This window comes from Hippoglossus stenolepis, chromosome 8, assembly GCF_022539355.2.
Source record: "Hippoglossus stenolepis isolate QCI-W04-F060 chromosome 8, HSTE1.2, whole genome shotgun sequence".
NCBI classification, from domain to species: Eukaryota; Metazoa; Chordata; class Actinopteri; order Pleuronectiformes; family Pleuronectidae; genus Hippoglossus; species Hippoglossus stenolepis.
In genome coordinates this window covers 9,422,140-9,479,062 of record NC_061490.1, presented here as the reverse complement: position 1 = coordinate 9,479,062, position 56,923 = coordinate 9,422,140, and the positions used below count along the sequence as shown (strand labels likewise).

At 41.5% G+C, this 56,923-nt stretch overlaps 3 protein-coding genes across 6 annotated transcripts; 2 read left to right on the top strand and 1 right to left on the bottom strand.

Moving 5' to 3' along the window:
• Nucleotides 1-230: 230 nt before the first annotated feature.
• On the top strand, nucleotides 231-5,393 carry LOC118113870 (eomesodermin). 3 transcript variants are annotated; one of them, XM_035163921.2, is made up of 7 exons: nucleotides 231-466; nucleotides 1,634-2,308; nucleotides 2,409-2,563; nucleotides 2,855-2,976; nucleotides 3,314-3,472; nucleotides 3,836-3,897; nucleotides 4,129-5,393. In XM_035163921.2, exons 2-7 carry the CDS (start codon nucleotides 1,785-1,787, stop codon nucleotides 4,919-4,921), a joined length of 1,815 nt encoding a protein of 604 aa, XP_035019812.1. In that variant the 5' UTR covers nucleotides 231-466; nucleotides 1,634-1,784; the 3' UTR covers nucleotides 4,922-5,393. The 3 variants fall into 3 exon arrangements, with proteins under 3 accessions (XP_035019812.1, XP_035019810.1, XP_035019811.1); XM_035163919.2 differs by having other exon boundaries at nucleotides 2,409-2,575; XM_035163920.2 differs by lacking the exon at nucleotides 231-466 and having other exon boundaries at nucleotides 1,529-2,308; nucleotides 2,409-2,575.
• Nucleotides 5,394-7,334: 1,941 nt separating this feature from the next.
• Nucleotides 7,335-45,976, top strand: LOC118113542 (ankyrin repeat and IBR domain-containing protein 1). Of its 2 annotated transcripts, none has more exons than XM_035163342.1 (20): nucleotides 7,335-7,474; nucleotides 9,994-10,278; nucleotides 11,076-11,376; nucleotides 13,167-13,349; nucleotides 14,367-14,484; nucleotides 16,792-17,000; nucleotides 20,809-20,897; nucleotides 22,164-22,308; nucleotides 23,688-23,854; nucleotides 26,575-26,663; nucleotides 28,401-28,531; nucleotides 31,980-32,114; nucleotides 33,260-33,346; nucleotides 33,714-33,780; nucleotides 34,894-35,039; nucleotides 35,506-35,684; nucleotides 35,832-35,883; nucleotides 41,069-41,180; nucleotides 41,757-41,794; nucleotides 42,765-45,976. In XM_035163342.1, the coding sequence occupies exons 2-20, from the start codon at nucleotides 10,091-10,093 to the stop codon at nucleotides 43,677-43,679; spliced, it is 3,351 nt and encodes a 1,116-aa protein (XP_035019233.1). In that variant the 5' UTR covers nucleotides 7,335-7,474; nucleotides 9,994-10,090; the 3' UTR covers nucleotides 43,680-45,976. The 2 variants fall into 2 exon arrangements, with proteins under 2 accessions (XP_035019233.1, XP_035019234.1); XM_035163343.2 differs by lacking the exon at nucleotides 7,335-7,474 and adding an exon at nucleotides 7,528-7,762.
• Nucleotides 45,977-46,567: 591 nt separating this feature from the next.
• On the bottom strand, nucleotides 46,568-53,631 carry zgc:110410 (uncharacterized protein LOC553618 homolog). Its single transcript, XM_035164146.2, has 10 exons — nucleotides 53,486-53,631; nucleotides 52,761-52,923; nucleotides 52,376-52,454; nucleotides 51,870-51,923; nucleotides 51,497-51,587; nucleotides 51,310-51,347; nucleotides 50,580-50,667; nucleotides 48,256-48,345; nucleotides 47,666-47,713; nucleotides 46,568-47,102 (listed from the first exon to the last, which is right to left on the bottom strand). Exons 1-10 carry the CDS (start codon nucleotides 53,588-53,590, stop codon nucleotides 46,950-46,952), a joined length of 909 nt encoding a protein of 302 aa, XP_035020037.1. The 5' UTR covers nucleotides 53,591-53,631; the 3' UTR covers nucleotides 46,568-46,949.
• Nucleotides 53,632-56,923: the final 3,292 nt, after the last annotated feature.

Here is a 56,923-nt window from a genome sequence, read left to right as displayed (position 1 = left end):
AGGGTCACTATCAACTCACTGTTGAGTGGCACACCCAGAGCCCAGACGATGGGAATATTACCTCCACTGATGTCTCTGATGGGAAACAGTTCACGGGTGGGTTGGGATGCTACCTCGCCCTTTATACACCTTGACTGTGATGCCGAGGATCCCCTGCCCCTCCCCTGGAGAGCAGAGGAAAGTCTGTTAATAGGCTGCCATCGGTGCGTCATGGCCACAAGTAGAGAGCAGCGGTGAAAGGGAGTGCGCCTTTACGCACGGATCAGTCCGCCTCCACATGGCTTGGGTTTTTATCTCCCAGCTGGCTCCCTCCTCGACCCCAAACACAACATGATGCCATGTGCTGCTAAGGACTCAACTCCGCAGGTCGTTGACGTTACCCGAGTTTTTATTTAGTTTGATATATTTTATATGTGTGCGCGTCTTGAACTTGACTTGTAAAAAGAAACGGGAATAACATCACTTGGTAAGTCTGGGTTTTTTATAATTTTTAAATAGATGCTTGAATTTGATCACTGCAGTTTTTAGGACTCTCGTGTGAAATATTAATTGAAGGACTTTGCAGTGGTGCAGTGGTTTTATTTCAATGAGAAATCAAAATGTTATTTTCCCGAAACACCACAAAAAATAATGTTATATTTGAAGTTATTTGCAGGGAATTAATGCGCATTATTATTGTTTTGTTTTGTCTCACTGTAAATTTATTTTTATTTCTTGTCTATATTGTTTTCTTCTCGATGGGTCGTTCTGATTTATTTGTTGTCATTTCTCACATTGAACTGTCTGATCCACGAAACATCACAGGTTTCTTCAAACGGAAAAATAATTGGCTATTTCCCCTTTTCACGTCGGGTTTCCCGTTGGGACACGGGACCGCATCAGATGTGAATGAACGCAAATCCATTAACTCTGAATAATAATACAGGATTATCAGCACCGTGTTGGCGCACGTTTGTTCACAATGAGTTTTATTTTGTCCAAAAATATTTTTTAACCATGCATGTACAAATGTAAAGCCAAATTTAATTAAATTTTCTCTGGTGAATCACATAAATTATCTTAATGTGCCAATGGTTTTAGTCTGGGGAGGAATTTTAACTTTAGTTTGAAAACTACACCCTAAAATATATATAAATATATAAGCTTGAATATATAGTTTGTTATTTTGACTAAGCTGACCCTTAATTCAAGGCGGCTCCTTCAATATCATCCGGATACAACACAGGTCACCAGTCTGAAATATATATTATTACCATATTAACCATTATCACGTTGCAGATTTAGTTTCTAAAAAGGATAAGGTCCTTTATAATAAATTTAAAGAAAAATAGAATAAAAAGGAAGGTATGGAGCCATCTGGCAAAGATGACTTGTTTTCAAGTTACAGTAAATCCACTGAAGACACTGACTGAAATTCAACATTTCACTTTTGGTATCAGACTTCACAGCCACACCCTGATACGCCCACTGAGATCTTCAGCCTTGGTATTGATGTGTCTCTTTATACAAACATTTACCCGCACTTCACGCGCTTGGCACACAATTAGGCCTTTGGAGTGTCGGTGACAACAGATTGATGACTGTATATTTGTAGCTCAGACCGTCCTTAACCCCAATCGGTGTCTGTCTCCAGGATTTAGACGAGACTGTTTGCAGGCAGGAGACACCTGAAATAAAGTAGATTCAGTGACTCTTGACAGGGAAGAAAAATCCTCGGACAAGATTGGTGTCAACCGGGATCAACGAGAGCAATCGACCCCTGAGCCAAGACCAGAGAAGCAGCCATGCTCGGCGGTGAAGGAGAGAGCAGCACTTTCTCTTCCACTAAGGAGGCATCGGATGAGAGGCGCAAGTCTCCATCTGTGGAAGGGGGTGATGTGACCGTCCGCAGCAGATACCCGGAGCACGGGGTGGGTGCCGAGCGGTACTACATCCCTCCATCAGTGTCCAAACAAAGCCCGGAGACAGCCAGCCCCTGCTCCTTCATCCCTTACACCCCCGGTGGGACGGTTTACGCCCCGTCCGGCGCGGGCAGGTACCCCTCATCCCTCCACCTGGGCTCCGTGTTGCCTCCCGCGGGGTTTTCTCCCTCCACGACCGGCCGCAGTCACTTCAGCTCGGCGTACCAGCTCGGGCAGAGCCCCGGCTGCCTCTACCCGCCTTACACCGGCTCAGGTTCGGCTCTCAGCAACATGACTCTCCCGACCACCGGCCCCGGGATGAGGGCCCAGGTGTACCTCTGCAACCGGCCGCTGTGGTTCAAGTTCCACCGGCACCAGACGGAGATGATCATCACCAAGCAGGGCAGGTGAGGAGGCAGGGGCGCTCCGCAGTGATGGGCATGAAACCAACTTTTATTTCCATGCGTAATAATGAGGACTTCTTTTAATTTTGTGCCGCGTTTGCAGACGGATGTTCCCGTTCCTCAGCTTTAACATAGCTGGTCTCAACCTGTCGACGCATTACAACGTGTTCGTGGAGGTGGTGCTGGCGGATCCAAACCACTGGAGGTTTCAAGGTGGCAAGTGGGTCACCTGTGGGAAGGCGGACAACAGCAGCCAAGGTACTGAGCCAGGTCGATATGAGGCATTTATTTGGATTTTTTATTTGAATCATTACCATTTAGTAAAAAAAAAAAAGAGAGTTGGAAATTTGTAAGATTGGCCCATGCATGCATGTAATTGGCAGATTTTCTATTTGCAAAATATGTGTAATTTCAGACAAAATAAGGTTTATTTAGGTCTTGAATACATTGTAGGTCCAAGCTGAACCCCCTTTTTTTCAATGAAATAAATTAAATGAACATTGTATTTGTCGTTGGCTATGATGTAAAATGTATTTTTTTTTATTCCAGGGAACAAAGTGTATATCCACCCAGAGTCTCCGAACACAGGGGCCCACTGGATGAGACAAGAAATCTCCTTCAGCAAACTGAAACTCACCAACAACAAAGGAACCAGTCACAGTACTTCCCAGGTAAGAGCCTAATTTACATAAACCAAGGATTGTAATACAGATCCAAACTTTAAACGATTATATGTCAATAAATTCGGTTTAATTGCGATTATTTGTTTCAAGTAGTCTATAGTCATTTTTTAGATTTTTGCATGTTAATAGACGAGATTAAGCGCACGGTTTTACTTTCATGTTTGGAAATTAATTTGCAAGGGTTTTTTACGCAGCGCTCACACGGAGAATATGAGGATATCTTGCAGAACACAAGTTGTGCAAACGAACTTTAATCGAATAAAAGTTGCGCCATTATTATAATTTCTTTACATGTTTAATAATATAACGGGTGTTTTGTCTGCAGATGGTTATCATGCAGTCGCTGCATAAGTACCAGCCCAGGCTGCACATCGTGGAGGTGACGGAGGACGGAGCGGAGGACGTCAACACTGACGGGAAAACTCAGAGCTTCACTTTTCCAGAGACGCAGTTTATTGCTGTCACCGCCTATCAGAACACTGACGTAAGCAGGACAACACACACACACACACACACACACACACACACACACACACACACACACACACACACACACACACACACACACACACACACACACACACACACAAAAACTTATTCTATATTATAGCCTATCAAATATATATAAATTAATCAGACGTTGTGCAGTAGGCTTGTTGCATATTGTTTGAAATTTCTCATTCACTGTACATGGACAATAATTAATATTAAAATCAACTGTCAGCTTATGTTGACATGCATTGGGTAGATAGACATGTATGTGCACGGTGCTACTTTACATTTTTTTTTCTCGCTGTCTCTTTAAATAATATTGTTTTGCTTGTTCTTCTGCCTTGTTCTCTTTTAGATCACACAGCTGAAGATTGATCACAACCCTTTTGCCAAAGGATTCAGAGATAATTATGATTCGTGAGTAATTGTCATACGTTCCTCATAAGCTATAAATGAGTGTGAATAGGCCTACATAAAACTATGTGCTTTATTGCATCAGCTGTCTTACTGTGTTGTGGTTTTCTTTCTGAATTCAACAACAACAACTCAGTTCCTTCGAGTGTGGGAGCTCACTTTGAAAGAAATTCCCCCCCCCCCACACACTCAGACCTTTCTTGACCTGAACATAATAAGTATGTATTTTTTCAGGATGTACACAGTTCCAGAGAATGACCGCTTCACCCCATCTCCAACCGACTCTCCACGTGCCCACCAGATTGTCCCAGGCGCCCGCTACACCATGCAGCCCCTCTTCCAGGACCAGTTTGTCAACAACCTCCCGCAGAATCGCTTCTACAACAGCGAGCGAGCAGTACCACAGACTAACAGCCTCCTCTCACCTCAGACTGAAGACGGAGCTTCGCAGAGGTGGTTTGTCACCTCCATGCAACAAGGGGGAAACTGCACTGGCACCAGCAACAAGCTCGATCTGACACCTTATGATGGTGAATACTCAAGCTCCTTGCTTCCTTATGGTATCAAATCACTCTCCATGCAGACATCCCATGCTCTCAGCTACTACCCAGACTCTCCTTTCAACGCCATGTCTGCAGGGTGGGGGTCCAGGGCAGCATATCAGCGAAAGGTCACGACGGGTCTGCCTTGGTCTCCCAGACCCAGCCCCACTGCTGGTTTGCTAGAAGACTCAGACAAAGTTAAACAGATACAGATAGAGGAGGGCGTGAACGACAGTGGAGGCCTGATCTCCTCTTGGACGGAGACACAGTCATTAGCTCTTTCCCTCGACAAGGCTGATTCGTATGCCATGGCCTGCAAACGAAGGCGTTTGTCTCTCAATGGTCTGAGCACCGAGGACTCACCCTCTGACATTAAGTGTGAGGACTTGGCCTCAGCTACCACCAACAACAGTAGCTCCTATAGCAAGGACCCCCCCTCATCCAAAGCCATGGCAGCTTATTATTCCTTTTACACAAACCCTTAAAAATATGGCCTTGTGTTGTTGTTTTGGTTATTCTTCATCTGCCACAGTGAACATATTATTCAGTTATTTGGGGACTTTGTGAACCCAGAATTTGTCTCAGTGGTAATAAAAGTATTTTTTCCCCGTCAGGAAGCATTAAGGACACATTCAAATAAAAACAAAGTGACATGTGCGTGTGAATTGCCACTTTCAGTTGTGGGCTTATTTTTTGATCGTCTCATGTATGTAACTCTGCAGTTGCAAGTTTGAAGGTGCCAAAGCAATTGTTTAAGTTGCCCCATTAAAAAAAAATCAGTTTATGTGTTTGTTGCATACGTCATTGTATTTTACTTCACACTGAGATTTTGTGTTTACAGATTATTTATTGAAGGCCTGTTGATATGAATTTTGTGCACTGACATGTGGGAATGCTATGCTATATGTACCTTCATTGCAATGTCCAGATATTTGATAATAAAAGGCATAAGTGTTCTATATGGAGGATGTGTGGTTATTTCAAGTTAAGGCACTGTTCCTCTGTTTAAATGACAACACATGGGCTTATGTGTTCATACAATATTAAGCTTTTCTTTAGTATATGATTGCAACACATAAAGATTGCCTGTTAAACTCAAGATATTACGTTTGACACATTCGGATCAGTCCATTTCCCATGGCTAAAAAGCTTGTGTGTTGGTGTGAAGGAGAATAGGGCCACTAGAATCGACCTAACCCATTTTGGTAGACATTATTTAAGTTTACTTTCGTTCATACTCGAGTGTCGAAAAGCTATGAGGCATATTTCAAAAGGACAAGGCAATTCAAAGTTGTAAAAGGCATCGTAAAAAAAACCAATATAAGACATTACGAAAATAAACATTCAGAAAGAATTTTTAAAAGTCAAACAAATGAAATAATAGGACGTAAAAGTTAAAGAAGTGAAAAATAAGTAAATATTTGATGCAATAAAATCTCAGCTTCATGTCCTATTATTTGTTTCTATGGACTGTGGCGCCCTCTAGTGAATTTTCATTGTACACACACCCATTACACACCAAAGCAGCAGACTGTTGAGCTGTGATGGAGACTCGTGTCGTGACGTCACATTGACTTCAATTTTGAGGGTTTTCTTGTATTTTGTATTGTTTATGTATTTTATTCATATATATTTATACTTTATTCTGTGCAGAATCCAAGTCCTACTATATGAATAGGAACCTGTTACACACTGGATAGGACAGGCTTGTAAGTAATTTCTTCCTGCAGCAGTGAGATTATAAAACCAGCTCTGCTCCCAGTAGAACTCCACACACCCATTGTGGTCTGCACTTTAACTGTGGTTCAGATCTCTTAGAGGTTCAGTGTGTAGAATTCAGTGACACTTTGCATGTTGTGGCTGAATGACCCTCAGCTCACTCTCCCCTTCCAAACATGAAAGAGAACCTGTGGTAGCCTTCAGTTGTCATAAAAACTCAAAAGATGTTTAGTTTGTCTGTAAAAAAACATATCTGAATGTAGAGTATTTAAATATAAAGGGCCCATTCTAGGGAAATAAACACAATTCGTACAATTTAGATGATGACACACTAGTGAAAACATCACTAGAATTATGTTATAATCAGTTTCAGAATCAGAATTGGGATTTTATTGCCAAGTAGGTTTACACATACAGGGAATTTGCAGTGGTGTGTTTGTGCAATTGTTAATATAGAAAATATAAAATTAGGGGGAAAAATGAAATATAAAACAATACGATAAATGGGAGGAGTTATGCGATGTGCACAGTTATTTGTAAAGAGTCAAAGTGTCACAGTCACAGGCAGGGACATCAGTGCAGTTCGGTGGTAGGGTCCCAGGCCAGAGACTAAGACCAATAAGCAGTCGGCCAATAAATCCCTTTCACCTAAATCTTACACAGTGAACCTTTAACTGTGCAATATTCATACAATGGTTCATATGAATCCATTCACTGCTCATATTCTTTCTTGTTTTTACACTGTATATACTAGCTTTTATTCCATTCATATGTTTCTACACTTTTTCTATTTCCTTACACTCAGGTATTGCATGTTACTTATTATTACTCACTGAATGCCTGTATTTGACTCTTGCTGCTGTAATATTGCAAATTTTCCCAGTGTGACTAATAAAGGATTATCTCTTCCTATCTTATCTTATCTTAAGTATGTACTTGTTGTTGCCACATAACAACAACAACATGCACACTGATGCTGAGCCTTTAGGGGAAACAAGGAGAGAATAATAACATGGGGTTGAAAGATAAACTAAGCACCTGGTTGTCCATTGCTTATCCAGTAGAGCACAAAGTGAAGTCCTGTACTGGATGTATAATGACCTGGTTATACTTGTCAGGGGGATGTTTCAGCTGTTTGTCAGACAGTGGGTCCATGTTTCCCCCCGCCTGTGTGGAAACCTGGCAACCCGAGTGGCAGGCAGCAGAGTAGTTGACAGGAACAACATCCCATTATTCACTGGGAACCACAGCAGAGAACCAGTGTTATCCCATTAGCCGCTGACGGTCACTCCGCAGACACAGCGACATGCACCGCGTGTGTGAGTCCCAATACTTGTTACTCGTTGTTCACCGCGACTTTACTCAACTGTGCTAGCTTAAGTTGGCCAGAAGCACCGCTAGCTCGCTAGCTGCGCCGCTAGCGTGTGCGCTGACGTTCTCGCCGACGCAGATGCTAGCGTCATGGTGTTGTGTTTCTCTAGTTGTGAATAACTCAGCAGCTTAACAAGCGGGATTGAGTGATTAACACCGGGGCGTCTAACCAGAGCTTCGCTGCTGCCGTCACCCGAGGTCGCTTTAGCCGGTGGACGTGTCCACTCGTCAGAAAGGTAACCCGGCGGACTGTCCACTAACACAACACGCCGCGGCTACCAGGCTGAGCTAACTAGCCGAGACGATAAACAGCACACAACACCGGGAAAAGGCCTGCGTGCAGGAGTTTAGTGACAAGTGACATGTCGCCTGTCTTCTACCGCTGGCCCTCGGTGTTAAGTTAGTCCCGGTTACAGTGTCGTTAACCAGTAGTTAATTAGTTATACAGCTGGAGGGCGTCAGTAGTTCGCGTTAACCAGGTTATATAACTGTGTTCAAAGATCAGGTGTTTACACGTGTGTTCGCCGAGGTGGGATGTTGTGTGTTGTGTGTTGTGTGTTGTCTGTTTATGACGGATCTGTCCTCACAAGCCACCAACTTGACACTGATTTATCTGCTGTAAGACAAATGAACTCAGGAATATTCACTGATATGTTATTGAAATGGATAGTTTAAGTGGATGTTATAACACATTTATATAAGTTAACAGTATGTAGTTATGTGATGGTTGATTAAAGAACAGATAATAAGTTGTGTCAGTGTAGTGACTGATGATAAATCTGTTACAGAGAGGAGGGGGGAAAAGTCCTGTCCGCCTCTGGTCCAGCCCCCTTTTCACCAATCTTTATTTTACGATGGATTTTTAAATACAGTGTTTTCAAAGAGTTGAAACTTGACAGTGGTAAATGATGGTCGAATTTTAAGTTAATGATTTATCCACCTCTGTACACAACTGGACCATGGCAGCACTCGCTTATAACTTGACTTAACATGTAAACAAACTGCTCTGGTGTTAAAGAGCTAAAGTCAATGCAGGAGGCTTCATTGTCCAAACCTTCACTGGGGTCTGAAAGTCTGAGATCACTTTCCCATTTGGAGAGTGGTCAATGACTATGTTTACGTGAACATTCATATTCTGTTACTAACCCAATAAAGACATTAGTCTGAATAAGACACTGCCATGTAAACATCTATTTCTGATTACCTTAACCTGAATAAGGTCATTGTGGAGAATTCTGCCCTTTGTAAAAGTATGTGACATGTATACGTCATGACGGCATTAGAACATTGAACAACTGCTTGACGTCATAATCAAACTGCTCTGTAAAACGCAAACAGGAATATAAATAAATATGAATATTTTATTAGCAACTCATGTAGACATGTCTAAACAACGTCTCAGAATAACACCAATTGTTAAATGTTGCTCTCCATATATACAGTCAATGTGTTGCTCATCATATTAACTGTGTTCGAGAGTGACACTGAAATCTCCTCAAACTACAGTGAGTGAAAATGACCAAGGGTTATGAAAAATATCTGGAATTAACATATTTTCCAATCTGTGACACGCAGGAACTGTCTCTTATGTAGTTTTAGATTACTTTTATTTTGAAAGAATGGCTGATAAGATGAAAACAATTTAGACCCATCCACACATTACTGTTTACATAAACTGTGGAAAATTGTCAGTGGAATGTCGACATTTGCTTATCGTTTCCTTTCGTCACACCGACTGACCTATTGAGAGCCGGAGATTAGGTAAACTTGAGAGGTATTCATGGAGCATTTTCTCCTTTGCTTGTGTACACTACTTTATCATAAGGCATTATCACGTGGAAGGATTTAAATGGTGGTGATAGTTCATGAATATTAGTATCATGAAGTATTGCATCCTGTGCTGTGTTCTGTGTATTTGTGCTGCAGCTCACAAGAAAATACATAAAGCATCACACTGACCAAACAGTCATGACCATATGGTGCTCTGGTGGAAGCGAAATGCTGACTCGCTGCATGTTGCTGTTGAGTGGATGATCTCTTGCTTCACAATGACTCCTTGCCTCAGTAGGATGGGCATCATTGGCAAGGAGAGGCGGAAGCACCTGGTGATGCCAGAGGAAGTCTTGTCCTTCTCTCTGTGTGAGCTTGTTGGCACAATGTTTGGTTATTCTTAACAAAAAATAAAAAAAGAGAATCACAAGGAGGTGGTATACAGCGCAGTGTTGATGCATACACAGGCTTGTGGCAGAGCAGACCGTGCAACCTTGGAGCTGCATGTCTCATCCTTGTGGTTGAGAGGGAGAGGAAGTGATTAATACTTTAAGACGCAGGGCTGCAATTCGTGAAACAGTGATAGAAATACTAGCTGGCTATATTTGAGTTTTACCATTTTTCTTCGAGCAAGGCATCGTTGGACAAAAAACAAAGGCGTAAAGGAATTGAACCTTGTTTTTCCTCTTTTCTTTAGGACCTTCAGTATGCTGGTGAGTTGGACTTGAGCAGGTCGAAGACAACTCAAAAGGTGGCTGTGTCAGTCCGAGCTTGAACCCACAGCAGGAGAAGAGATGGGGAACACAGCGACCAAGTTCCGTAAAGCTCTCATCAATGGGGATGAGGTGCTCGCCTGCCAACTCTATGAGAGTAACCCGCAGTTCAAGGAGGCTCTGGATCCCAACTCTACCTACGGAGAATCCTACCAGCACAACACTCCACTGCACTATGCTGCCCGGCACGCAATGACACGCCTACTCAGGTCAGGATGTAGCCTAGACAAAATCAAACAAACAAGCAGACATAATGCACACATTTAGAGTCTCACATTTTTGGACTGGCTCTGTCATTTAGGGAAAAAGTGTATGTCTTTTTTTAGTTGATAGATGCAGGAGTCAATTGCTGTCCCTATGCTACCAATTCTTTTGATAAATTAAATTATGAATTCTATTGCCTGTGTTTTAGCCAGTCAGCCTAGCAGGATTGCTTTCAGCATTCCTCTTACTTTATAGCACTGTATTGATGATCAACTGGTCCCATCTATTACCTTATTGCTGCATCGTAAGAGCAAATTTTTCATGTTTCAACTTCATATAGCTCTGCCCCATCTGTCTCTCCACATAGCCATCTGTTAGCAGCTCTCAGGAATGCGACATGCTGGGTTGAAATAGGATGGGACTCCAAGAGCTTCCCACCCGACAAGCTAACAGCCTTGCATGTGTTTGTCTTTGTCTTTTCTCAGGCCCTGTCCTTTATTCGTAAATTTAAGGCTTGCTCAATTTGCATTCATACATGACTTTGAAAAATGCAAGGGTGTGTGAAAAATGGCAGCAGGTGATGTTCAATTCAAATGGAAGCAAGATATATATCTGGATAGATGCCGGATGGATAAATATGATTATGATATTATTTTGACACAAAGCTCCAAAATTCAAGACTGATTTGGACAATTTACATTTACATTTCCGCACGGCTGAAACTATGCAATTCTATATATTTCATTTAAAATATTATTAAGTATATTATTTTGTTTTTCCTGTCCTTGTCTTATTCTGTCAGGTCTTTTCTCTTAAGCAAAGATGGAAATCCTAACAAGCGTAATGTGCACAATGAGACGTCTCTGCACCTTCTCTGCATGGGGCCCCAGATCCTGATCTCAGAGGGGGCACTGCAGCCTCGGATCTCGCGGCCATACGAAGATGAACAGCGTCGGGCTGAATGCCTACAAATCATCCTGGCATGGACTGGGGCAAAGCTGGATCACGGAGAGTACGAGAGGGCTGATGTCAATGCTACAGACAACAAGAAAAACACCTGCCTGCACTATGCTGCTGCCTCAGGGATGAAGACATGTGTGGAGGTAAGGTTTTTCAGTCTGGGCTCATGTAAAATATTCTCAAGTATTAGATTTTGAATGTAGATCAATGTCTCTAAAGATGGAAACTGAAGAGTCTCACCAAGACAGGGAGCCATTTGAGTGGAAGGAAGATAAAAGTCTAAGGGAGATGGAAAGATAGATTATTCATAATCTGCCCCTTTGTGCTGTGAATATTTGTAGTGTTGTGGCTGGTGTGTGGCCTTGTGTTAGATCCAGTCGCGACCCTGGGTAAGGGACAGTAATTTGCAGGCTCACATACATTCCATTAAGTGTGATCAAATACCTCCCTGGTGAGTTTTGGGAAGAGAGTGTGCAGCACAGAACGGCTTTATTAATCCCTGGGGCAGAATACACCACATATAAACGTCAGACAGATAAATTAAGCTGTCATGCTGCTTCTCTTAGTATCTGTCCTCGTTAAGACCATGAGTTTAGTTTTGAAAAAGGAGTTTGTATAAAACCTTGCTTTGTAATCCTCATGAAGAATTTAGTTTACAATATGAACATCAGTTGGATTCAACTATGGCTGCAAAACTAATCATAGATTGTCACAATGTGCTATAGCATTAATTTCCATGACTCATGATTGTGTAAGTTTGTTATTTTTTATTTTTCCCAGAAAGCTGTTCAGTGGGATTCTGTCTATCAAATTACAATTAGCAACTTATGCAGTACCAAACATCAACATGTGGATGTAGCCCTGTAGGTCTGTTGTGATGGAAAGACAGAAATCCTACATACATTTTTTAAAATTATAGCAAATAACAAAATGGAAAAGAATAGTTTGGAATGCATTTTTTGTGGGAAGCTAAAATTTCACACGAGAAGTTTACTGATATATAACTGTATACTGTTCATGGGATATTCGTACTTGAGCAAACATATTTACTCAACCATTTACAGTAAATTATACATACATATACTCCTAGGTGGTATACACGCCCACATTTTCGCATATATACACTTTCCTTTCAACCTATAATGATGTTGCACCTATTGATTATTACCGCTTTATAAAGTCCGAGTTTCTAGTTGATTTCAATACCTTTTCGTCAAAGATATGAATTTGGCTTCTTGGTAAGATTCTCCTCATATACATTGTAATCTGTGTCCCTCCCTTCATTTTTTTGGCATTCTACTTACGACATCCTCAGCACGTATTTATCTCACTTTGAACTCTGCGGTTCTTTTAGATTGTGAAGGTACATGCTTTTAAAAGTAAAATACATTTCAATCCTGAAAACCGCCTCCAGGAGCCTGTGGACGATTCCAGATGATGTGCAAGTGGTTTGCCACTGTGCGTTCTCAGGACCTCCAGCAGGCAGTCTGATTAGAGTACTTAGTCTTTTGCAGTGGAGGACAGAAAAATCAAATCACTCTCTTCCAACTGAATTGTGAAAGAAATATATTTATGTAAATTTTGTTCAGAAGCACCGCTGTAACTGTCAAAAAGAGGCTCTGTCTCTGCTACTGCTTTTAAGAGAGCCTGCATATCTAAAAGTGAAAATGTTTGAGTTAAGATAAAGTTAAACCGTTGAAATTGTTCGTACTAATCAAAATCAAATTGGTTGTGATCAGTATTCCTGACATATTTTTGTACCCTTACTCTCAACTACCTAAAAATCAGAGTCAGTGGTATTCCACCTTTTTTCTAATTTAATGTATTTCAATATACATATGTAACCAGTGAGCTTTAGGACATTTTCCTGCATATAGTGTGCCCCCCCCAAGGTTTAAACACAGATTTTTTCCCTTTGTTTTCTCTGTCTCAGTTCCTGGTGCAGAGAGAGGCGGACCTGTTTGCGGAGAATGAAAACCGCGAGACTCCGTGTGACTGTGCAGAGAAGCAGCACCACAAGGAGTTGGCCCTATGCCTGGAGTCGCAGATGGTCTTTTCGATTGCCCCTGAGGCAGAGGGTATAGAGGCAGAGTACGCAGCCCTTGACCGAAGAGAGGTAGAGAATAAAATACTAAGAAGCAGTGGGTACACAGCTCTCAGTTTGTTCCCCTCAACTGGTGTCACTGTCAACATACGTATCCCTAACTTCTTCTACAAACTCCCTACTTTACTGTTTGTTATTGATACAAAATCTGATCTAAACCTACACAAAAAAACACACATAGATAGAGCTAATACAGAACATCCTTTGTCAGGAAAACTTTTTTCCCCCCTTGAGAGTCTTTAACTTTATAACTTTATACACATTAGTAAATCGCGGAAATTTTTTATATTTTGTAAGAACTGAACCAGTTTCAGTCATAGAGTTGTTAGGTCGATAGTGTTTAACAGGTGAAGTGTTTGTTTAAAATTTGCTTGAATTTTGTGTATAGATGCACACACACACACACACGTTTGTACAGCTGTCTTAGTGAGGACATTCATTGGCATAATGCATTCCCTAGCCCCTTACCCTAACCATCCAAACTAAATGCCTAACCCTTAACCTAACCTAAACCCAATTCTAATCCTAACCCTAAAACCAAGTCTTAACCCCCTAACAGTCCCTTAAAGTGAGGACAAAGTGAGGACAGGCCAAAAATTCCTCACTTTCCCAAAATGTCCTCACTCTGTAGGTTGTAGACTCAAACTGGTCCTCACAAAGATAGCTGTACAAGAGCACATGCACACACACACACATTAGTCACACAAAATAGCCTGCCTCAAGGCATGTGACTCCCATCATCATAAGTCACTGACGTAGTCATGCGTCTGTAATCATCTATATTTGATTCGCTTTTAATACTTCTATTCTTTTCTCTCCTTTGCCTCATTCCTTCCCCCTCTCCTCCCCTGATCTCACCATCTGTCTCCCTCTGCTCCTCCATTACTTCTCTCTGCCAACTTGGCCTGTTCCATTCCTGGTTCTGTCCGCCTTACCTTCATTCCCTCCCCTCTTATTCAACTTATTTATCATCCCCTCCTTCCATGCTCACTTTGTCCTTTCCCCTCCCCTGCCCCTTTTTTTCTCTAGCTATATGAGGGCCTGCGGCCTCAGGATCTACGGAGGCTGAAGGACATGCTGATAGTGGAGACAGCTGACATGCTGCAGGCCCCCCTCTTCACTGCAGAGGCACTGCTACGTGCCCATGGTACCATTAAACACACAAAGATACACACACAGTAACTAACAAGGTTGAGTCTGCTGGTCCTTAAAATTACTGGCAATAGGAGCATCCTTGTGGCTTAGTGTTTATACAAATGCTATTTATTTCCAACATTGCTGGTTCAATTTAAGCTTTAAACCTTGGGTAGTTGTTATACTTCTTATAGCCCTCGTTCTGCTGTTTACTTGTGAAGAAAGCATTTAATGATACATTTAATTTACTTATGTAAAGTTCATGCCATACACTCAAAGGGGCACGATCAAAAGGTTTTTACCTTGTACTGTACTCAGTGGAGCATGTCATTGTCACATGCTCTAAATGCAGTTTTACTGAGCCTGAACTCCACCAAATATGTGAGGAAAAGATACAGGCACATCCACAAACAAGCTGAACCACCATTTTTTAATCTTATGCTATTTTGCCTGTATTGCTATCACTGATATAGTTTTGTTTACTATGCGTTAAGATTTGATACTTTCTTCAACTCTTTTCTCATTAAAACAACATACAGTGGGAAGTTTTGTACTTCAACTAAATCCTATATTTCTATCCACCTCATTAAGTAGTGGCGCGCTGAGGTTGAGGTTGTTAAATCATGGGAAAATGTTAGCAAAGCAATGCAATATGTCTGAAATTAATCGCTGGTCACTCATGATTGCTTTCAAGCAAACTGTGTGCGTTTGTGGTGTAGATTTAATGCCAGAAGAGAATAGAGTATGGGATTGAAATCTAGAGTGACACAGGGTGTAAAATTTAAGTTGCCTTATTAAATCTATTGGTGTGAAGTAATGTTGGCAATGAATTTAAAGCCAAGTTACACACCTTGTTAAGGGCTTGAGTTTAACAGAGCCACATTAACAGGGAAACGTTCTGTTCGCATGCACATAGTTCAGCTCATACGAATGTCCAGCACATATGATTTTGTCCAGTCAAACGTCTTTTAAACCTAAATGAATGTGTATGAAGCCCGTTTAATAATCAGAAATTTTTGCTATTTGATTTTAAGCCTTTGGGTGAATCTTCACCGAACTTAATTTAACTCACTTCAGATTTTGTTAGTTAACTTAAATGTGTCAGAGATTGGGGTCGATTTTCAGCCTTTAAATACTCGACTCTCTGATTCAGTTGGCTGAGTGGCTGTAGAGCCATGTGTACTGTGTGCTACATATTAGACATACTTTTAGGAGCTTAGAGATGGGGAAGTGACCCCAGAATGGTGCTATATTTATTCCCCCCTATCGTGGGAATGCTGCCTGTCTCTTAAATAGGGATGGAAAGTTTAGGAGTTTGGTTAATCTCCAGGAGAAGGGTTTTTGGACTTATGTATCGTTAATTTCTTGTAAAAACCTCGGAACGTTCACATTTTTCATATGAGTCGGTTTTCTTATCACAGTGGTGGTTCTTGCCAAGCTGTGAGCCTGTCAATCTGCACTTGTGACAATTTGCATTTCCCAGTTAATTTTTCATATTTAAGACTAAATGTGAAAATGTTAATTTCAGACTTCTTTTAATGGCCAAAAGCATGAAGATAGGGTCACACTCATTGATGAGTTTTAATTGAACGGAGATGGGGCAAATTGTTGCAATATTCATTATCTAAACGAGGCCATTTGGAGTCTGAGCCATTTGATTGGCGGTGGAACGTGTCTGGAGGCTGATAATGGCCTAATTGCACAGTTGACCGGGTCATGTTTCTTATTATTGGCAGCGACTTTTTCGTCAGAATATTTGCACTCCAGCACAGTCCACAAGTCATTCAATATTTATACTGAAAAACTCTCAAAGCTGTTGCTCTGCTAATGTGAGATTGAACAGCTATTCTGAAAGAGAAAACCAGATGGCAGCAGGTCTATGTTGTTTGAAAGGCTTATGTGGTAGAGTTGCCACAGGAGTGGGATTTGTGTGAGCTTTGGTGGATTCAGCACCGCGCTTATCAAATCTCACAATAGTCTTACATGGGTCGTAAATATGTATGGGATGGACTGAAACAAACTGTTTTCATGTGACTACATTTTGTGTGGCTGAAGTGGGAGTTTAGCTGAGAAGAAGTGTTCTATGAAAAGTCTGCCTTCTTATCAATAAGCACCAGGCCTTACTTCATAGTTCACTTGACTTATTTTTTTCTTGGAGGTTGTCCAAACTCATTCTTCATGCCCCTTTGTTCTTCATGTGTTCATAATAAAAAACAAAAGGGGTTCTAATTGACTTAAATTATGCTTCTGTTTTTTGTTTGTTTTGTTTACATCTTAACCTTTCTTTCTCTTACTGTATGTTTTTACTCTTTTGCAACAGATTGGGACAGAGAGCAGCTCTTAGAGGCCTGGATGAACAATGCGGAAGAATGCTGCCAACGCTCAGGGGTACAGATGCCCAACCCACTTCCAAGTGGCTGCAATGCCTGGGACACCTTGCCCTCGCCCAGGACGCCACGCACAACCCGCTCTTCCATTTCCTCCCCAGACCAAATCAGCCTCATGCCTGCTGACGAGGAGTCTTCCCTGGTGAGATATGTCTTGAGGTTCCCTGTCAAGAGAGAGAAAATGAAATGCTTACTCTCCAACAAGCCACATCTGTGTTGAGCCCCATTTGTAAGACAAATGCAAATGAGAAAGTAGTGCATAGTTCCTTTATGGAGACATGGTTCATATTTGCCATTTAAGACATTTTCAGACATAAAGTCCGGAAAATGCTTGAGGTGTATCCTCCGGATAATCTCCTGCTCTCATGGGCTCATGCAAGTTTTTGAGGGGGTTGGCAGAAAAATCTCCAGATATTGTCCAGAGCCTGTGACTCAGAAATTCGTGTTTTCATTTCCAGATAATTTTAGGATATTATCTGGAGTTGAGTGCATGTTTGAAGCAGCTATAGTGACCCTGAACTGGATGCAGGTTTGACCAAGAAGTTTTTTTACACAGATGACGTTTTTTTTTCAGACGGATGGACATTTGTAACTGGCAATAGTAGACATGATAGATGAGAATCTTCAGTGTGTCATGTAACCGTACTCATCAGCGAAGAGCCATCAGACAGAATTGAAGCACAGAATGAGTAGCCTCAGTGAGCAGCATGTTTTCCTGAGCAAGGATAAAGCTTGCATGGAACTACACTAAAAGTAACCAGCAGAGTGCCCGTAAAAACTGTGCAACAATGTTTATTTAAATTGAGTCCCCATGGTGCAACAGATTTCCTGAAGTGTTTCTGCTGAATTCTTTAAAATTTCATCACCACACCTGTCTTTCTGCATAATGCTGCATTATTTCCCAGCCTTGTAATCATTAGCATTCATGCCAGTGCTCTCCCTCACCAATATAAACACAAGCACCACCTCTACTCCTCAGAGAAACAGTGGTTTGTTACTTATGTTGTGGCAAGCTCTGAACATAAAGAGAGTATTAAAATTATTTCCAAAAAATGGTATTAGTAATTAGTTTTATTAGCAAGATTGAAACGCTCCATAGGCCAATAATGTAGACTGTAAAATAGGTATGATGCAACCCTCTGCATTAAACATGAAGGAACTAGTCATTAAATTAATTTACATTGGAAAATAAGATACTGATGGTACATTTAAAGCAAGGCTTCATGACTGCTGCTGTGGCTGTCTCTAATTAGTTTTACTCTGCGGCTAACATAAACTCATATCAAATATGATCTGTAAAGTCACATTTTAGCGCCTTGTTAAACAAAGATAAAACAAATATTTAGTTAGCTTTTAACAAGTAAGCATGAGTCATTGAAATGTGATTATGCAGCAAACACCTCATGGGACATGTAGTCTTCACAGCTCTGTTTGTAAATATGCAAATGTGCAAGGTCATAATGGAGACCTATTGCCCCCCAGCTGCTAGAGAGTCAGAATACCCCCTGTTTAATGCTCGGAACATTACCTTGACTTTGTCTGGGATATCCCCATTTTTTCACAGCAGTCTTATTTGTGAATAATAGCTGGTTTTCAGTTGAAGTATAACTCATAAAATATACAGTTGATAAAAAAGGGCAACTTAATACAGCAAAAGTAACCCAGCAATAGGTTTAAGAATAATGTTAATAAGATTAAAAGCTGACCTGATCAGCAGGTCAAACAAAACACTAACAAGTCCTGAATAGAGATCAAATAAGAATGTAGCAGATTTGATTTAAACACTTGGGAGAAACGAGATCCGCTAAGTTCGGACAGTAGGTCTGGGGTGGGCTGTGCTCGGCTGAGGGTGGTGACTGTTGTAACATCACAAAGTTGCAGAGGTCTTGACGTCTCGTTTTAAGGGTTTCTGAAAATGAGATTTCTCTATTTTGCTGTGGATTTAGCACTTTGATACTTTCACTGTATTTACATAGCACCTAGACCTGCTCGATTATCAAAAAAGACATGCAAATCGAATTTTCTGCAACATGGGACCTTTACCAACTTGTTATGTTCTGCTCCGCAATTCTTTAATGCTATTTCATGTTATTTGGGATTTCTACAAACAATGTTCAGTTAGCCTTAATAACTTGGTTAAATTGAAAGGACTCAAACATTCTCGTTCAAGCCTGGTTTATACACACTGTCCACGAACTCCACAACCGACCATACAGAGTACAGTCCGGCCTGCTCCTCTATGTTTGATGGCTGTGTAATGTGATGGTGAGCCGGTGCCTGAAACACTGAGCAGAAATTGATTTGAGATTTCAGTTGGATAATATCTTTTCCAGTTGAAAGATGCTTATGAAATCAATATGGCTCAGTAGCACAAGTACAAATCACATTGCTGGTTGGAATGTTTACGATTAAGTGGATCTATAAGTAACGTGTGATATGAAGTGAAAGAGGCCTCAAGACGTTTCCTCTCTCACATTTAATTTCTCTCTAATCACAATTTGCCACCTCACCATCTGTGTTGGCAATTTTCCCCATCTCTAAAGTGTTTGTACGCATGGATAAGAGTTTCCATACGGGTGTGCACATTGTCCCGTCAAGTTTGTTTTTATGGAGCTCAAATGAGGCCCCTGGCCTTTAGCTGATTTTATGCTGCTCGCAATTTGTTTTGAAGACTGCCAACAAGGGTGTCAAGTGTGCTGGATAACAATCAGTGTCCCAGAGGAGGTCAGCAGCATAGAAGGGCAAAGTTCACTGTCGTGTCATCTGATTAGAGCCTGGCTTGAAGGTATGGGTACATTTTTTGGGCAGCAACTAAACTGTGTGCAACCTGCAAAAACAGCTTCATCACAAGCTTTTTAACATCCAAAATCTGAGTGGTTGTGCTTGTTGTGATACTCGTAAACAGTTACGTCTGCAATCGATACTGAAGACTGTATTGTAATTTTCATAATTTTCTGTAATTTTATACAGTTTTACTCCTGACATTTTTGACCAGGATGTTTCAGGCTTTTAAAAATACATTGACATCTGTGGGGAAAATTAGAGGTGTCCAATCTCTTTAGAGGATCATTTAACCTTTGGATGTTTCAATCCAGTGTTTTCAGAATGTGAACTAAACTGATAGATGATAGCTGAAGTCGACACACTTGATTTACCAATTGCTCTTTGAGAAATTACCCGCTGCATTTGTCTGACACTATCTTTTGTCATGGCTCTGAGAGGGCGTGTCTTGAACTGGGCCAATCGACTGGGTCTACTTAAGAGCCTTTTGTAAAGGTTACAGTTGATTATGTCACATTCTTCTCTTCCACAAGTCAATACTTACATTGTTCAAGTACACTGCATCCTTTATATCTTTTGTGAGGGTCCGTCTTTCTCTGAAACAAGGCCCGTTTGTGTGTGTATCCGTGTGTCTCAAGATTCAGTGAGAGTGAAAACAATACATCTGATGATTAGTATCTAATTAGTAAACTGAAATAAAGACTAAAGTATATTTGATTCGGTTCTGGACCATAGAACCTGTAGCTGGTGTGCACATTCAAACACGAGGATCCAAGAGCCATTTAACCATGTATTAGTGGTGAGCTTGATGAAGGGAAGGAGGAAGGGTAGAAAGGATGGTATAATGGATGATTTCTGTTCAATGAACAATACACAACTCAATATCTTACCATTCCAAAACAAAAGGAGAGGTCATCATCTTGGCCTTGGGTGGCCTTTGGTTCAGTATTATTGATATATATTTAAGATAGCTTCGTCAGCCTATTCTCTCGTTTGTTAAATTTCAGGGGGTTTTCATTCAAAGTGTGATGCAAAATAATGCATCGATTTTAATGAAGGACCTTTAGAAATTGAAACAGAGAGATTCACGAATTACTCATTTTTATTGGAGGTTTTATGTAACTAAATGGACTTTAACCAATTAGTATCTTCTTTCTTTTGTCTTACAGTGTGGAATCTGCATGTCTTCCATCTCCGTCTTTGAAGAACCTGTTGACATGTCCTGTGGCCACGAGTTCTGCAGAGCATGCTGGGAAGGGTAAGCTATGTTTTGGGTTGGCCTGCAAGTTCTGTGGATTGCCTTGCTATGTCCTTAATGTACTTCCACTGATCCTCAATGCTTTTCTTTTTATCCAATGGCTGTTTGGAAGGCTGGGAGATACAACATAAATGATATTTAAGTGACATATTGGTGATATTTTTATTACACACATTTTTTAAATCTCCTCCTCCATGATTTACCCCTTTGATGCATACAACGACATCACTATGATGATTCCAGTTGACCATTAAACATATGTCTGCTTTAAAGTATTATTATTTTTAATCATTAGTGGTTTCTATTAGATTAATTTTAAAATCACAGTGGAAATAACAACTAAGCTAAAACTAATAAAACTGTATTCATTCAAATCAAGCAATGGCACAGATAGGCTTTTAAAGAACTTCCAAACCCACCCAAGGTTTAAAAGGCATGTTTTCTTTAAAAAACCCTAACCTATGCTTCTGTCAGGAAAAAAAACAAAACAAATTTAAGCTGAGAACTGTGATATTCAATCAAAATGACTTTATTCTATGCGTTTCATTAAGTTTTTTGTCATAAATAAACCAAAACAAATTTGATTAAAAAAACAAGTTTCTGTGCTCCTCAACACAACTGAGAATCCATTTTTGAGTCAAGGGACAAGCTTGTGGAGCCTTCGGTTTCCCCCCAATATTGGTATCAATACAGTTACCACCTAGTCATCATGATGGTGTGACTGTATGCATCAAAGGGAGTTTCAGGCATTCTTCGTTCAGTAGGGGGTGGGATTTCAAATGGTGAAACAAATTTGTGGTGCTGTCTGCCTCCTTCAGTTTTGCTGCATATTTCACAGATAACTGCTGTTTCTTCAACGGATGATGCATCCACTGCTTTTTCTTTTCTAAACCAGTTTGTTTGCTCCCATCCTCCATCACTGCTCCTGAACTCAACATGTATAAAATCTCTTTGGCAAATCCAGTCTTTCATTCTCTCCAGGCCCTCTCCCTGCCCCCTATTTATACAAAAACATGTCTCACCTTTATATATCACATACACTTGCCCAGGAGAGTACTCTAGATGGCCAGGCAAGTTTGTGTACATGTATGTTTTTTCTGTGTCTTTGTGAGGGAGAGAGCTGAAGGGGAGAGTGAGAGAAACAAAACTGCAAAGCAAGTCTCATTCCTGCACCTTATAGTCCTTTACTGCATCCAAGCTATAATACACTGAGTACATTTGGGATATCAACCACCCTTCACTGCAATATATATCATTCTTTTTCAGATTTCTAAATCTAAAGATCCAAGAGGGTGAAGCCCATAACATCTTCTGCCCGGCCTTTGACTGCTACCAGCTAGTACCTGTGGAAGTCATAGAGAGTGTGGTGTCCAGAGAGATGGACAGGCGATACCTGCAGTTTGACATCAAGGTAAACCAGATCAGATCAAAAACACAGATGTGCTCATAGTGAACAGATTTCTTTAACGCTGATCCCACTGCACAAAATATTGAAATCACAGTGTCACCTCAAGTGATAAAACACATGACTCCTCTAGTTCACGGTACAGTAGAAACAAGGAACAGAAAACATTAAACAGATTTTTTATTTATTTTTATTCAACCCTGGTTAACTATGGCTGTCTCTTCTTACCTAAGTCATTTTTACAAAAGTAAAATAACAAAATTAACAAAATAACTCACTCCAATATCCATTAAGGTGCAGCATGTAGAAAGGGAACTGTACTTAAACAACACCATTATTGTATTGTGTGATTATCATGATTAAATATCTGTATTTTCATTTCATTTTAATTAAAAAAATTACTTGTCTTTGTCCGTCATCATTATAGTGACTGTGAAACTGAAGTGTTCCCACACAGCAAACTTAAATGATGAGGGAGGGTCTTCAAGCTCCTGTTTGTCTGCTGTCACCATGACCACGATCCTACAGCACATCCGGTCCTTTGCTAAAGTTGTCCCTCGGAATTTGAGACCCGTATGTACACAAATAAGTTCCGCACGTGGACCCGCTGCATTCGTTCGGTACACGTGGGTACCGAAAGGCCCGTACCGAAAGGCCTGTATTGGAAATCTTCGGTTCGGATACACCCGTACTTTCAGTGTAAAGTTTATTCGTAAACAGGATTTATTAATTTGAACAAAATGTCAGATTTCCTACTCTGGGAACTCACACTGCAAGGAACAGAACAGTGTAAACTTCATTTCAGTGCAGAACTGAAAAATGATAGCTTCTAAGCACGTCACACAACATCACCAGCCAAAAATATTTACTTTAGATTGGTTTCAACCCAACTATTATTTCCCACCTGTAACTGTGCCTACCCGAAAAGTCCAAGAGATAAACATCTTTAATAAATGAACAGCCAATATGAGTTGCCATCGAAACATGAACATTTTCTTATTTAAGCTGTAAAGGCACAGTCATCACATTCATTTTTGAATTACTCATAAAATAGGGTGGCATTTATGACCTGTTATAGTTATTGTCCTGATGATCTGGACTCAATAAACAATTCCAATAGTGTAGGAGATTATTATAACAGAGGTTAACATGTTTTATCAGCATTTGTTTTCTTTCAGATTTCTTGTTTGTGCACAAATGCAAGCCTGTAAAAAGTAAACAGGTGCAAATAAATTTTTTTCCCAGTGATCTTTTCAAGCACAAACTGTCAAATTTTCAACTTCGAATGTTGTGGATGATTTAAGTATAATACCGTCACCCTCTAAATTATCTACAGTTCCTGTTGAATTGCCAATTGATTTTACTCTTTGCTTCTTCTGTTACAGGCATTTGTGGAGAACAATCCAGCAATCCGCTGGTGTCCTATGGCAGGGTGTGAAAGGGCTGTGCGACTCAACACCCAGGGTCCTGGAGCTTCCACCTCAGACCCTCTTATTTTCCCCCTTCTTCGTGCCCCTGCAGTAGACTGTGGCAAAGGCCACCTCTTTTGCTGGTCAGTAAAGTGCACTCACTTTGTATTTGAAAATGTTAACGTTTATATAACTTCTATTTTCCAAACTTTCTGTTTTCTATCTGTCTGTCTGTATATGGAACACTTATCTCTAGAACTGTTCATCTTATCGGCTTCATCGGCTTTACACTCAAGGAAGTGCAGTGTCGAATTTGGTGTGATTTTGACACGCGATGTGTTCAATATTAATAAACTTTGAACAAACAGGTGACCAGTGTTCTGTAACAGCCGTGGTTGGGACATCGTACGTAACAACAACGGGTGCATTCACGACAAGAAATGATTCTCTATGTTGGGGTTCTGCCTACTGAGTAGAGCTTCACCAAACTCTAAATAAACAGGTGAACGCCTCTTTGTTCAGCAGCCGTGGTGCGGCTTCAGTGTCACTTTGAAGTGGCTCAATTACTGCAGGTCACATAAACTTTCTGAAAGAAAGCTGCAACCAGCATCACCCCAGGCCAAGCAAACAACCCATTCCAAACAGGCAGGTTTTGATCGGGAACTGCACAAGAAACTGTAATGATGATGTAATGATAGAGGTTATTAAAAACAAAACATTTGAAGCCAAGAATACATTTTTTGTCAGTCTGACAAGAAGACAGATAGGATGTTTTTTTGTAATAGAAAAATATTACACGTGTCCGTCTATGTATGTTTATGTGGGAGACAGTACACTCACCCTCTTTGCAATTTATTAACACACTCCCCCAATATGATGAAATAGAAACATGTTTTGATAATTTGTCATTTTTAATATCATTGTTCCAAAGTGCTGTGTCATTGTTAAACAGAAAAAGACTGAAATAATCCAGACTCTTCTGAGATTTTGGTGTCATGTCAAACCCAGTAAAGAGGAACTGACGGCCATTTACAGGGAGCCAACAGTGGCCTCTCCAACAGAGAGAGCTCTGTTGGCAACCATCTCTTCAAAAAAACAGCACTCCATCGATCATTTCTAAATGATAGAGTGGCTGGTGAAAGCCATCTCTGAGTAAAAGGCATATAACAGCCTGCTTGAAGTTTGCCAAACAGCAGTTCAAGAAGCCTGAGAGCATGAGGAAAATTATTTTACAGTCTGATAACGTAGACATGTAACTGTTCAGAGCAGAACAGATCTGAAACAAGCTCTTTGATAAAAAAGTACCACCTGTGTTTCTTAACTGCTGAACTATTTCTTCTCTTCTCTACTAAGTGTACAAATATTTTGTACAACTACAGACCTGTCTCTCTTCTTCTTTTTCTCTCCAAAGCACTTGAACGTGCTATCTTTAATCAACTCTCTTCCTATCTTCACCAGCACAACCTTCTTAATCCTGACTAGTCTGGTTTCAAGGCAGAACACTCAACTGAGACTGCCCTCCTTGCTGTCACCGAGCAACTTCACACTGCTAGAGCAGTCTCTCTCTCCTCTGTAGTCATCCTTCTAGACCTTTCTGCTGCGTTTGACACAGTGCACCACCAGATACTTATTTCCTCCCTTCAGGACCTGGGTGTCTCAGGCTCTGCCGTTCCCTGCTCACATCCTACCTCAAAGACCGTACCCACTGGGTAACTTGGAGAGGATCTGTGTCTGAACCACACACTACTGGGGTCCCTCAAGGTTCCGTCCTGGGTCCCCTCCTTTTTTCTCATCTGTTTACATAGACGACTACTGATGATGTAACAGCTTCTTAAAGGGCTATCCCAATTTGTAGGGGAAGATTTCAACCACTACCCCTTGTGACTCCGTTTCAAGATAAGGGGTAGGGAGAAGGGGTGAAATGGGATTGGGTTATTCACTCACATGGCTTTTCCTACCACAGCTACGCAGATGACACCCAGCTAATTCTCGCTTTTACCCAGTCTGAAACACAGGTAGCAGCACAAATCTCTGCTTGTCTGACTGACCTGAAAATTAACCTTGACAAGACCGAGCTACTTTTCCTTCCAGGGAGTGCTCTCCCACCCATGACCTTACTATCACTATTGACAACTCTGCGGCAGCCCCCACCCAGACCGCAAGAAACCAGGGTGTGACACTCGACAGTCAACTCTCCCTTACCACCAACATTGCTGCAGCAACATCAGGAGAATAAGTCCCTTTCTCACTAAGAAGGCGGCATAGGTTCTGGTCCAGGTTCTTGTCATCTCACCCCTAGACTACTGCAACTACCTCCTGGCTTGTCTACCTGCTAGTGCTATGCAACCTCTGCAGCTCATCCAAAATGCAGCAGCTCGACTGGTCTTCAACCAAACTAGGTTCTCTCACACTACACCGCTCCTTCGCTCCCTTCACTGGTTATCAGTGGCTGCCCATATCCGCATCAAGACACTAGTACTTGTTTACCCTGCTGCGAACGGATCAGGCCCAGTCTACATCCAGGACATGGTTAAACCTTACACCCCCAGCCCGGGACCAAATAATGGTCTGACTGCTCCCTCACTGTCATATCATGGCCTAGACCCTGTTAAATACCACATAGCTCACTTATTTCGCTATATGGTTCGTCAAAGTGTCCATTAGGTTCACTTGTCAGGTTCAGATTTCTGTTGATTTGACGTTTGGTTATGGAACTGGATGTGACACAGGTCCAACTTTAATAGTTCAATGCAGTAATTAATTTAAAAGCAAAAAAGTCGAATTGATGTTGATTAATGAATTTGACTGTCTTCTGATGTCACTGGTGGTAATGTCTGTCCTTATCTGTCGGTGTGTATTACAGGGAGTGTCAAGGTGTAGCGCATGAGCCCTGCGACTGTGATATCTGGAAATTGTGGCAACAGGAAGTCTCTGAGATGAGGCCTCAAGAATGTGAGTATTGACAATAATTATGATAGTTTGGGTATTTTAGACACCTGAATGTAAATGTCTGAGTTCAGGCTCTTTTTATAACAGAATAATATCATAGTCTATGCAAGCAAAAGCTTCCTAGTTGCTCCAAGTGAAAGTTGTTAAAATAATGATGTTTTCTAAGAATTACTCCGTTTAGGTCTTTATTAATATTCAAAAAGCACTTTAGTCATTAAAAGCCCATATTTTGGTCATTTACAGGTTTAAAATATTAATTTGAAATTGTCTACTAGAATAAGTCTTCATGCTGCAATGCTCAGCATATGTATTTGTCTTGTACTGTACATTGCTTCTGTGCCTCTTTAAAAGTAGGGTTGGTAAGTTTGTTCTGAGTCATTTTTTATCTTATTTATTGAAATCATCTTCACAAGACAAGAGCAGGACGTTTTAAAGGGTACATCTTTTTCTTTGTCACCTCTTTTTCCACAGTCTTTGGCTTTTGTTACCCAGCAGACCTTTTTCATGCACGAAAAACACTATGACTCACTAAAGGAAAGAGAAAACCACAAAAAGCACAATATGGGCACTTTGAGAGAGCTCCTGAGGGCGAAAAACTGTTTGGAGTAGGACTTTTCAGAGGCTTTGGAGTTTCCTAAGCATAGGAAAATGGTATTATTAAGTTATTTAAGATAACTTTGCTATCAGCTGTAAGTGGTATAACACCTGTGTGTGTGAAGAATCCTGTTTGTGTGCTGCAGTCTGCCCTCTCGCATTTATACTGCAACACATACTACTGCTTTCTACACTCCTCACTGGTGCGCACAACCAGGGGGAATGAGACGTTAATCTGCTGAGCCATATTCTCTCATGACTTCCTCTTGGTTTGTGCTGTAACTCCGGGGCTAAGTTTTCCTCTTAAATGGTTTAATGCTTGTCAGCTAATTGAGCTAACAGTAAACAAACCTGTGTCCAGTTGGATTTTCTGGTACTTTTACTTGCTTCTATTGCTTTTTGCTATGGTAGATTTACATGCCAACCAACACTGCTACTTATATAGACAGGCAAGCAATCACAGAAATAAATGAGCTATTTTATTCTATTATTATCATTTTAATCATTTCTACTATCAATAATCCATAATATCAAATAGATAGAAGTACTTAATTAACAACAGGGTATAAAAATGTAAGCAAATGAATAGAAGTTTAGTTGATCAGCCATTCACCTTACTTTCCTGGATTTTATGTGTTGCAGTCAAGGGATAGCTTTGGATGTCAAATTTCGCGAACTCAACCACAGTCATTACTAACTGTTTATACCTAACCCAATTCAAATTCAAGTATGCAATGTCTTGAAGCAGTAATTGGACTGTGAGCAGACAAATAGATCATTTAAGATGGTCCAAGTTGTTTGCAAATGCCACTTTGTTGAAGTGACAGTCAGAAGATAAAAAGCTATTTTTTTTGTTTTGGGACCATCTTCCACTTCATTTCCCCCAGATTCTGTTTTATCTCTGCATTTTTCAAAAGGCACATCTGAGGTGCTGTGATAATAGCCAATTATTCTCTTTGAAAATGGATGGATGCATGAGCGTCTTGGGAGATGTTAGCAAAATGTATAAGCAATCCATATTAGTCAGCCAGGACAATTTCCCACTCATTGCAGTGACCTGTTTAGATGTTATGGTTAATAGCCATTCTCATTCTGTCTGATCATGCCTTTATTTGTTCTGTTTACCTCTCCCTCCTCCTCTTGAAGTGGCGGGTGTGAGCGAAGCCTACGAGGATGCAGCCAACTGCTTATGGTTGATGAGTAACTCCAAGCCCTGCGCCATTTGCAAGTCCCCCATACAAAAAAACGAGGGCTGCAACCACATGCAGTGTGCTAAGGTCAGTTTGTCTGGAACGTTTTACATATCTGTCTTACTAATGCAGTTCATAATTATCTGACAATTGTATCTCAGGGGTTATTTCCTGACCTATACTGCATCCTTCCACCAATTAATAATAACCTCCTTGGTGGGGATAACCAGCAGCAATAAGAATTACAGTTACACTACCGTTCAAAAGTTTGGGGTCACCCAGACAATTTCGTGTTTTCCATGAAAACTCACACTTTTATTTATCAAATGAGTTGCAAAATGAATAGAAAATGTAGTCAAGTCATTGACAAGGTTAGAAATAATGATTTTTATTTGAAATATTAATTTTGTTCTTCAAACTTTGCTTTCGTCAAAGAATGCTCCATTTGCAGCAATTACAGCATTGCAGACCTTTGGCATTCTAGCTGTTAATTTGTTGAGGTAATCTGTAGAAATTTCACCCCACGCTTCCTGAAGCACCTCCCACAAGTTGGATTGGCTTGATGGGCACTTCTTGCGTACCATACGGTCAAGCTGCTCCCACAACAGCTCAATGGGGTTGAGATCTGGTGACTGTGTCACTCCATTACAGACAGCATACCAGCTGCCTGCTTCTTCCCTAAATAGTTCTTGCATAATTTGGAGGTGTGCTTTGGGTCATTGTCCTGTTGTAGGAGGAAATTGGCTCCAATCAGCGCTGTCCACAGGGTATGGCATGGCGTTGCAAAATGGAGTGATAGCCTTCCTTATTTAAAATCCCTTTTACCTTGTACAAATCTCCCACTTTACCAGCACCAAAGCAGCCCCAGACCATCACATTACCCCCACCATGCTTGACAGATGGCGTCAGGCACTCTTCCAGCATCTTTTCACCTGTTCTGCGTCTCACAAATGTTCTTCTGTGTGATCCAAACACTTTTGTGTTGCTGCTTGTTTTTCTTGCTCCCTTAGCGCTCAGCACAGGGATTCTGATCAGCTAAATGTGCTCAATTTTATTTAGTGGGAAACCTTTAAGCTGCTTTAGAAAATCTGGTTGTTTTATCAAAATTACAAAATGAAGGTTTGACATCATATTGAACTCATATATGGAGTTCATTATGTGTAATAACCTCATGTCAGATATTTTTTTTAATGCCTTTGCTCTTCTCTGTGGGTACAGAATAGCTTACATAGTGCAATTATGGGACAGCTAAGTATTTGTAGGCTCCATAATATCCTCTGTGTAAACAAACAGTTGAGTGGAAAATTAAGTTTTCCACACAAGAGACACACTGTAAACACCCTTAAGCAGAGTATTTATAAAGCATTAAAGCATGTCTTTCAAAGGCAACACATTGGTCCTTGTCAAGATATTAATTATCCTCAGTGGGTGAATTGTTATGGTCCTGGTGACCCTTTGAATTTGCCTTGGGCGTCACTATCAGGCTGTGATGTGTTGTGCCAACGTTATTCTATAGACATGAACAAGTAAGATGCTCCTTTGTTCTGGTGTTGTGATGTAGTTGTAAAGGTGAAAAGGAGCCTGATCCCATTTAAGCTGCTATAAGTCAAGTTCTGCATTTCGCAGTCATTCTAAAAATTCCCTTTACAAGCGTTTGCTTATGATACTGTCATGTTCACAAACAATCCATCAAACAGCCGGGAAGCCAGTAAGCCTTGTACTTAGTCAGGAGCTTCGATCTGACTGAGACAGACAACAGAGAGTAAAACAGAGGTGATGGAGATAAAAAGACACTCGCTGAGTGGTGGAGGCAGACGGTGTGAGACTGATAATCGCACAGTCATGATGCCTGACTGTGTCTCTGTGACAAACACTGTTGCTGGAGGGCAGGCCATGAAAGCAGCCCAGTGCAGTCACACAAGCAGACTCCTTTTGTCTTTGTGACAGCCCTGTCACTGTCTCTGTCCTGGTTAAAGAGGCTGACTAGAGATGGAGATTAGTTTGGTAGAGATGGAGCAGCTTTCACAAGCTGAAAGGCCGCAGAGGGCTCAGCCTCTTGACCTGTTATTATATGTTGAGAAATGGCTTTACCCCTGTTGCTTGGAAACACAGGACTCAGTGTTGCCAAGGAACATTTCTTTGTCTTTTTCGCTGCCATTTCTTTCCCTCCAGTGCAGCCTCACACTTATTTATCTGAAGTCTCTCCATTTCACCCACTGTCTTTTTGTGTCTCTGTGTCCTTCCATTTATGCCCCCCTGCCGTTCATTGATTTTTCTGAAGTACCATATAAGCAGAGTGTTTCCAGGACAACAGAGGTCTCAGCCTTTAGGGTTTTGTGTCGCTCTGGCTAACTTGTCTCTCCCAGAAGTACTTGTTGCACAGGGAGCAAAATCACTTACACCCAAATAGGCTGTGGATTAGAGGGGCTGTAGTGTTCTGTTGTTCTACAGTACGCAATGGGAATTTCTGATCTCAAATCAAGTTGGGTGCCTTCTAGCGGCAGCAGGCTCAGGATCCACTGCTAGGTTCAAACAACTGCTATTTGGTAGTAAGAAGCTTGAGACAGGCAAGTAGATCTTGAGTCCCAGGTTACTGGGTTTACAGCCAAGTCAAGTTCATTTGTATAGCCCTTTTCATACAACAGCTTGCCTAGTGTCAGCTGAGATTGGCTTCCTCCTCCTTCAAAGGATTTGAGGTATAGATAAGGAATGAAGGGATTTCATAGCTGGTATAGAATCAATGTGCTACATAATAAAAATCGTCAACAAAAACATATCAGAAGGTATTACAGTAAAATGGGAAGAGAATAGAAAGGAATCTACGATTATTATAATGGCACAATAATAATACAGATGACCTAACTAAAAGTTAGTTTGCTTTTAATAAAGATATGGTTCTAAGCAGACCTTAATTCATGTCGTAGAGAATTCAAGACATGAAAGACTGAAAGCAGCGGATTTAGATTTTGTTTCAAATCACAGGTCTTTGCTAAATAACATCCGGACATCAGAAAGTTTACACATCTTCCGCCGCAAGCTAAAAACACACCTCTTCCGACTATACCTTGAATAACATTTTTAAAACTAACAATTTAGTAGCACTTAAAATGGCACTTACTTATAGCATTTTGTAGTTTTGCTTTTTTGAAGAAATTGTACTTTCTCTATTCTTGTTGTTCTGGGTTTGTACCCTCATGGTTGAATGCACTTATTGTAAGTCGCTTTGGATAAAAGCGTCAGCTAAATGAAATGTAATGTAATGTAATATTTAGAGTAGTCACACTATGTTAGTTTCGTCAGTCTTTTAACTTGGGGGAACAATCATTTGAGAATACATATAAACCATGTGTGTGTTCACATACCATGACCCAGTGATAGAAGGCACACATTGACTTTATTAAAAAACTTTATCATAAAATAGAAATCAACTCATTATACAGTCGCTGGTCTAATATTTGTAAGTGGCTCACCAGTTTAGATGTGATGGCTGACCAGAGCAGATTTAAGTCTTAATATCTTCATCCTGTCCCTGTAGTGTAAGTATGACTTCTGCTGGATCTGTCTGGAAGAGTGGAAAAAGCACAGCTCGTCAACAGGAGGCTACTATCGCTGCACCCGCTATGAGGTCATCCAGCAGGTGGAAGAGCAGTCAAAGGAGATGACTGAAGAGGTACACACACACACACACACACACACACACACACACACACACACACACACACACACACACACACACACACACACACACACACACACACACACACACACACACACACACACACACACACACACACACACACACACCTGACAGTCTGGCCAGCGATTTGGATGTGTTATGCCGGTAGAGGGCAATGTAGCCTTGGGTCTTTTGCAGGAATTAAAAGCAAGCTCTCATCGTCATGCAAACTCAAATTTCTAGTCTTTAGCCCCAGTGGTACCTTAAATGACATCACTCCAGGCAGTTTATCAGATCAGAAAAACGAGATTTTCTGGAGCCACAGAAAACCTTCTTCCCATATGTTTTCGTAAGACCTGTAAACAGACTTTGATGTGTAAAATTGGTGGAGTTCCCCTTTAACACATTTAGAAATAAATAACAACCACCTTTTTTTACATTGACATTTTTACTCACCACTTCCTAAAGAAACATCAGCACAGGCAATGATTTTCTCAGCCATTGCACTGTATTGCACTACATTGCACATATTTATATTTTTCTTACTTTGATATTTTTTCTATAACTTCTTAAAAGCACAGTATTCATAGTGGAAGGCAAAGAAAGAATTTTATTGTACAGGACTGCATATAATAATAAACGCTTCAACTGAACTTGATAATCAATTTGATTGTCAATTGGCTCATTCTTAATACTCAACTTAAAGAAGCAAAAACATGATGGTGTAACAAAGCACCAAGATTAGTATTTCGATTGAAACATTAGTCCAAGGGAATTTTTGTGGAGAAAAAGTATGTTGAACCAAACATAGATATTTGAAAATGTCGAAGAATAGTGCTTGTCAGTTTGCCTACACATGTACTCTATGCAGCTTAAATAAGCAAGAACACTTTAACATATACATTAACCTTTGTCAATCCCACGTACCTTCATCTAAAGTTGAAAAGAAGAAGAAGTCCATTCTCAGTCTGCACCAGCGTTCCTCCCAATCACAAGCACTGATTTCACCTCTGGCACTACTCACTTATTTTGACTTATTTGGGCCGCTCTCAGCCAGAGTACCTACACACGCCTGTGAGGGGGAACAACACTCTCGGGAGTTTATTGACTGTGACTGGTGTTTCATCATGGTTTTTCAGGCAGAGAAGAAACACAAGAGCTTTCAGGAACTCGACCGTTTTATGCACTACTACACGCGTTTCAAGAACCATGAGCACAGCTATCAGGTAACCACCTCTGACTTTGCCTTCTAATGATGTGATGTCTGCTTTGTATAATGTTCAGTGGATGTTAACTGGCACATGTCTGCATATGCGGCTGTGCTCTCTGAGGCATTATACTGTCAAATGTTCAATATTTCTGTATCCTGTACATCTATAATAATACTGGAGAGACTGTCCTACGTTTTGGGGCTTGTTATGGAAGCAATAATCAGACATCACAACCTCGTTAAAAAAAGGTCTAGTGCTCCCACTTTTAAATTTGTTTAGCCTCATATTCTGGCATTCTCTTCAGTGTTTAGTCCAACAGTTCTCTCAAGATGTTTTTTCCAATAATTCACACATAAAACAGCTTCTGTCTTCTGCACAATAGCTGGAGCAGCGCTTGTTAAAAACAGCCAAAGAGAAGATGGAGCAGCTCAGTCGAGCCCTAAGTGGAAGTGAGTCAGCAGTCTGCACAACAGTATCACTCTTCATTACACATTTAGACACATCTTAATCTGGTCCTCTGATACTGAGCTTTGGGACATGTGCAGGAGGGAGAAGAAACACAAAGGTGTTTCAATAATGTATTAACAACAGTGAGTCTGGTTATTATTCAGCAGGCGTGTCTAAGTTACAATAAGGCCGTGCTTTGTGTAAAAAGTTTGTTGAGTCCTTTAAACCTTCGTCTGTACAAGCACTGTCCACCTGTTTAGCATCCTCGAGTTTAGTTCAGATTCTCAACAGTTGAAATTTCAGTTGAGATATAACGGCAGTGGTGGTATCTACATAAGTCTGCAGGGAAATGGATCATAACTCTGTAATTAGTGGAGTTTTGTTCAGTTGAAGGTTGCACAGGTTTTCCTTCATCATATAGTGACTGATGGCAGGTTTTGTTCTCTAAACCTGTGTCCCAATTAAGGGGTCTATGCAGCCCACGAGGACCGCCTCCTTCATAGACCACGAAGGCCGAACCAAAATTAGACGATCTGGTCCACAAAATATTTCCATCATCTGCGTCACCAGCTTTTCCACCCGTACTGCTGTTACCTAGCAACAGAGCTGCAGTTGGACACAACAAGAAAGTTGTAATGTCCCTCTGTTTTTTTTAACATGTGTACCATTAGCCGTTCTGTTTACATATCTTCGCTCGCTAACGCCACTACCTCTTTGAAAAACGCTACGTCACAGAAGCGCAATGAATCCTGGGGATACGTTGCCCTGAGAAGGATTCTCAGTCTAAAATGATGGCTCCCGCATGTGTAGATCTAAAATGGTGGGGGGCAGGGGCAGGGGCAGGGGCAGGGGCAGGGGCAGGAGGATGTTTTTCCTATTTTCACCTGGACAGTTCCTTGTTTCCCATCAACCTAGATCCCTAGAGTCATTTGAAACAGTACCTACATCGCACTAAGCACATTGTAGCTTTTCCTCTCTATGCTTTGTGCAGAATTTCTCATTTAGCACTGATCTGCTTCGAAGTGTCTGTGATTTAGGATGGATTCAGGGCTGTATTTGACAAAAGTAAGGCAGGTATTCATTTTGTTATCTGAAACTCTACTTCTTGTTCCCAGGGGAAGGAGGACCACCTGACACAACCTTCATTGAAGATGCGGTCCTAGAACTTCTGAAGACTCGCCGCATCCTCAAGTGCTCTTATCCTTACGGCTTCTTTCTGGAGCCCAAAAGCACAAAGAAAGAGATCTACGAGCTTATGCAGGTTTCAGTGTTGAGAAAAAAGACAAGTGTTCACAGCAGCCAGTCTTGTATGGGCCATTAAAGATGTGGGACTAAAGCTTTCAACCTCATGAGCTTCACAGTCTACCCCAATTATACCTGCACATCTCAGCTTCTACTATAAGATCTAGTGTTATATTATTTGTAATCACATGGAAAGACACAAATTGTATTTACCTAACACTATTGGCTTTTCAAATTCTGTAAAATGACCATGCAAGGCTCACATAGCTCTTATAATTTTTGTTAAAGCTTATAAAATTGATTGATAATACATTGTAGCAGTAAAAGTAGTTCACTTAAAGGGCTATTTCTTAAGTGTCCTTGAACATCCCAGTCTGGAATAAATTAGACATTAAGTTAAACTTTGAGTGCATTCAGACACTAAAACCACTCATTCTTTTGAGTTTGCTAAAAGATCTCTCAGCCAACTGTGTTTCTCTCCTCAGACTGATTTAGAGATGGTTACTGAGGACCTGGCTCAAAAAGTCAATCGGCCTTACCTGAGGACGCCGCGTCACAAGATCATCCGTGCGGCGTGTCTGGTAGAGCAGAAGAGGCTGGAGTTCCTGGCCTCAGTAGCCAGGGGTGTGGCCCCCAATGACTCTCCTGAGGCCCCCAGGCGCAGGTAACATACAGACTAATCTTTAGAGAAGAGAGAAACTGTATTACTGATCCAGTTGAAATGATCAAATGAGACTAGTTAGGTGTATAGTACTTAAAGTTACTCACATTTGTATTCTGGCTAAATGTTGTGTGTCTTGGTCACTTGCAGTTTCGCTGGCGGAACGTGGGACTGGGAATATTTAGGCTTTGCATCACCTGAGGTAATCATTACAAAGCCTTTATTAAGTTTCAGTGAAGTTTTGTTCAAATCTTTGTAAGCCGACACTTGGCCTGAACGATGTCAGATTTCACCTCAATTTCACCTGATGCCATTTCTGCACAGATTAGATCTGCCTGGTCACAGCTCAAATAATCAGAATTGTTTTTATAAACCTTTACATCACAATTATTCATTGTTATCTTAAACATGTTGGCTTCATTTTTTACAATGATTTGGTAAACCTACAGTTAAAGTTTAGCCTGAGTGGTAAAATAAACATTAAACCAGTTCAAATCGAATCAATAATTTCTTTCAGAGTTGTCAGTAATAACCCAGTCACCACTTTATGCACCCATACCTGTATGAATACAACAGAAGATGCGGCTACATTATACCTGAATCTCTCATCTGCTACATGTCCATGTTTGACGTGGTTAATTAGTGTGATTGTAACATTTACCTGTGATTGGTATGCAGCGCTGGACTTTATGCATTAAATGGATAGTTCACGAAAAATGAAAATGTACTCATTATCCACTCACCACTATGCCGATGGAGGGGTGAGTGAAAGTGTTTGAGTCCACACATGACTTCTGGAGTCTCAGGGGTAAACAGTGTTGCAGCCAAAGTGACCCCTTCTTCAGACGTAATAAAACTACAGACAAAAACACAACATGCTTCCTTACTGCTCGTGTGGTCCGCAAGCCCAGATATTAATATTCAACTCGAAAAGAGGTCATTTACACCATGTTTTAAGCCTAAAAGTCCACTAATGGAAGTAGCGATGCCGGGGGCATAGCAATGCTAACACACACCGTGCACGTGCCCTTGGGCGAGCGCTTGTGTGCAGTGTGTGTGGTTTTCCGGTGTGATGTGTGCGAACGTGAACGCGGCTCAGGAGGATATCAGAGGACATTTAGGCTTAAAACATGGTTTAAATGACTCCGTTTTGAGTTGAATATAAATGTCAGGGCTTGCAGACACTTGGATGACCTTTAACACAAGAGTTACTCTGGTAATGTCACAGCTAATCAGTTTTGATTAATTGCAGAAAGTGGAATCATGATTGTTACATACAAGCCTCCATCAATATGTATCTCTCAATCTTTAATAATGCTGCTTTGGCTGCGTAAACAGCTCTGACAAACCATGATGACCCAAAGATCATCATGTTATTTAATATTCTGGAGAAGCCAGATGGTTCAGTGTTCCCCTGTGCACACAGTTGGAATGATTAAAAGCACAGTGCTCTGGCAAACACCTAAGCAGGTTGCTCACGATCATTGCACATTAGTAACAGACGTTTGTAGTTAACACTTACACTCATAAAACTAATGACCACATAATGGTTTGATTATTGACCTGCCTACTTCTCATGCACAGCTTGATGCATGCACTCGATGGTGGAGCATAAGTCAATGCTCTGCAGTTAGTACTGTGTGTTTCTATTAATGTTGGGTTAATACACGGTGGCAGCTTTCAAACATACAGGGTTTCCATCTGGAACAAATTCCCTCAGCTCAACAACTCAGTCACTCCTCAGACTTTGTCGTGCTTCCTTCTGAAGTGTTAAAACACAACACCAGTATGCAAATCTGACATCAAAAATGAGCTTCTCTGGTTATTGTGCGCATCTGTTAACTGCTTAAAGCGGCTGTTTCCCTATCGTCAGTGAAACAAAAGGAAAGATTTGTCTCGTCTGCCAGTTTGAAAAAGACATTTTGAAACACTTCGCCCTCTGCCTGCTCAGCTCAATCACAAGTAAAGCTTTGTAAAGATTCTTTTTACTTAAGTTTTACGAAGTAAACAGCCACTGTTGGAAAAATAATTGTTTCATTCAAATCAGGACCCACTGTGTTAATTGTGTTGTTTTTACCATTTCCAAACTGAAATCAGCAAGCTATCGAGCGAGTAAACCTGATGCAGCAGCTTGTCTGCAAGAGACATGACTCACACCGATGCCAGAGGGACGTTTAGAACAAGCTATTGTGCTTTTATGGAGCATTCTGCTAATCATAAAATGTCCAGTTATGTTGTAATAAGTTGTTTATCAGGAACGGAACTCCCATCTGATCATGTTGTTGTTTTTTTAATTATAAGATATGAAGCCAAATGAGGCATTATCTTAATGCATATATGCTTCCTGAACGGTGCTTGACTGTTATTGATTTATCTTTATTGACGAATGTCATTTTCAAGCCAGCATAAAGCATGTACAAGCTGTAAGGACAAATTAAATTAAACCAGGTAATTTAAATTATTAAAAAGTCATTCAGTATTTTATTCTTTTTTCATCGACAATTAAATTCATAGTTAAAACTGCCAGATGCCAGAAACACCATAAAGTTCTTAAAGCATATCTATTGTCCTAATGAAGAGGCTGTGTCTCAGCTGCAGCAGTTAATGGGGACACCATCGTAATAATCAAAGTGGGACGACACCACCTCACAGACGCAGCTACAGATGGTCCGCTCCATGGTTCTTACAATGCCGGCAGATCACTTTATAGTGAGCTATTTTTAGAGCGTATGGAAAAGAGGGCGTTTGGGTGACAGGCTTTTGATTATAAGAATATGACTCAATGACTTTTGCAAAGGCATGAGATGATTGAACGGAGAATACAGTTGATTATGTCCCGAGGTGCTGATGTGCAGATGTGTATGTTCAGTCCAAGAAACACCAGAGAGCAGCTGTGTGTTTTTCACCAGATTGGCATTGAAATGATCTCTCAGTTGACCTCTGACCACTACAAGTACTGAAGCTATGTATACACTACATACAAATGCTCTATTTTGTTTTCAGTTTCTATGTAGTATATGCCAAAATTAGTTATATACTCCCTGTAAAATTTGATGTCAGTGGATATATTTTATGACTTTATTAGGCTGCATTATACACTATTCGTCTGATGTCATCACACCATTATTGTATCTCTTGACATGTCAGTCATTGTTTCCTTCATTGATGCAAAGAAGAATCTTCACACACATTTAATGGCAAAGTAAATAGGCCCAATTTATGTTTATATGTGTGTGAAATATGGTCAGAGTTACAATAATGAACAAACACAATCTTTTCTTCAATCTACTAACTTCACAATCTTTCTATTTATACTAATAACACTCGTACCGAAAACATTGTTGAAACATTCGCAGTGTAGGTTAGAAAAAGGATGTGAGCCCCAAGGCTGCCGAAATAAACCAAAGCTAACTGGAGACAAGAGTTAGTGAACCTGGTGTCAAATCAATGAAAGCAGACAGGAGGTGGAGAGGTTAGAGCAACTTTAACTTAAAAAAACCCCCACAAACATTTAAAGTTTGCTTTTTCACAAGAACCATCTGCTGTTGAACCGTGGCCGACAGGAAAGAGAGATCTCCGAAGGCTTCTCAAGAAGTGTTCATTTGCAAAAAGCTGGGAAGGGTTAGAAAGATTTCAATGAGTATAGAGATGAGTCGTCCACAGTTAGGCAAACTATAAATAAACATGATTTAGTTCAACAACTTCTGACAAAGCAGATGCCCAGAGTTTAGGCGTGTGTTGTCCACAGCAGGACAGAACAAACCTACTGAGGCCAAAAGTTTGCCAAAGTGCATTTTGACTTTCCACAACACAACTACAACTACAAATATTTGTTTGTCTGATTGAACTAAGCCAAGATTAAATGGGAAGAACATGAAGCACTAAGGCTACATCAATGCTGCATGTTGGTGTAAACAGGAATCAGATTGTCTACTCTGCTGTTGGCGGCTTAGTCACTGCAAAGGAAACTATGGTAAAGTTTAAGACATGGGTTTACTTTTCTTGCACCGACACAGAGGTGGAACTGTGGCTGACTGTGAGCAACTTTTTGCCTTCACTGCTGGTACTTGAGTCAAATCAGGAAGCAAATGTGGGTGAGTGCGTCATTGTTTCCAACATGTACTATTTTTGCCCGCCCACACTACAATGCAGTCCCAGAGTTTTCAAACTAAAACTAACTAACTAACTAACTTCTCTATTTTAGACACTCAAAAACACAGCTTGCCACCATTGCAAGTAAAAATTCATCTTATTAATTTCTCACAAGTTCTTCTGAACAACAAATTAAATGTACTACAGAATAACTTTAAACTAAGAAAATGCTCCATCTGCAGTAGCCCAGTCAGATCCCAGACCTTAGTGGAGATGTCCAGGAATGACCTCAGGAGAGCCGTTCACGCCAGACACCATAAGATTATGTCTGAGCTGAAACAGTTCTGTTGGAAAGAAGAGACAAATTTCCTCCTGAGCATCGTGCAGTTCTGATCTGCAGCTACACAAAGTGTTTGTTTGCAGTTGTTTTTGCCAAAGGACGTTTTAACCAGTTGGTAAATCCAAACATTTTCTCCACCAGCTTTGTGAAAGTGCAGGAAATGTTTCAATAAAGACACGAAACATTGTCATAGTTTTTGTGTTATCAGCTGAAGCTCATAGTTTGTCTGTTGTTCTGACCAGTTGATTTCAAAGGGTTCACTTTCTTTTTGTTGTCACTCAAACTTAACCTGGACAAAATATGGATATGGATTCAAATTCATTCTGCAAGTAAATACATTTTTTATTGACTTTCTTTTTTAATAACACCACTTTCATGTTTGATAAGGTATTCTGGTTGCCTCTGAGATTAGTTGGGCATATACCCACACACACACACACACACACAAACGCACGCACGCACGCACGCACGCACGCACGCACGCACGCACGCACGCACACACACACACACACACACACACTCGAACATCTGCACCTCAGGCCTCTTGTTGCTTAATTTCCAATTCCTTACCAGTCGGAGTTTGTTCTGCTTGGATTCTTTCTAGACTGGTGCCTAATGACTAAAGGCTTGGTCTGGAGATAAAAGGGTTTGAAGTTTGAAGTCTTGTGGTGCTGATCTTTCCACGAACACAAGCCTCACACCAGATTTAAAGCAAAGCTCTCTGCTACTCGAATCAGAGTCACACGTTTACATATTGACGTATTCATTCATTTTGACATCAATAAAAGAGTGGGATATGAATTGATTAAAACAGGAGCCATGTATTGCCAATCTAGAACTTGTTTGACAGTTGTGGACCAAGTGATCAGATAAATTAAGCCATAGAAGTGAATGTAGACAATGGTACTTGGTGACATGTGTTATTGAAATGCCTTTTTCTTCTTGATCTTATAAGGAGTATGCAGAGTTCCAGTACAGACGGAGACACCGACAGCGGAGGCGAGGGGACATGTCCAGTCTGCGTAGCAGCACACCCGACCCCGACGACCCCAGCGACAGCGCTTTAGGTACTGCAGTGGACGCACAGCGTTCCCCCTCTGGGGTTTCTAACTTTTTTATCTTGGTTGAGGACTTGGTAATTTCATTAAAGCTACATTATGCAAGTTCAGGCAAGCAAAGTGTTTTCATCCCACCCCCTCACCTACAATCCTCAGCGCTGTCCAACTAATGCAGGAATTGGGAGCGTGCAAATTAGAGTACAGCCTCAAACTTTGAAAAATCACAGCTGCTCAAGTTCAACAAGCCAATATTTGCAATCCATCAGTGTCGTCCATCACGCTGCTGCTTTGTTTTTGGCTGCGTGGAGTGAAAGATGGTCAGAGTTTGCAGTTTTGAAGCCAGCTAATTGGTTCTGTTTTTCCAACAAGGATTAATTGATTTCAGACCAAGATACTGAATTAGTGAATTTCCAGAAAAAGTGCTGAATGCACATGCTCCGTCAGGTTGCTCTCACTTGCTGCTTTTGCAGCGTTCATTGAAATGGAGAAGATTTTCCTGAATGGTCTTAATTGCTATCAAAGTGCTGCTGTAAAGAATCAGTTTTTCTGTATGTGACTGTTTTGTCAATCTCCTTTTCTCCAAAGATGATGTCGGAGGTGGACGAAGACAAGGTCCTCTGATGGTGAGACACAGTTTACAATTTCATCTCAACCAAACACCTCAGCCTGTAAAACCTTTAAGATGATAACACATATTTCTCATAATCAAGTTTCTGGGCTTGATAATGATTTTGTTTGACCATTTTTAATTTAGTTTTACTTCAAAGGCAGTTTTAAAGAACACTTTTAAAAGTTTTGATGCACTTCCTACTATGGTTTTGCAGACTGATGAATTATACAAAAGAGAGAAGATTAATTCAAGAGTTGAAATTCAAATAAAGTGGGGCCAAAGAGAATCCAGTTGACAGATGATACAAGTACAGAACATGGCTAGTATGAGTAAAGTCTCACGTTAGCCTCGTGTGTTTAATGTAAAAAAACAAGTAGTATTGTCTTTCGTTTTAGATATTGTCCAAAAACTATAAAAACACATCACAGTGTTCGACCGGATGAAATCCTCATTCATCATAACTAACATGGGCACTGGGAAGTCAGAACACACTGGGACTAAATCACTATGATTTCATGGGAGATGTTGACAGCAAAAATATCCAACATTGTCAAGCTTTCAGCCTTTTGCCATTACAGAGTCGTAAAATGTAAAGCCTCAAACTCGCACGCACGCACGCACGCACGCACGCACGCACGCACGCACACACACACACACACACACACACACACACACACACACACACACACACACACACACACACACACACACACACACTCTCTCACAGCAAAAAGCTAAACATAAACTTTAAAAGAGAAAAACTGGGTCACAACTGAATTAGTTTCTTTATCTGTAGATGGTGCATATCACGTCTGATCATCATTTCTAACCTGCTGCTGCTTCTACTTTCTTTACTAAAAGATTTTGCAGGTTTGAGTCGAACTGGAGCTTTAAAAACTGTTGTTGCTGTAACTGGATGATGTGGCCTGGTTTCAGGTACTCTGCATAAACTGTGACACTGTGTATCCTTTGTTTTCTTGCAGGGTCTCGGTTCATTCGATGACGACGACCCTAACATTTTACTGGCCATTCAGCTGTCTCTCCAGGACTCTGGCCTGGCTGGGAGTGGGTCCAGCCACGAGATCCTTGCCAACGAAGCCTCTCTTGGCGCTATTGGCACCTCCCTGCCTTCTAGGCTTGAGCAGAGGGCTCCTGGTGTAGAGATCCTCCCTAGAGCTTCCCTAAGCAGCTCAGAACTGCTGGAGCTGGGAGATAACTTGGCAAGACTCAGCAACATCAACATCGGCAGCCATTATTCTGCTGCTACCAGTGTTAACGCCTCCGTGCAGCATCATGACAGTCGCCACCGGGCATACAGGGCCTCTCTACCCATACCAGTGGCCCAAGGTGGCAGCAGCTCGTCGACAGGCCTCTTCTCCTCTTCTAGTGACACAATAGATTCAAATACATGCGGCAGCCACGACCCATCCTCGTCCTCTGCGTTAGCTGCAAATGCTAACCTGCTGGGCAACATCATGGCGTGGTTCCACGACATGAATCCTCAAGGCATCACCCTGGTTTCATCAACCTCCTCCGACACAGATTCAAACCTGGGCGCACTACATGCAGGCGGAAGGGGCTGCCCGCAAGATGACGAGAAACCCGGCGTGGTCGTCCTGCCTCAGGAAGTGATGGCAGACGTGGGTTTCTGCTCTCGGAGACTGAGTGACATGGAGGAAAAGGACTGTGCCGTGGCGGAGAGGCCGACCCAGTTGGATCTTGTGGGGCTGGAAACTATGCAGCTACCGTACATGGGTGCGCTTGAACCAAGTGGAGACCCCGCAGAGCGCAGAGGCTCGAAGGTCTGCCGCGTCGACACTCCGCAATGTGACTCTATATCCGACCAGCTGCCCAGCACCAGCTCCTCTGAGTGGGAGGAGCAAGTGCACCTAGTATGATCTGATTGGCTGAGGTGGCAAGGATCTTTTTTTCTTTCTTTTTTTTTGAAAGGCCAAAAAACACTAGAGGTTGAAAGAGTTTTATTTGATGGAATGTAAACAGAATGAAGAATGTGTCAGTTCATACTTGGGTGGACAGAGGGGGAAGAAGTTTTAAGACTCTTAGTTTAGTCTAACACTGCAGTCAGGTCCTTTCCTGTGGTGACTGTAGAGGCAATCCCCCATTAACCAGCCCTCCTGAAAACAAAGCACTAACTGAAGGAGAGATTATGAATTTCAATGATATATTTCCATAAACGATTCTCTGCTGATAGAAATATGAACAAGTTGCTTTTCCTGAAAGCAGATTTAGGAGGCGAGAGATTTAGAGACGTAATCCTTGTGCAGGTATTTTATTTTTCCACTGGAGTAAAAGCCTACTGTATGTGTCTGGATCAGGTCTGAGGGAGGTTTTTCCCCTTGTGCATAGGCAGCAGTTTAATATCCAATATTAAATCTGTAGGGTACAGTCTGAGAAAGAGTTCTCATTCCTGTCCATATCTGTCGTCTTCATAGGTGCCAAACACTGACTTGCAAAAGCACAGTCTGCAGTCACCAAGTGGATTATTCACAGCAAGTTGTGCCTGCTTCTTACAATCTCAATGACTCAGCTAAACGGTAATGTGAAAGTCTCCAGCCATATTTTTGAGATTGCGGCTGAGTGAAATTTAAATTCTAAAAGCTGTAGTGTGCTGTGTAAATCTGTAGTTCCAGACCATAACGGTTGTGTACTTCATTACGTGAAACACTCGCATCATTCAGACGAGCAGGAGCGAGGTAGCACCTATTCATCTCAGAGCCTCAATCCGAGAACAGTTTGAAAAGGAAATGTCAAGAGAGCTTCAAAAACAACAAACGCTGACAGGCCCAGAGGGGCTGCTGAGCATCAATCAGCTCGCACCTTTGCAACAGCGCTTTCTGAATCCCATTGTAACTCCTGTTAAAACCAATGTCGGGGGGGTACTGCAGCGGAATGAGGAGCGTGACAGACGATGTCGACAGCAAAGTCGTCTTGTTTATACGCAGCAGAAAAAAAAGGCCAGTCAAAGAGATAATCAAGCAATCACATTCAGATTCTGGTGAATTAATCAATCAAGCCCGAGTCGCTGTAATCAATCTCTTGGTGAGCGTGAAGCGAGCGAAGCCTTCTCAGCGCCCTGCAGACGTCCCGGCCATCGAGAGAATGCGAACGTGTGTTTGCTCCAACGAGGAGTCCCTTGTTTTTTTAAACGGTTCCCTACACAGTGCCTTTACGTCAATCACAGTTATGTAATCCTCGTTCACACGTGATTCTTCTGAGTGCTAATTACACAGTATTTACAGTGTAAAGAAAAAACAAACACCTGTTACCTTAAAGTTACTTCTCTCACATTAAGTTTGAAGTGTGCAGACATGAGCTCTTGATATTTTTTTTTTCCTTCAAGAAAATATTTGTAGCATGAGGCTTTTCGTTCGTTCTAGAAGTATTAGGTTAGAGGGTAACACTGATTTCCTATGATTTGGTTTTAATGTCACACTCTCAAAATCTTTCTGGCTTTATTTCTCTTTTTTTTGTGCAGTAGGAAATCTTGTCTTACTTTTCAAAACAGTTGGTTTTCCTGTGGTTTAGAAACTCAAATCACTGTATCGACTTTGTTGATCCACTGTATGTGTGTCACCAATCTTACCTGAAGTCAGACACTAAAAATGGAGGAAAGTTGCAATATGAGGTCGGTATTTATTTAAAATGATCTTGATCCACTACAGAAACGCAATTATGATTAACTGATATGAAATGAACACATCAATGTTTTAATTGTTTCTGAACAGACTGAAGTAAATGACCGTTCTTTCTTTTCGAGGAGATGTAGAGAGCCACAGTAAATCTAAACGTAGCGATCGCTTGTGTCTTGAAGTTGTGAAACTGTGAGTGCCATATGGTTAGTGGGACTAACTTTGTCGGACTCGGTTCGTGTTTAGTGGGTTAAACGGAGCATCTAACACAAGTGTCCCTCTTTGTGTAACACTATGCTGTGCATGAAACGGGAACGAGTCTGAATAGAGTTTGTACTTCCTTAGTATTTCACCTCTAATGTCCAGGTGATTTCTTTTCAAATGGCATATAACATTTTGTAACACATTGAGATTTTCTATTGTAAAGCAACTAATCCTTGAAATGCTATTTGCACTTTCATAGTCTATACTTGATACATTCCCTCTTTATATGAAAAAAAAAAAGTTTGATGTGTGATGCCAATAAACTATGTGTTGAGTTTTAATTGGTGTGCTTTATTCATACATATGACACTGTCACAGTTTTATCTGAAGGAAAAAACTTTCTGTCTTTTAAAGGTCCAGTGTGTAAGATTGAGGTGAAAATGATCTTTGGCAGATGATCTGTGTGTTTCATCTAAATGTACAAATTAATGTTTTCTTTACCCTAGAATGGGCCCTTTATATTTAAATACTGTTTATTTACATCAGGAGCGGGTCCTCTCTACGGACGCTGCCATGTTTTTTTTTTACAGTTGCCCAGACTGGACAAACTAAACACCTTTTGAGTTTTAACGACAACTGAAGGTTTCCACAGGTTCTCGTTCATGTTTGCAAAGAAATGCACTGATAAAAGCAATCAAATTAAGTCAACTCACGCTGCAACACGCAACTTCACCACTAGATGTCACTAAATTCCACACAGCCTTTAATGGAGTTAAATTAGTTTCTGGAATCTGGTTTTACACGAGCTTCATTTGAACAGATCCCTCAACACTGGTCATTAATTGGACAAGACTTCAAAGTTAAGTGAACGCAGCTCAGCTCACAGGATGACTGAGCTACTTTGAAGTGATAATGTTACTGTGGCTGTTCAGTTTCTCTTTGTTCGCCTTCCATCACAGCTTCTTGTTTCAGAACACTGGAAATAAAAACAACAGTTAAGTTAACTTTAATGAAATGCATATTAAGCAGGCTGAATTTTGATTTAAGGGTGGCAACATATTTTACAGCAGAATAAAAATCAAATGGGAAAATCACTTAATAAAATGCCAGTGCATAATAACTTTCACTTTGATGTGTGAACATCAAGAGAAAGAACTGCGCAAATATGATAACAAGAGTGTCAAGTGGTTTGTCAATCCTAGTTCAGTATCATTGTAGAAACATGTAATCCAGTTGTAGATTTTGATATTTTAACAAAAGCAGTCGTCTTGTGTCTCTGTGTTGATTATGGGATGTGAGTCCTGGCGTGTTGTGTCAGCGGCAGAGGCCGATGAGCTGCAGCAGGAGCAGGAACAGGGAGACAATGTCCAAATAGAGGTTCAGGGCAGCGAACACATACTCCTCAGGAGACAGCTCATACTTTCTGTGTTTCCCGCCCAGGATGAGCTGGGTATCGAACACCAGGTACTGCAGAGAGACACAGAGAGATGAGACGCTTCAACAAGAGCAGCAGTGACATCTGAGGGCGGCGTGTTAGTGTGATGACAAAGAGACGCAGCACTGGTTACAGTAACCAGGGTAGTATTTCTAATCTCTTAGAGGGGGACCGTACAGACAAACAGCCCGTATCAATGATAATGTAGTTGTGAGTGTCTGCTGACAGCCTGTTCCGCTCGGCGTGCAGGCGCAGTTTGTTCCACCGGCTGACGGGAAGGGTCACAACATTTGCTGTTAATGCCAAAGGCACACAGAGAGGTAGCTGTGAAAATGAAGCCCACCGCTGTTACGCGGCGCATAATTTAAATGAAAGGGCACGAGGACGTCAGAGTCTCTCTCTCGACACTAACTACTGTGACAAACGCTGGTGGCAGGCCGCTCAGCCCGGGGATCAGACCTTACATCACATACACTTACTTGACATTCAACCTTCTTTTCGGTGATGATGCTTTCTTTCATTTCAGAAAGGTCACTTGTTTTCAATGAGTGTGGCAGAAGATCCTATTCTGTCATGAAAGTTTGAGTGGACTTACCAAGGAAAACAGCAGAGTTCCCAGGCAGGCGTACACGATGTAAAGATACTGATGAAGGAAAAACACAAATGTTATTATTATTGATCATTTCTGACACAATTGAGAGGAGCAGGTATTTAAAGGTGTATATTATTTCCTGGTCTCATCTGTTCACTCAGAAGTAGTAGTAATACATTACTGTCCTTTACTCTCTAGTTGCTCTGTACAGTGAATATGATGGTGAAGGCTGATAAATGGTGGACGCAATATTCTTCAGGACAGCCCTGTTTATTTTCGGTTCCAGTTCATTTCACGCGTTTAGCCATTTAAAATCAGCAGAATGCTTATTTCTGCACATCCCCAGCTTAAGGCAGTCACAGTTAACAGTAAACAGTGAATTTTTTTTATATGCATCAGTCTGAGATCAGTGGAACTCCTGCAAGGTTTGAGAGTGCACACTTTCTTCTTTATAGTCTGCTCAGCACGCAGGTCAGTGCCAGTACATCGTAGGAATAAAAGCTCGGAGGCTGTACGTCTGCCTCTAACTGTACTGCTGCTGCAATGCATTTCAGAGCCATTCTCACAGTAAACACAATGGCCCCTTGATTTACCTGAGAGCGCAGGATGGCACAGAGCATTGCAAAGGAGAAGAGGGTCCAGGCGAACACCCACAGGCTGCCATTTGCTGCAGTGAAGTCCCACTGTTGCCAGAGAGAGAGAGAGAGAGAGAGAGTGACACTGAATGTGAGGAGCCTCTCAAACAGAAAACTGGAGACAGAACATTTAAACTCATCACTGCCATAAAAGCCGGGGGCCGCTCAAGGTCGTCTGCATTGCAGCTGTGCCGCGAGCCACCGCAGATTACTCAATGATGAAGACATATTGCCGTTTAACACAGAAGAAAATCCTAACGATTCTGGATACAAAGATCCTGGATAATTAATCAACAAGATGCAGCGCAGGCATAGAGGAGGGGAGCGGAGGTGGGATTTTGGCCTGCGTGCCCTTCTCACATCGACTGAAGGGAAAAGATGGCAGTCAGTTCAGGAGAAGCACTCATCACCTCATGCCCAAACATTTTATATGACAACGACAGACACAAAAAAAGCCCTGTGTGAATGTGAGGTTATAAAATATAAACTTAAAGTGTGTTAGTGACTGCTCGCTCGACCAAAAAAACGATATCTTTTATGGGTCTATTCATATCCTAGTATAACCCTCGGTATGCAGACTGTTTAAACCTGGTGCACATGCCTCCCTGCCTCAGATTAATCACGAGCGAAGAGCATTTAAAAGCTCATATATTCTCTGTAATCATTAGACACCTGCTCGCCCCTTTTATCAAACCTAAGCACAAAGACTGAATATCTGCACAAGCACAAGTGGCAGAATGTGTGGAATTCCAAACTGCATTTGGGAAACAATTAACAGGGACTTAAAATTCAATTTGACTTCAGCCACATTTATTTCATCAGTCTCTATTTTTTATTTTTTTTTTGCCTCACTGCTCGTTTGAAAACTTTTGTCCTGGATGTGATTATGAGCCGAGTTATCAGCTCCACTTTCTGCTTCAATACATGTGGAGCTGTTCTTAAAGGGTCTCCTCACTCCCGCCCTTACTAATTAAACATTTGCACTAATTAAACTATGAACCAAGTGTCATTGTGCAAGATTAACACTGGTACAACAAACTGTAAAATGTTCAATGTCTTCCAAAAGAAAAATCTTTTATTTAATCTATTTAAAGACGTCGGCCTGTATGTGGAACAAATATCTACACAAAGCGTTCATCTTATCAGCTTGACATTTGGCATATGTATTCTTCATGGCCACGGGAAGTGCAGTATTCAAATTGGTGCAATTTGAACATTTCATTGTTAATAAAATTGGAGTAAACAGGCAACCAGTGCTCCGTAGCAGTCAGAGGGGCAGTTCACTGTCAGTCTGCAGAGTTTAACATGTCTTCTTCTACAGCCTCGGATAAACTACAGCAGCAATATCTATCTCTATAATTTTTGCTGTAATGCTTTATATCGAGCTGAATTACAGAGCTTTTGTTTTAAAAAACTGTGAACCTGGGTCTGAGGATAGTGTCGCTAAAAAGTAATTCAGCAATTCAGTTTCATTATACGAAAAACTTTGACTATAAGATCCTCACTGCAGATAAACCAGGCAGGATGAACACCAAGTTTTCTAACTTCACTCTGCACCATAGACTGTTTATAAAAAGCTTTGCACACAACGTCCAAAGACTCACTAATGACAAGGAATCATTCTGACGTAGCTCTGCAGCATCAACACAGGGAACAGAACATTCCATGCAGGCAGGTTCAGAACAGGCACTGCAAATGTTAAATTTGCAGTAAATTCTCAACAAGATTCTCGGTGAGAGTTTAGGAATACAAGTTACTGGTTTTTCCTTCCTTTAAAGTACATACCACTGCACCAAATGCACCAGAAATTACTTTTTTAACATCAAAATAGAAAACAATTGGCTTTTTAAAAAAAGCTATTAGACAGTTAATAATGAAAGGAGCCAGAGGGACAGGGTTTAGGAAATAACAAAAAGCCTCCAGGCTATTTCTGAACTTAAGATTTATGGTAGGAGCCAGAGTGAGGACAGGCCAGGTTGAGGTTTAACTCTGTCCCACCCCTGGACACAAGGAATTAACTTGATTGACAAATGCACTGATCTCAGCAGTAATCACAGTTTTGCCTGGACAGCAAACCCATCAGAGTTCTAAACCTCTGCTGATGGCTGCATGGAGAAAACACTGCCAGCAGCTCGGCTCGACACTTTTCACTCTGACTGCTCGGGAAACGCAGCTGAGTGTGTGGACGTTGTGACTGCAAAGCAAAAGTCGCCGCAGTTTACCGAATTTACACTTTTCCACTAAAACTGCAAGCTGAGTTCAAAGTGTGGGACAGATCTTACCTTTGACTGCATCGCAAACAGAGTCAAGGCAAAGGACACCAGCGCCGTGGCCCCCACAGCCCACAGAACTGCTTCAGCATCAAAGTACCTACAGACAGAGATATCAAACACATGTGTGGTGGCAGAGACACCCCATCGTACCACGTCTAACTACTCGGCAGGCGGCGTGGATGCATGAACAGTAGGGTTCTGTTTTCATCCTAAAGGGGAACATTTCTTCCTTGGAAGAAATTTGTTATTTTCTCATTTAAGTCTGTATTATATGTCTCAGCTAGAGCAATGGCAGAGACCCCCAGTGGACACGCACTGCATTATGTATTTCCTAAGTTCATTTCATATCAGCTGCAGCTTCAGTTATGGCAATATCCTATAAATATGATAATCTGAATATATTATTGATAGTCAGGCCTCAGCTGGTGCCTTTGCTGACAGAGTGACATGCTGTTAAAAAAAAAGAAATGTCTCTCAGATGGAAAAGGTAACTTGTGTTTACACAGGCACTGGTGCAGAAAAATTGGTTTTGAAGTGTTTGTGATGCTCCGGGTGGGAAATCTGATTCCATGGGCTTTTTTTTTTTATTTGGCACACCAACAATGAGAGCAGCTTATCTGGGTTTGATGGCTTCATCGCTGCTGACGAACATACTATCAGATATGGATCGAATGGGGGCTGTTATTGTGCAAATGAGTCGGCACGGCGGCGGGGCTCGTCCTCGGAAACAAACACTCACACTGCCACAGATCCGAGCATCAGGCCCTCTGCGACAGTCTGAGTCAGGGAGGAGGAGAGACGGAGGGAGAGAGGGAAGGAGGGGGAATGGAAAGTAAATACAAGGCAAAAAAAACAACAACAACAAACTGGAACTGAGCAGGTGTGCTGGGGGTTTCATTTGATGGCTGGCTGGTACCGCTACTCACAAACAGGCCCAGGGCGATGAAATTGAGGGGGACTCGACGACGGAGGTTGTTGCAGCAGGACAAGGCCACGATGAGCACCATCACCACTGCCCTATTTCACAGAGAATATAGAGTGTGTCGTAAATAGCAAATAAACAGGCCATCAGCGGGAAATAAGCACTGTGTTCAATATGCGAATCCACTGAGTGCACTATTTATGCACAGTCACGCTGGACGGTGCTGAGAGTGGGATTCAGACTCCCGTGATGAGCTGTGATTTGAATCCTGTGGATTTCATGCAGGTGAGACACTGAACTGAAGGTTTGAAGAACTGGTCAAATGGAGAAAAAGTGTCTGGCGTTGACGATCTCACTGGATGTTTTGGAAAGCTTACATCATGCAGTAGGAGAGCCAGTAGGTGTCCAACGCCCATTCCCGGAGAGTGACCCTGTTATTTGATGAGGAAAAAAAGGAACAGGGGGAGAGCGGAGTGTTTAAAGGAGGCAACATTTATTCGATAGAGGCAGCAGAAGGATTTTATTAAATATTAACAGAGGACGTAGCATTGGGCACATGGGAGCTGAGCACAATTTATGAAAAGAAATTACAGGAGCTGCGTTCTACCACATCCATTATACAAAACATATAAAGCTCTCACACTACTGCCGGCTAAAATATTATGTGGTTGAAAGGCTCTTTTATTCTCTACCAACTTGTCTCGACTCACATATTTATGGTGAATTCAGTGAAGCTTTGGGTTTTTGTGGGCATGACAATGTGATACCCTGGGATGAAGGATGCTACTGTGACAGACTAAACTGCAGGTGGATGGATGGGTAGGTGTCTGTGGTGGGCTCCTCTCTTTTAGAATGGAACGCCCTTTGTGTGACGGAGCCTCACCAGTAAAGAAAAGCACAGATGATCCCGACTGTCACCAGCAGCTGAATCATCAAGGTCAAGTAGACTTTCCTTATGAAACCTGACACGGACACAGAGCGAGGTATGACAGACAGTAAGGTAAACAGACAGGGGGAAGATAGAAGACAATGCCAGAGTGAAGCAGACAGGCAGGTTCAGGGCTGTTTACGCTGCAACCCTGTATCAGAAATATTCGATTCCACCAAATCTGCATTTCCTCCTCTCGTTTGAAAACATTTGTGATGTGTGGCAGGGTACAGCTGATCAGGGAACAGCTTTGAATTACAAATCAATTTCAAGATAATTCTGAAAAGCTAATTAGTTGAATTTCGTAATTTAATTTACTTTATCCATTTTCAGCTCTCACCTCTTCGTATAACAGCGTCGCTGAAGCCGCTCTCCTCCAAGCCGGAAGAGTATTCAGGTGGAGCTTCAGTGAACTGCTGGGGGCCTCCTGCTGCTCCCTCAGAAAGGACCACGTTATCATAGAGGCCGGGAGGGGACACCACCATGACATTTCCTTTCCCTACCTGGATGAAGAAAAAACTAAATTACATGTCAGGCGTCTTCGAGACAATTATAATCATAAAATCAAAAAAAACGATGTGAAGTGTGGTCTTGGTTTTCACGTTGATGCGAATCAAAGAAAGAAAATCTCTCAACTCTGCTTAATCAAATGTTCAAACAGTCCTTGTGGACATTGTGATGATTAAGGTTTTATAATGATCTATGATCAAAGCCTGGTGCTGGGGGATTTTGGCTGATGCTGAACAAACAGAGGTACATTTAATCCAAAAATAAATAGGAGAGAAACCAGAATTTAGTTTAACACATTCTGGGGCGGCTGTGGCTCAGGGGGTAGAGAGGGTCGTCAACAAATGAGGGGTTAGTGGTTCGATCCTAGTGTCCCCAATTTCCACTTGCCAAAGTGTCCTAAGGCAAGATACTCAACCCAAAATTGCCCCTTGTATAAAAAAGGTGCTGAACATAGATGCACTGTATGTACTGGGCTGGTGACGTGTGCGTGAATGGCACTTTGAGGTGTCATCAAGATGAGAAAAGCTCTATATAAATACATGGCATACTACTAACCTGATAGCTGACCCCTGTGTAAGTCCCCTCTTTGGACTCCTGGTGGTTGTACGGTGGGGGACGAGGTCCATATCCACCGTTACTGCTGCTGTTGGTTTGGTCCATCCCACTGACAGCTTGCAAGATCTCTTCACCAACCGAGGCACAAAACTGACGGAGAAGAAAGGTCAGAGAAACAGGCGAGTTAAGGTCACGGCGGAGACACAAAAGCATCCCTCTGAGTAGTGTCAGCGCTTCCATCAGGGATGGTAAATTGGCAAACAGGGCAATGTGGCACAAATACATGGGTAATTACAAAAATGATGCATCGCGCAAACACTGAGAGCCATCCATGACTAACATCCATAATTATGGCCGTAAGCCTCCATTTAATAGAGCTGTATGTATATTTAATGGCCAAATAGGTTGTGGTTAATGGATCTCGGAGGAAACTCAGTTGTCATCAGGTGGGACGGACAGACGGAAATTTATTTTATGAGGACATGAGGGTTTAAAGTCCTTGATTTTCCATGAATCATTGGAACATAACATATAATTAGCTCCACAAGATAAATAATGACAGAGAGCCTATAAAACAGTTTGAAATGGATATTAATATATAGTTTAATCATTAACAATATACTTCCTGTAATATCAGTAACTAGTAAAAAGTTTGACTTATGTTTCAGTATCTTCGACTCAGACTGGACAGGAAATATATGTTTGTAAATGTTATTTTTATAATATTTAAATGACATGAGGATGGACTTTCTGCCCGGAAGTCTTGAACATCCCTTCTGTCACATAATGAATGAAGCCCTCTCACCAGCGCCCCCTTCCTTGGGCTTTTCTGCTCGTCAAAAAGTGATCAACTGCTGTTTGACACCAGGTTCGCTCGGCATGAATCAAATAAGAGCAGCTCAAATCCATTAGAACGTGTCTTACCTCTGCTGTGACGAACAGGAATCTGCTCGGCTGCTCTTCCTGTTGTCGCTTCCCCAAGTGGGCAAAGTCCACCTGCTCACAGCCGGTTCCCACAGAGACAGGACTTCAGCTGTGTGTGTGTGTGTGTCAATGGGATATTCAGATGAAGTTCTTAAAATGTCATTAAACCAACCTGGCAGGCTCTTTGTCAGAGCACGTCGTCTTTGCCTTTTTTCTTTGACCAGGGCTGATCCACACCGGCCTCTAGAGCAAGTTCATACGAAGCTGTGCTGTTTGTTATACATGTTAATGTCATGTCACTTCATTAGTGCAGCCTGTGTGTGTAACATCTCATCCAATGCAGGACAATGACACCCTGGTTAAACCCTGTGGGTCACATGACCTCCCCCGCTCACCTATGTTACACATTGATAACGCTGCTGGTGGAAACAGTGACGGAGAGACGGATCAATCCAACCTACACAAAAGGGATGAAGGATATTGAGTCGCGTGGAGGAAGAATAGCTGAAGACGTTTTACTCTATGCGGAAAATACATGTGCTAATATAGGTCAATGCAGTCTTAGTGCTTCTCCATGGAGAATCGGCACTGAAAGGACCATAGTGACTTCATGAATGAGAAACCAGAAGCTCAAGCTCTCGAGTACATTGTTCTTTTCCCTTTTCTTAGCCTCGACTGAATTTAATTATACAACTGATTCAGTGTTGTACTGTGATACTTAAAGTGATTATGCTTCAGATACATAACAATAATAATCATAATATATATATGATAGATTTTATATCAGAAGAAAACCTTAAATATATATCATAAATAAACACATGAATAAGTAAAACCAAACATTAAAAGCAGATTACGAAAAGCAAACACCTGTCAAAACATGAGACCATAGAATCAGGTCACCAGGCATTGACACCTAACAGTACATCACATGTGACTCGGAGTAAAACCAAACGTTGGAAACTGTTTAGTGATCGAAACAGATTTGTTTTAGGTTGTGACTTGAACAGTCCAATAGCGTCCAGCTGGCAGATGAGGTGGCCCAATGTCCTACGTGACCTCTGCATGACATCTTGTCAAGTCATGGAAGAAGAACTACAGAGTGTGGTAGAGCTGCTTCATGTGCAAACACTCCAACTCAACGTGAAATACAGGGACTCTGCAGGAGACCCAAACAATATAAATGATTGTTTCAGTATTTGAAGGTGAGGTTTCATGGTGTATAGGCACCAAAAACTAAATTAATTCCAAATTGACTGGGTGGCTGCACATCACATAAAAGGGGAATTTCTGCAGGGTGACAGTTTTTTTTAATGCAAATAGTTCACACAGCAGCTGATGGCCACTATTCATATATCAAGCAAACACTGGGGGGCACTAGTCTCCTTTGCTTCTTCTGCTAATTGCAGTGATTTGGTTGTGCCTCTCCCTCCCTCTCTCGCTGCCGGCTCTCCAACACCAGCAGCAGCACAGAGTCCTCCAGAGACCGACTGCCTCTTCACTTAAACTGCTGGATCACATCCTACATTCCTGTCACTCAACATTGGACACGTCATCTTGTTTCTTTTTGTTTCAAGTGTTGCTTAAAGAGAAATGGTTTTTTTTAGGTTTTATGTATAAAGAAATTATGTTAAAAAACACCAAAATATAGATCTGTGCATCGTATTTGAAGAAACTTTCGGCTTCTCTGCCACAAACTCTGTTCTCTGGGACGGGTTCATGCTGGACGTCCAAATCTGATGAGCTTGCTCTCACCTATTCATGAGATCAAGAGTGGGATTTGAACGGGTGGCACAACAAACAAAGTCACATTTGAGCAGGCAGCCGAAATCCAGCCTGTGTTGACACACCAATCAGTGTGGAGCCCAGTGTGAGGCCACATTTAACAGATCTGATTGCCTCTTGCGTTGTCCAAACAGGAGCAACACATGAGGCTGAAGCCACATGGTGCATAATGTGTGCAGAGCGGAGAGCTCTGTCCACACCGTGGGACGCAGGGTGGAGGGAGGGAGGGAGGGAGGGAAAGAAAAGACAGAGAGACGTGCGAATGTCTCGATACAGACACACTGTGACAGCTCTGTTTTGTCAGACTGCTGCGATGCTCTTTGGGGCTTGTGGGCCACAGGATCACAGGAGGGCTTGTTCCGGTGTCACAGGAGAAGGAGAGCTGTAGTCATCGTGCGAGTCCCTCTCTCCCCTGCATGCAGTCGTGAATCACGGCTTCCCGGCCGCTCCGGCCACAAAAAGATTTATTTGGAGGATTGTAGAGGTGGATTGTGTGGCCTCACGGAGCCCTGGTGCAGGTCTGCAGGTCCGTGCCACTCAACACCTCTTCATCTCTAATTCACAGCCCTCCTGAGGCTGCTAATGCTGCTAATGTATGATTTAGTTCAGCAGGATGTATGGCTGATGGAAGGAGTTCCACAGAGGCTTGCACTTCACAGTGGGACTGCATGGGATACTGTAAATAATCTGCACTGTCTTCCACTTAATAATATCAGCTGGTCCAGCCGT

What these genes read in the sequence shown, in the direction of transcription:
- LOC118113542 (XM_035163342.1), top strand. Translation starts at nt 10,091, where the DNA reads ATGGGGAACACAGCGACCAAGTTCCGTAAAGCTCTCATCAATGGGGAT. An exon ending in GGATGAAGACATGTGTGGAG is followed by an intron (nt 11,377 to 13,166) that starts GTAAGGTTTTTC and finishes TCTCTGTCTCAG; the next exon opens with TTCCTGGTGCAGAGAGAGGC. An exon ending in AGATCTACGAGCTTATGCAG is followed by an intron (nt 35,040 to 35,505) that starts GTTTCAGTGTTG and finishes TTCTCTCCTCAG; the next exon opens with ACTGATTTAGAGATGGTTAC.
- zgc:110410 (XM_035164146.2), bottom strand. Translation starts at nt 53,590, where the DNA reads ATGGACCAAACCAACAGCAGCAGTAACGGTGGATATGGACCTCGTCCC. An exon ending in ATCTGTGCTTTTCTTTACTG is followed by an intron (nt 51,924 to 52,375) that starts GTGAGGCTCCGT and finishes ATCAAATAACAG; the next exon opens with GGTCACTCTCCGGGAATGGG. An exon ending in GAACTCTGCTGTTTTCCTTG is followed by an intron (nt 47,103 to 47,665) that starts GTAAGTCCACTC and finishes GTCTCTCTGCAG; the next exon opens with TACCTGGTGTTCGATACCCA.
- LOC118113870 (XM_035163919.2), top strand. Translation starts at nt 1,785, where the DNA reads ATGCTCGGCGGTGAAGGAGAGAGCAGCACTTTCTCTTCCACTAAGGAG. An exon ending in CAGCCAAGGTACTGAGCCAG is followed by an intron (nt 2,576 to 2,854) that starts GTCGATATGAGG and finishes TTTTTATTCCAG; the next exon opens with GGAACAAAGTGTATATCCAC. An exon ending in CCAGTCACAGTACTTCCCAG is followed by an intron (nt 2,977 to 3,313) that starts GTAAGAGCCTAA and finishes TTTTGTCTGCAG; the next exon opens with ATGGTTATCATGCAGTCGCT.